We start from the raw sequence: 72,089 nt of genomic DNA, 5'->3' as shown, positions 1-72,089 counted from the left end.
GAGGAAGCGCAAAAATATAAATCCTACCAGAAGTCGGATGACAGTTCAATGAGCCGACGACACTGGCATGAGTAGAAACAGCTACACGGAACAAACGGGTCTTCAGCACAACGCAAGCACCCTCGAAATATTGGTGAGTGCTGCTTTCTTTTTACCTTCTCCCGCTCCTCACCAAATTTATGTATTGAAGAGGCAGACAGTAGTGGATCCGATAAGTAGATTTATTGCAGGAAAACAAGACAGCTTAAACAACTACCAACAGGAGCAGACAGCAAGGCAACCGTCTTCTCCAGCAACATGTACAAACACTGCAAGGTTTCCCTCATGACAGCCGTACAGTCTAACATTACTTACTTAGATTCTAGTAAGATTACATACTAACATTGGAATACTACACAGAGCACATGACTTTACAGCAATGAGCCCATGGTTTCATCCACGAGTCTTGAGACCGATAGGGGTAAGTATTTCGCTTCCCACTCCCTATATTGTATAAATGTAAACTAACACTTCTTCCACAGGTATGCTACAGCGCCCAGAGCACATCACTTTACAGCAATGAGCTCACAATTTAGGCTCACGATTTAATCCCCGAGTCTTCACACCAGTAGGGGTGAGTAGTTTGCTTCCCACTCCCTATATACTATAAACGCATACTAACATTACTTATACACTTATACTACAGCGGCTAGTATCCTACAGCACCCAGAACCCATCACTTTACAACAATCAGCTCGGTTTGATCCCCGAGTTTTCACACCAGTAGGCGTGAGTAATTCGCTTCCCATTTCCAGTATAGTATAAACGCATGGTACCAATCAGTAGTTCACTTCCCAATCCCTGTATGGTATAAACACCTACTAACACTACTTCCACACGTACACTATAGCGCCCAGAGCCCATCCTTTTACAGCAATCACCTCGATTTCATCCCCAAGTCTTCACACCAGTAGGCGTAACTACTTTGCTTCCCGCTTCCGATATACTATCAACACACAGTAGCGGTCAGTAGTTCACTTCCCACTACCTGAATGGCATAGTTCTTCAATCTGTGGGGCGCGCTCCCCCAGGGGGGTGCGACACCATCTCAGGGGGGGTGCGCACTCCACACTAAGATCCTTCAGAGTCTTTTACTGCCGAGGATTGCAAGTTTTCACCCCTTTTAAATCGGAATCTGTTTATTGTCGAGCTCCGGTAACTGAGGGCTGTAGGGGAGGGAGGGGAATAGACTTGCGCTTTTGTCATTTAAAGAGCTAACAGTTAACTTCCCCAGGAGGGGGTTAATAGGTAGAGCTGAGATGCTTCAGCTGCAGTGGGAGGCAGGGTCTCCTCTGCTAAAAACGAAACCAAACGAATAGACAGTCCTGTTCCTTTGTGTTCGATTTCATAGCAAAGGAGACTCCTTGCCTCCCACTGAAGCTGAAATGACTGTCTGTTCCTTTCTTTCAGTTTTAGCAAAGGAGACATCCTGCCTCCCAAAGCAGCTGAAGCATTTCAGCTCTACCAGTTTAACCCCGTCCTGGGAGGAAGCTCTTAGCAGAAAGGAGACAAAGTTTCTTTTAAATTTATACAGGCACGCACTGCAACACCTACAGGGCTTAAAGTTACCAACAAAAAAAATGCCAGCCAGCCATGTATTTTTTAAACAGCCTGCAAATTGCTTGTCTTGACACCAAATATGTTTATAGATAAATATGTATACATTTGTAATGTGGCTTTTCTGTCTTTGTTCCATTTTATTATCAGTAATGGACTATTCAGGCAGCCCTAGAACACAATTAAAAGTGCTACTATTTATATTTGCTGTTCAAAGTATGCACAGACAAGTGCTGACAACACAGCTTCAGGTGACTGTTTATTTTTGTACCAACTGGGCCATCAAAATAATGAGCTGGCAACCCTAACCATAAAACTGGAAGTTTGTTGCAAGATCAGCACATTTATTTCCTCCACCCTGATCCCTGGTTAATGCCATAATAGCAATAGTTTAACATATCTGAAACCCTACGCTGCCGTCAATAACCTGCTGAGTTAGTTCAAGTGTCTGGGAATGCACCCTGCATTCAGACAACTCACTCCTCATTCTCGCCCTTCACTTTCATGCTCACCTGCACTCACAGTGATCACCATACACTCACACTGATAACGATACACTCACACTGATAACCATGCACTCACACTGATCACCATGCACTCACACTGATCACCATGCACTCACACGGATCACCATGCACTCACCCTGATCACCATGCACTCACCCTGATCACCATGCACTCCCACCATTCACCCTGCACTCACAGCGATCACAATGCACTCACACTGATCACAATGCACTCACACTGATCACAATGCACTCACACTGATCACAATGCACTCACACTGATCACAATACACTCACACTGATCACGCTGCACTCACACCTTTACCCTCTCACGCTGCACTCAGAGATCACAATGCACTCACGCTGATCACCATGCACTCACACTGATCACCATGCACTCACAGCGATCACAATGCACTCACACTGATCACAATGCACTCACACTGATCACCATGCACTCACACTGATCACCATGCACTCACAGCGATCACAATGCACTCACACTGATCACCATGCACTCCCACCATTCGCCCTGCACTCCCACCCTTCACCCTGCACTCCCACCCTTCACCCCCGGCGATCACAATGCACTCACACTGATCACCATGCACTCACACCATTCACCCTCTCACCCTGCACTCACAGTGATCACTCTGCACTCACAAAGATCACCATGCACTCACAATGATCACCATGCACTCACAATGATCACCATGCACTCACAATGATCACCATGCACTCACAATGATCACCATGCACTTACACCATTCACCCTCTCACCCTGCACTCACAGTAATCACTCTGCACTCACACTGATCACAATGCACTCAAACTGATCACCAGGCACTCACACTGATCACACGCTCACCCTGAACTCACAGTGATCACTCTGCACTCACAATGCACTTGTGCTGTTCACCCTGTACCTCACCCTGCAGTAACACGAGCGAACTACTCACCCTGACACTCATGAAACACTTCACTCACATGTCCCCTTACTGCTCAATGTGCATACTCACTCAAATAAGACCATCACTAACCATACATTCATTTGTCCCACTCTGCACTTACATCCGCACCCAAATTCACATGGTCACCTCACTCACCCTGCAGTCACTCCTCTTACCCCACTCCCACACTGTTGCATCGCTCAACGTGCACTCACATGGGCAATCCTGACACCCACACAGCGCAGAGGTTTATTGTGCCTGCTACAAAGAGCGTGTACCGTGCAGATCAAAGAACTGAGTGTGGGTAAACCATGAGTAGCGCTATAAAAACATGAAATGTTTGCCAGAAAGGTGCTATAGAGAGATGGGGTGCATTGTTGGTGAGTGGTAGTGAAGAAATTTATAGAGCAGGAAGAAATGGGGGAGGGGTGCCAAAAACAGACCGTTGCACTATGTGCGACCAGTGCTGGTGCCAGCCCTGGATGGGAGTGTTAGCCCCCCTTAAGTTCGGGTCTAGTTGCGCCCCTGTACACAAGTATGGGCATGTCGTGCCCCATCAAGGTTTTCGTCCTAAATTACAATAGGACATATTTACATGCACTGCAATCCAGCTTTTCAGGGGGCCCCTTGATAGAGGCAGCTGTTTTTACCCTGACGGGCTGGAATAATTCCTAAACAGATTCTTGTAAATACTGTTTTGTTTCATTTCTTTTTAATGTGATTGATGTGAGAGAGTCTATTCCTATTTGCAGAGAAATGTTTTTGTTTCATGCAAAGAAATGTTTTTATTTCATGCAATTTTAGATCAAAACAGGAACACACATTTATGTTGGTGGTGTTATTATTAATCTAGGTCATGTGTAAAACAAAGCATCCTAGTAAAAAGAATTTGCGCATATTTTATCTTGGAAAATTGTGTTTTGAGCTGTGTAATAAGCCTCTGTCATTTCACCACACCCATTCACAAACCTGCAGTTTACTAAACACTCTTATTGTGTTAAACATTATTTGCCGACTATGGCCCGTGATATGCATGTGGCAGTCGATCATGTAGTGTACCAGATTCCAGAAATTTCTGTTAGGTGGTGGGGGGGCCCAACATTTAAAAAAAAATTCAGCTGGGGGGGCTCAGTCTACAAAAGTTTGAAGGCCTCTGCTGTATGGTATAAACGCCTACTAACACTACTTGCACTTGTATGCTACAAACACCAGACCCCATCACTTTACAGCAATGGCCTCACGGTTTAGACTCTCGGTTTCATACCCGAGTGTAGCACCATATCATATCACCACCATGCCACTCTGAGCAACACCGCACTTTCAGACCGGTAACAGTGATAACTACCTACTAGCGACAGCCAGTAGGTAATAAAGAACAAATTAGAATAGTTCCTTCATTCTTTTAGCTTCAAAACTTCTCTCTATTACTGTCTTTCTAATTTTCCATATAAACAATTTTATTAATATTCAAGTACACATAGAAGTCAGAAATGCAACTTATTCTATCAACACACTTTCTAGAACATTCTACAACACGTGGAGGTTAAAAGTTCATAATTTAAACCTAACGATATTTATTTGCAACATTTTCTCGAACATTTAACGGCACGTGCAGGTTAAAAGTTCACAATTGTTTTAAGTTCGAACAGTGCCTTCCAAATGTAAGTAGAAGGTGTGATTGAGTTGAGCAAATGTTATCCTACAATATGTATTCAACGTGCAAACTGCTTTTTCTTAACCAATCACAAAGATGCTTTTCCACAAAACGAATGTGCACCCTACTTTTAAAAAACAATGCTTTTCATCTCCCAATCAGGTACCGTTTTGTATGCGAAAAGAAACTAGTTCCCCATCTTTAAACATATCTCTTATTCTAATAAGGAACTGCATAAGCTACATACATCTTTACATACCTTCCAGCCATACCTTCAAAATGCTAGTGTGAATCGTAGGACATAGCTATGTTTTCTGGTGCAAGAGGTATGCAGAACAGAGACGTATTGACTTAGACCTAGGTTTACAAAATGTGGATATTAAATGGTTTGGACAGAGAGGATTGAAGTGGCACCAATTGTTGCCTTTGGTTAAAACCTGTGTGCATCTCTAACACCCTGACCTCATGATTGAGCACTGTGGTGGAAACGACCTACGCACATTGACTGGGGTAGGTTTGGAAATGCTTATGAAGGACACCTTTGTACAACTGATGTTACTTTTGCCTCAAACTGTCTTTGTATATTCCAATATATGCCAAGAACAGAAATGGAAATAATCCAAACAATTTTGTCCTCAGATTGAAAAATCTCAAAATAAAAGTCAACAAAGCTGTCTCTGCATACCTCAGAGACCACAAAATGGGGTCCATATACAACAACAATATACGTTTTGATATGGCGGATATGTACAGAAGTGATGGAGTACACTTCACAGATCAGAGAAACCACGTTTTTCTGGATATACCTGAAGCTGTGCATCCGCACTTATATGTAACTCCACCTACTGAACACAAGGGCTCTTTTTAGAGCCACCCTATAACTGACAACTTAGGCCCGCTATTTTAGGGCCAGATAACGGCAACTCCCGGACCCTCGCCAGAATGTATTCTCCACACAGCTGTGGCGCAGCGGCCAGACGATCTCACTTTGCAGCACAGAGCTCTCGCTTTGAGCCCCGGCTCTACTCACCCATAAGGGTGAGTAGTTGGCACTTTACAAACACCGTATTGATTTACCTTCGCACTCCCTGTACAACACCACCTAAGCACCATATACAAGTTGAACACGTATGGCACAGCGCTCAGAGCACATGACTTCACAGCATACCACACACAGTTTAGGCTCATGGTTTCATCCCCAACTCCAGCAGCTCTAGGCAATACGTCACTTAATATCTGTACCCCGCACTTTCAGAATGGTAGGGGTCAGTAGTTCAGCGACTTTACCCCGAGTCCCTCAGCATCCCAGATTAGGCCCCCAGCGCCATCACACCCGTAGGAGTGAGTTGTTATCATTTCACAAATACCGAATTGATTTAATACGCACAAATTTACCTTCGCACTCCCTCTATAACGCCCCCTAAGCACCATACACAAACTACTTTCACACCGGAATACTTTGCTTCGCATCCCCTCTATAGCACACTCTAAACACCCCACATAGGCTACAGTGCTCTTTCCCACTTTTTTCACCCTTTTTCCCCTTACTTGCTTCAACTGACTCACAAAATTGCAGCCAACACTTCCTAGTTGCAACCGCTAAGCACCGCTTGCAGCCAATCAGCAGCAAGGTTTTGCTCGTAACGCCTCAGCCAATCAAATAACAGAATTCCCAAATATCAATCTGTAAATTTCGATATTTCTCGATAACTACTAAACGGATTCACATCAAATAAACAAAAGCGTGCTTTCTAGACCAAGACCCTTCTCCCTGCCAGATTTGGGGTAATTCCGTTCACCCGGTAGCCTTGTCTAAAGTTTCCTATGGAATTTAACATTGAAAAAACAAGTTTTGGAACACCTCATATTTCTGCCCCCCCCCCCCCCCTTGACGAATCACCCCCAAACTTTCAACATAGGAGCCAATCTCAGCAAAGAATTAGTTTTGAAAATTTCACGAAGATTCGTCAATTGTTACCAAAGTTATTGGGAATAGAATGTTGCCATTTTCCTATGGTAACTAGGTCCTAACTATAACTACCTACTGGCGATATATATATTCAATAAAAAAAACATAGGTTTTACAGACGTTATAGTAAGGAATTAGCATTTAAAAAACCATAGAAATTCACTGAAAAAACCCTAGGTTTCAGGAACGTTATAGTTAGTTGGACATTTTACTCATACAAAACAATAGAAATTCCCCTGTTATAGTTAGTTGAGCTACCTATAACTCGCGCCCCCGCAATGCACTGCCGAAGAAGTCACATATTACATCATTCATGACATGGTCAGTGACATCACTGATAACATCATCCAGTGACTATGTGTTTCTATAAAATGTAAATATGTTTTATATATATATTGATTGATAAAGGCTTCCAGCAAGCCAAAACGTGTCACTCTTATCTCAGGGGTTGAGGGAGGACCTGGGAAAATAAATATTTGCCATACCTTGACTACCTCGAGTCCGTGCCTTTTTCCCTGGAGGTCTCTGTGGAAGTTGGAGTTTTGTTTTTATATATATATATATATATATATATATATATATATATATATATAAAGTTCCAAAATTTCCCACTAGGCATAGAAGCACTCCACTCCAGGTGTCAGTGAGCCATTTATTGGTAAAGAACAGCATTCCAATACGTAATTCCAGCTTCTTGTCGTCGTTTCGCCTGACGCGTTTCAGTGCCCTTTGCACTTTCCTCAGAGGCTCGACAGTCTTTGCAGGCACAGCTGAACCACCGCCCTTAAGTACACAGTACACGCCCTCCGATGGGCTGCTTCAATAAGCAACGTGGGCTTATGGGTCAAGTAGTTTATAGTTAAACTCCAAAATGGGAGCCTTAATTAATAGCTGGCGAAAAAGTTCAAAGCCCTCAGATGAGCCTCGGCATGCCGTTCTATTCATTAGTCCACACCCGATGTCCCACAAAACGGCTCCGTAGAATGTGACGCTCGTGGCCCCCACTTCAGCGAAGTGGTGCCTCGATCGCGGCTGGACTGCCGCGTAAATATATAAAAGCTCCAAAATTGCCCACTAGGCATAGAAGCGCTCCACTCCAGGTGTCAGTGAGCCATTTATTGGTAAAGAACAGCAACAGCATGCCAACACGTAATTCCAGCTTCTTGTCGTCGTTTCGCCTGACGCGTTTCAGCGCCCTTTGCACTTTCCTCAGAGGCTCGACAGTCTTTGCAGGCACAGCTGAACCACCACCCTTAAGTACACAGTTCACGCCCTTCGATGGGCTGCTTCAATAAGCAACGTGGGCAATTTTGGAGCTTTTATATATTTACGAGGCAGTCCAGCCGCGATAGAGGCACCACTTCGCTAAGTGAAGTGAAGGCAAAACAATCCTATGCCCCTTTGCCAACGAGTCTATAAAGTTAAAGAAACAAAGTGTTCAGAAACCACAGAACGACAGATGATTGTTGGTGAGACTCATAAAAGACTTTGGATTCCCATCAAAGTCTTGTCATGATCAATTTTCTCACTTGGTCGTCCAACAATGGTATGGTATGTCTCTTGATCATTGAGACTAGTTCCATTCCCAAAGTCAACTGGGTCAGACCCACAATCACTTTGCATACGTGAGAATATGCTATTGATGGGAACATGTGCAGTGCAGTACCAAAAGAAGAATAAGCGGTGGCTTAAAATAAGGTAGAGGGCAAAAAGATCATTTTAACGGATATTGACCTCTCCCTAACTAAAAACAAGAACAGTGCAAAAAAGCAGTTTCAACTAATAGCTGCATCGGGGTCGACATGTTTCAGCCGACAGGGAAAAGATCCCGCGGCTTTCTTCAGGGCCTCGGTTCTATACTTTTTGCTACTGCGTGAAATGATCACAAACAACCAGTGAACCTATAAGTCAGTGAATCAATCAAATTTCAAAAAGGATATATAAGCAATCTTTTTTACTATTCCTCTGTCAACATGGAGGCCTCCCCCTCGACTCAGGATCCGCCAGAGGCAACGACGGACAGAGCGGGGCCTCGTACTTCCTGAGCTTGGTCCAGGTGAGGTCCTATCCCCGGTCACACTGGATGTGAGACACCATGCTGACACGGAGGAATAGTAAAAAAGATTGCATATATATATATATATATATATATATATATATATATATATATATATATCCTTTTTGAAATTTGATTGATTCACTGACTTATACGTTCACTGGTTGTTTGTGTTTAAATCTGTCAATGCTTAAAGTTGCTCTCAAAACGCTCATTCGAGAAACATTTTGCCTCCAGATGCTCAACTCGTTCCTTCCCTTCAAATATTGTACTAACTTATATTGTACTAATCCCAAACCAAACCCCGCCCTCAACGCCCCCCCCCCCCTACAGGCAGATAGGTCAAACATGACCTATATATGGCAGCTTACATCTCAGGCAGCGCAAACTACCCCCCCACACATATCCCCCCATGTTAATGTTATGTTGTTATGTTAATTTAGTCTTTTATAGCGCGTGGCTACTCCGTAGAGTGTCCCGGCGCTTTTATTGACAGCTCGTAGCAGAAAAACACAACACAGTAAAATAAACGAACCCAGTAAAAGAGACCGAAGAGCGCACTAAAGGGCAAAAAGCCAAGTTTTAAGGCCCTTCCTAAAAGTCAGCAAATTAGAGGTGCTGCGTAATGCCAGAGGCAGAGCATTCCAAAGCTGTGGTGCCATCAGCCTAAAAGAGCGACCTCCAATGCAGGCCTTTTTTACTCGAGGGACCACAGCAAGGAACAACGATTCAGATCTCAGAGATCGGGCCGGATGGTAAAAGGCGAGCCTCCTTTGGAGATATTTTGCTCCCGAGGTGTGGAGAGCCTTGTGGGCCAAGGTCAAGGCCTTAAAAACTATCCACTTCCGGATAGGCAGCCAGTGGAGCGACTGCAAAAGGCCGGAGACTCTGGCTCGCCTATGGAGGCCAAAGATGGCCCGCGCGGCCGAGTTCTGGACCACCTGCAGCCGTTGCAGGAGATACTCCGGCAGGCCAAGGTATAGGAAGTTGGAATAGTCCAGTCTTGAACCGATTAAGGCCTGCACCGTAGTCTTCCTATGATCTTCTGAGAGCAAAGGAAGAAACTTACGGAGCATCTTAAGGAGCCCAAAGCATGTTCCCGTGAGACCAAGGATCTGAGATCTTAACGTCAGACCATTATCGATCTTGATCCCAAGGTTATTTGCTATCTGGGACGAGCGCACTGGAGGAAACATATTAACAGGCCACCATTCCTGCCAATCTGGATCAGATAGACAGCCGAAGAAGAGTACCTCAGACTTGTCTGAGTTGCATTTGAGGCAGTTAAGCTGGAACCATTTAAAAACAGCCCCAAGGCACTCACGGATACTCTCTCCATCAAAATCTTCTCCTTTTCCGCACGTAAAGAGGAGCTGGGTATCGTCGGCATAGGATACGATCTGGGCCCCAAAAGACTCCGCCAGTGCCGCCAGAGGGGTCATAAAGATGTTGAAGAGAGTCGGGCTCAACACGGAGCCCTGCGGGACTCAGACTCCCAAAGGTGGCATCACGGCAGAGCTAGGAGAGGACCAGACCGTTTGTCGACGGCCAGCCAAGAATGATCTAAACCAGCTGAGCACCGTCCCCCTCAGAACGATCTCATGGAGTCTGGCGAGGAGACCCTCATGGGGGACGGTGTCAAAGGCCGCCGACAAATCAAGCATTACAAGCATAGCTTTGCCTCCCGAATCCAGTGCCTCTTTAATGGCTTCAGACACCTCCGGAAGCCAGATTGAGTGGAGTGAAGCAAGTCGTGGGATTCCAGAAAATTGGAAAGCACGGTATGCACATGCTTCTCCAAGATCTTAACCAGCGCAGGGAGGAGAGAGATGGGCCTGTAATTGTCCAAAGCCTCGGGTCTAGGCCAGGCTTCTTGAGAAGGGGAATAACCATCGCCTGCTTCCAAGCCTGCGGGACCACCCCCCGACTCAAGGAGAGATTCAAAAGTGGGTTCGCCAACGGATTTACAACTACCGCCATCTTCGCCAGGAATTTGGCCGGGCATGGGTCAAGAGGCGACCAGATTTAAGGTTGGCCATGAGTGCCAATGACGAAGAAGCTGAAATTGGCGGAAAGTCTGCGAAGACAGAACCCAAAGGGGCCGGTGGAACTGACCCGCCCTCGATACTGGGAGGTACTTCAACCATCCTCAAGGGGAAAAAAAGAGTCCTGGATCAGTTTTATCTTGGTAGTAAAAAAGTTGGCAAGGGCGGAAACCGACGGCTCGGAAGGAACGGCCTGGGTCGAATTAGATCGTGGGGCTGTAAATTCCCTAACAATGGTAAAAATCTCCTTACAGGAATTAGAGGCAGCCTCTATCCTCCGAGCGAAGTAGCCTTTTTTTCAAGGAGGATATCCCGATGGTAAGCTTTAACTGCTGTCCTGTAGACAAGCCTGGCCGCGGAATCATACTGTGAACGCCAAGCCCTCTCGGCCACCTTGCACTGCCGTCGAGAAGCCGACAGTGCTTCAGTAAACCAAGGGGCAGAGACCCGTTTAGATGTTAATCGGGGGGCCATCACAGGGGCTAGATCGTTTAGCCTGTCCGTCAGCCACGCCTGCAGGGACTCTAAATCCCTATCCAGGTCTCCCGTAAGAGGGCAGGGATGGTCAAGGGATGCCTGTGCCAGCATCTCTGGAGTCACCCGATGATACGCCCTGGGTGCTAGTCCCTGCTGCCTAAGAGCAGTGCTCGATGGTTTCTTTGTGCCCAGCACATAGAATTTGGCCAGCCTATGATCAGACCAGAGCACCGGCAGAAGTGCCATCACCTCTATGGGGGACGTGGAAAAGACCTGATCCAAGGTATGGCCCTTTTCATGTGTTGGTCCAGAGAGGTAGGGGACAAGGCCTAGGGGGGGCCGTGATGTCAATCAATTTAATCGTATCGGGGTCCAATCCCTCATCCATATGGAAATTTAAATCTCCGGCCAATACACAGTGCTCAGCTCTCAGAACCAACGCCGAAATTGCTGACTGGAGCTCATCGAAAAAGGATCTGGCCGGTCCAGGGGGCCTGTAAACTAAAAGCCCTTTAAGAGCTTGATGAGGCGCCAATGCTATCGAGAAAGCAAGGGATTCAGATCCTGTGATAGCATTCATGGGGATAATGGAACATGCAGCGAATTTATTCACCACAAGTGCCACACCCCCTCCCCTCCCCTCCGATCTATCTTGCCTAAAGATATTGTAATCTGGGGGAATTGCTGTAGCGATGTCGGGATTAGATGACTCTCCGAACCATGTCTCTGTCAACATCAGACATAACGGCTTTTAAGTGGCAAGGAGATCGAAGATCTCCTGAGCATGCCTGCGCACTGATCTGGTGTTTAAAAGCAGACCGAGATGCTTCACACTGTCCACCTCCCTATTCCATATAGTGGCCGGGGCATTGCCTGGTAGCCAACCACAACCAGGACATCGTCTCTTACCCCTATATCGACCGGGAAAAACTTTATAACAAGCGCAGGATACCTTTTGCAGAGACCGAAGCTCCAGCGACGTATAACGCACCATATTGGTGGCAGGAGTAGATATTCCCGTAGAGCCAGCCCCGCCCGCTGCTCCGATCGCCTCCGGGACGCTGACGGGCGCAGACGGGCAGGACTCTGGCACGACTCAGGCACAGCGAGGGCGCACCCGCTGCGCGATACCGCTGTGCGTATGAGGACTGGCTTAAGTAGGGCCACCAGGTGTAATCAGCCCCACTAGGACGCTCAAGATGGCGCCCAAAAAGCGTCACTACCCCTCCCAAGATGGCGCCCAAACTACAGTCGAGGCTAAGCCCCCAGAACCGGACCCGCTAAAGCATCGGTGAAAAGTCCAATTATGTGCAGGTAAGGGGACAACTACCCCGTTAAAAACAGGGACAAGGAAACACTAAAATAACCAAAATAGGCAAAAGGGAAATTAAAAACACAGCGCGCTTCTCACACAGCGTTAAAAGCAGTTCCGAGCTGCCAAGCAGGGCGAGTGTATCCCCCCAAACCAAATAACCTCTATGGACTCATCCTAAATCAAACCCAGTGAACGCAAACCCTTGAAGCATTTAAATAGCCAACAAACAACCAGCAGGCAATTTATACTTCATGTCTCCAAGAAAGTGTCACTGTAGAAAAATTCATCAGCAGCAGTTGCCACCCCCCATATACAATATTGCCTATGCCCCTTTGCCCACGAGTTTCTTTTAGCTCAGCGAGATATTCCTGCGCCTTGACTTCAGAGAAAAACATTCTGACCCTCCCATTGGAGATAACCTTTAGTCATGCGGGAAATAGCAGGAATGCTTCACAGCCCACCCCCTGAAATGGAGTTATAATCGGTCATAGTCTCCACCTCCGCTCGACCGTCGAATGGCAAAAGTCAGGCTGAGCGAAGAAAGTGTGACCCTCGTAAGATTTCTTCGAATCAGGTCTGGCCCGATCTATTTATAGCCTGCCTTAATAAAAAATTACTAACAAAAATCAAGATAGCTCTAGGTCGCTCCCCTTGGCTTTTAGCTTGAGCTCTCCTGAACATTGGGAGTCAATGAGCCCGCTGTATTTCCATCTCCCAATTCCAATGGGCAAGATCCAGAAAGGCGCCCTTCCACAATGTGATGACAAAGGCCATGATGTGCTCCCCCTCCACATTTTCTTCCAAACCAAGTAGCCGCACATTAATGCAGCGATTTTCAAATTCCTCGAGCTTCCAGCATACATCTAGAGACTGCTTTTCCTGAGTAGCCTTAAATGACTGTAATTTATCGACTTCAACCTCCCCAGCAGCGGTTCGTTCTTCAACTTGCGTGTCTCGCTCACACATATCAGTGCATACCTTATTCATCTAGCGGATTGCCCCCTGCAATTTTTTAGTGGCCTGTAGCGATCTTCTGCTCTCCTGTCTCGCCTCCCCCTGCATCTGCTTAAGGGTAGCATACCATAACTCCAGTGTTGGAAAGGGAGCACGGTTTCTGAATTGTTAGAACCTCCAGTACCACTTTGTACTGCATTTACGAGATCCGATCCACCAACCGTGCTCGTTGTCAGAGTTGTTGCAGGGTAGTCCCATTCAAGTTTACGAGTGGTTGAGTCTGAAGATCTAGCTTTAGCCTTGGCCCGTTGCTTTGAGTTAATGGACAGACTACGATGAGTTTTCTGTGTAGCGGATGACTCCCCAGAAGCCGTCTCCTGTGACGTCTCCAGTTTGCTGATGTATCCGAGTCATCATTTAGAGAAAAAAATGTATCCCCTTCTGGGGAGAGCAGGGGGACACTTGACCATGACTATATTATACCATGGTTGTTCTGGTCTCCAGACACACTGTTGGCATTGCCTCCATCAATCTCCAACGTAGCCGCCTGTGCCCGAGCTTCCATTTGTCTGTGAGCTAGTTGAGCACCTACCGCATCAGAACGTATGTCCAAGCCTTCCAGGATAGTACTGCCATTGCCGTTAGTATTATTATTACTATTATTGACACCATTGGCAGTCTCATGCTCCATCACTGCAATCAGAGGGTCTGCAGCCTCCTTGGGAAGTGTGCTGGGAGGGGACCTTCCCGTTATATTTGGATTTTCCTCGTCACATAGCCCACATAACTCATCTGACGTCTGTGCCAGCAAGCCTGTACGAGACCCATCAGCTCTGACCAATTTTTCGGGGACCTGGCGTCTCTCACCGCTCTGATCCAGTTCGGGATTAACAGCTTCCACAGTAGGAACCACAGACTGAGGCATAGGACTACCATGCCCAGAATCCCCCTCCTTAGTCACTGTAGCGTTGGTGCCCACTGAATGTTGGTCAGGATCATCTGCTGTGAGAACGGGGGTCCGCTGGCTCCTGACCTTCGGGAGCAACCCGGACAGACGAAGCAGCAAGGTTAGCAGCGTTCGGAGTCGTTATAGCTCTAAATGCCTCCACGACTGATGGCTGCCGCAGGGAACCCTAGGCAGCGGCAGCGCGTAGTCTGGTGCCACCTGCCATGCCAACATCTTTCTGCTTCGATGCACGGTCCTCCTTTTGGGATCCCCCCCGGCGCACCTGACCGGCGCTTTTCACTGTATCCTGAGAGCCATCCCTAAAGCCCCTTTTGCATCTTTTACAGCATTTGGGTCTTTAACTGATTTACTTGTCTTTGGGGCCATACTGCGCTGTAATTGTACAGACAACCGCCGGAGGAACAAAGGAACACACCGAAGAGACATGCTGATCCGTGCTGACCAAGAAATTAACTGACCGCGGCTCCCAGCGCTTGAGCATCAGCAGCCTGCAAAGCCTCCGGGTAAGTCCACAGATACATATCAGTCAATTAAGCCAAGCATTTTTTAGGGAACTCGGATGAGGGAGAGTCGGCGCTGCCCTCACCAAGTTCAGTCTGCGGCCATCTTGACTCCCCAGGGATTCGAGACGTGTTCTGGCATTTCTAGCAACAGCTATATAGCAAAGAATCTTCAAAGACGCTGATGGCAATATGAGAGTATTTAGACAAAATATCCTTACAGCAGGTTGATTTGACAGATAGGAAAGCACTTGAGATGGTGTTAACAAAATAAAGAGGGCGTTGCAAGACTTACCATCTAGCGAGGCGGCTGGCCCTGATCAGATCTTTTGTGGTCATAATAGTACCTGATTTGATCAAGGTTATCCGGCTAGCTCAAGGTGGGGGGGGGGGGGCAGCACCTAAGTCTTAGTCTGGAGCGGATATAGTAGTCTTTTAAAAAAAGGATAAGCCACCGAGGGAGCCAGGTTCTTATTGGACTATAACGCTATTGAAAAACGATGTTAAAATCTTTTCAAAAGCTATGGCCACAAGGCTTAATAATATTATGAGGAAAACAATCCACCCCTGCCAACATGGGTTTATAATGGGCCGCGGGACTACGCAGCATGTGCGACGAGTGACGACACTTTTCGATGCAACAGAGATCTCAGGAGAACCTATGTCCGCTTTGTTATTAGATGCTGAGAAAGCATATGATAGGGTCTCCTGGGACTTTCTGTGGGAAACAATGAGATGGTTTGGTTTGGGGGAGGGTTTCATCAAAGCCATACAGGTACTATATAAGGCACCCACAGCTTGTTTAAGGTTAAATGGTGGCTATATATCTCCTTTTATCATCCAGCAGGGGGTGCCCATGTTCACCCCTGCCATTTACTCTATATATATATATATATATATATATATATGGACCCTTTATTACGGCTACTTGTGGTGAACAATGAAATTCTCCCTATCGTTTGTCAGGACTTGGAATCCAAAGTTTTGGCCTACGTGGATGATGTTGCTATGATTCTTCTTCGGCACGGACGGTGGTGGAGTCAGTAGCACAAGATTTCATCAGATATTCAGGGTATGCTCTAAACAGAACCAAAACCCAAGTCATGAAGAATAGGCATGCAATCATTGATGATCCTCGTGTCACAGAATGAGCAGTGTACTTGGTAATCACGATAATGCCAGATTTGGGGAATCTGGTAGCTAGGAACACTGAGCCAGTAATCGGGAAGGCGAGAGCTGATTTTGATAGAATCAATAATCTACTTTTATCATTAGTCGGCCGATGCAATGTGGTGAAGATGATGGTTTAGCAAAAATTCTTTATTTGTTCAGGGCAATACCAATGGAATTTGAGAAACATTGGTTTGTAACTTTGAAGGGTATAGTTAACCGATTCATTTGGGCGCATGGAAAAACTAGGCGGGCCCGCAGGTTTGTCATTACCACGGGAGCGAGGGGGTTCACTGTTCCTGATTTTAGAAGTTATTATTGGGCTGCAGCTCTCCACTATAGGAGTATATTATTTGGCGCACCCTCTGTAGATGTAGAAGGGGAAACAGCGCTTCCTGATGTATATAAGTTGTTGTTTGGGGATCAGGCCGAGAATTGTTTTATGAAATTCACAGAGCCCAGTTATTATTAAAGGCCAAATTTAAGACTCTTGCGGCCGCCTTTAAGATCCTGGTGGCTCTGAAAAGAAAGACTGGTCTAGGGAGGCCTAACCACTATACCCAGCTTTATATAAAAAAAAAGCACGCTTCCTGAAATTTTTAGATGAGATTTTGGCAGTTTAGCCAGAGAAGGGGGTCCGGAAGGCCGGGGATCTAATACAGAACGAAGGCTTTCGACAGCTTGGGGATATTCAGTCAGAATTCGGGCAGGAAAGAGGTAATTTTTTTAATATTTACAGCTACACAGTTTTGTTTGTAAGAAGGTGGGAGGGTATAATGGGTTTAGCAGAATTAAAGCCATAGATATTATCAGGGGCAGCATGAGGGGGCGCTATCAGGCTATTGTATGCCGAATTGATAGCATTAAAGCAAGACGATTTGGTGAAGCATTCGGGTAAATGGATGGAACGGGTGGGTGTCGTACCAGAGAGGTTTTCTGAGTCTCTAGAATTAGGTCAGACGGCTCTGTGCTCGGCCAGGTTTCAAGTGCAGCACTTTAAAACTGTCTTTTCATTTTACCATACCCCGGCGAGAATAGCAGTGGGGTGGGTCAGCGAGGACTACTTGCCCACAGTGTGGTGCATCGGTTGCTGACCTCGTACACATGTTCGCTTCTTGTCCACATCTTGAAAACCTGCTAGATTCTATCACGAAATTCTTAGATTTGTCACTTGGGTAGAAAGTTACATTAACCCCCGTTCTGCTGTGTCAGCAGTAGCGCAATGCAAGATCCAACTTATCAATTTCTTTTTCCGGCCATGGCTGTATTACGGATGAGTATTGCTTCCGCCTGGCTCGACCGGTTACCCCCTTACGTTTCAACAGTGGTTCTCGCGCTTACTTTCATTGTATACAAGGGAAAGAGCTATTTATGAGAGGAATGGGAATAATTTGAAACTGTTGGGATGGCACATCTGGGCCCCTCTTGCAAGGTGGAAAGATCCATAGTAAATCAAATAACCTAGGATTATAAACCAAGTTGGACTGGAGGAAATATCAAGTGGGATTTTAGCTCAAATGCTTTTTAACCTAGGATGTTGCTTTGTGCACGATATATGGTTTTTCACTGTTTAATTTAAATTTTTGGACTATAACTGGGGATGGATATGTTATAGATTATGACTGTATTAGTCGGCATTCGTTTGTTAGAGGATCGTGAGAATGGATTGCTCATTCTTTACAAAATGTTATGATAATTAAGAAGTTTTGTACTAACCGTATCGTATAAATTTGCTTACGAATTTGTGCGGATCTTTGGAAAAATGTCAAAAACTACATAAAAACATTTATTAATAATAATAAAAAGAACTGTAACATGTAATTCACTGATGCAGGAGCTTACGATTGAATACAGCAGAAGCGGTTGGAGTTTGCCTCAGCTGGATGCCCGAGCTATTGCACCAGTGGGTCCATTTATAGCACTGAAATAAAGACACATTTTATATAACTTTCAAACTCCTTCGCTTTATTACACACAGACACTTTCTAAGAAACACCGGATTTCACCATTTCTCTTCTGTGGCAAACGCAACATTCTGCATTATATTCTTCAAGGTTATTTCTTTATTCCTGCTTGCAAAAACACTGCCTTCGACCGGTAGGGGTGAATAGTTCGCTTCCCACTCCCTTTATAGAATAAACGCATACTAACACTACTTACACAAGCATGCTACAGCGGCCAGTATCCTACAGCGCCCACATCACTTTACAGCAATCAGCTCACGGCTTAGGCTCACGGTTTCATTCCAGAGTCTTCAGACCGGTACCAGCGAGTAGTTTGCTCCCCACTCCCGCTATACTCTAATCGCATACTAACACCACCTGCACAGCTATGCTACAGCGCCCGGATCACATCAGTTTACAGCAGTCAGCTCACGGTTTAGGCGCATGCTTTCATCGCCAGAGTGTACCGGCACCTCACTTCAGCACCATCTCACTCTGGGCAAAACAACCCTTTCACTCTGGTAGGGGTAAATGCTTCGCTTCACACTCCCTGTATAGCACACCCTAACCACCCCATAGAGCTCACAGCGCTCCTACCCTCCGCTTTCCTTGCCCTTTTTTGCCCTTACTCGCTTCAACGGAAACACAAAATGGCTGCCAACACTTCCTAGTTGCAACCGTTCGCAGCCAATAAGCAGCAAGCTTGTGCTCGTAACGCCTCAGCCAATCAGATAGCAGAATTCCCAAATATCGATATCTGTAAATTTCAATATTTCTCAAAAACTACTGAACGGATTTACACCAAATAAACAAAAGTGTGATTTCTGGACCAATACCCTTCTCCCTGCCAAATTTGGGGTAATTCCGTTCACTCGTTCGACCTGTAGCCTTATCTAAGGTTTCCTATAGAGAAAACACGTTTTGGGACCCGCCTTTTTTTCACACACACACACACCCCTTGATGAAACACTCCCAAACGTTCATCATAGGAGCTAATATGAACAAAGAATTCGTTTAGAAAATTTCATGAAGATTCAAACGACACCAAAGTTGTAAGCAAAACAAAAAATACTCTTCCTATGGAAACTTGGTCCCAACTAGATCTACCTACTGGCAACCACCAGTAGGTAAAGTAAAATAAATATAGGCAGCTGTTCTTCTAGAACTCCATCTGTGAGGTATAAGTCAGAAAGAAACCAAAGATATTGGCAGCTGTCTCATGCAACCCACACCACTTTATCAGTTGAATCACTGAATATTCATTGGAGTCATGAAAGAGATATGAAAACTAATGAACAAAAAGGGTTAGAAAATGTAAATTGAAAATTAAGTTATAGTCCATAATTGACTAGGGCCTAGGTGTGCGATCATGTAGCTGCCATAGAGCATTTCCTGGCTAAGCACAGTTGGTCATTTGGTATTCTTTTTACATTGATACCTACAAGACATCACTGTTTAAGTCAGGCAGTGGTGAATTGCAAAATTTATAAGCGAGAGGGTGTCACTTAAAGTCAGATGTATTGTTTGGATGCTGCCATAGCCTTCAGAGAACTTGGTACCAAAACAGAGTGGACAAATCAGGATTTCTTAGCCACTGGAGTAAATTTGGTACCTCACACAGGTCCACGGTTTTATTATTTTTGGCTCTCAAAAACCTTTAGTGAGGTATGGTTGGAAGATGTAGCTAGGCAGAACTCCACATTGCGAAAAACATTCTCAATGACAACCCACTCAAGTATCTTTCTTTGGGTCAAAAAGCTACAAGCAAGACAAACATGGACATCTTGAGATTGGCGGGTGCACCCTTCACGAGGATCCTCAGCACCTTACCTTGGTCTTTCAAAAGTAGGAGGAAAATTAATAGGATTTCAAGAGTGTGTGGCTACTCTGATGATAGTCTTTGACTACGTTAAATAAAGTTCTTGTTGCTGGGTAATTACTCCTGCACTCCCTAAGGCAGCCTTCTAGGCAGAGTCTTTCTGCAGCTACAGCTCCCTTATGGTACAGTCCCAGATGGTCAGCTGGACAATTTAGAACAGAGACTGTGAAAAAGGTGTTTCTGACACTAGGTGCCGCCCGGATTTTTCACTCTTTGAGCACCTAAGTGTTGAGCTTTTACTGTGGTGGAGCCTCATAATCGGAGACTCACCCACAGTGAACTCCTAATGAAGGAGATTGCATGGAGATTTTACTGGTGTTCCCCTGGCTTGACTAGGCCGCTGCGCAGCAGCTGGAGTAGGGGGCACTGCGCTGGTTACATGCAGACACATGTACATGCGTGTGCACACGTGTAGGAGCTGCGCAGGGGAGATTCCTAGCGTGCGCAGTCCAGGAGTAGCTACAGAGTGAATGGTGTGGCAGGACTTATGCAGAGTTGGGTGGTGATATGCAATAGGCTTTATACACTGGAAGGAAACATGCCAGGGAAAGTCTGTGTTTTACTGTGTCTTTCACTTCAGTATTCCTTTATGGGGAGGTGGAACTCATGGCTAGAGTAACTCCCAGAAGGCCTACAGATTCCCGACACGCACTAAAGTCCTGTGTAGCGGACGTGAGAATAAGTATTCTGCAGTCCAAAGTCCTATTTGTACTGCTTTTGGGTCATTCAGAAATGTCATATTTCTCAGAGTCCCTGGTTGGGGTCTGGCCCTTGCAGGTTAGATTAATGACCTTTCATCCCAGAGCAAAGATCTCCCCTCCAAAGAGAAAAGATAGGTGGAGCTACAAGCCAACCCATCAACTGCTGTCGCTGGGAGCCAAGCACAAAGCTGAACCACAGTGGAGGAAGTAAGGAGAGGAAGGAGTTGGGTTTCAGAGGCCATGTGGCCAGAGACACTAGACGACGCCATTTTGAACAAACCCAGAGGCTGGACAAGGAGGGAGCTGGGGCAGGGAAGTGATGTGTCACTGTTTGATAGGACACACAGAGACTTCCTGCCAGTCCCATACTCAACTTTTAAAAAGTACTTGCACAGGAAGAGAAGCTCTCTCTGGGGTGTGGCCTGCTGAGGCAGAAGGTGCTGGAGCCTGGCAATGGGCAGTTGGAAGGAGGACTCCCCTGACTGCCCCCCTAGGACCCTAACAGCGCCAGACGAAGAGCACAGGACCGATGCGCAGAAGCAGGGACCTCTGGGCAGGGAGAAGAGAGGGCGCAGGGAGCCAGTAAAAACCACTCACTGCAGAATGCACCCTCTTGGAGACCCGGAGGACGAAGGAGAGTGCTCCCAGTGGCTTGTGGGCGCCACCAGGAGCAAGAAGACGCGAAAATAGGGCAGATCGGACCCCCAGGGGCTGAGATTTGGCCCCCAGAAGGTAGGTGACTTTTGATCCCCAAGAAGACCAACGATGAAGCACGTGGGGCTCCGCCGCCAGTCTCAGAGATGCCCCCGGGGAGGGTCAGGTCCCGGGGGCTGCCCCCAAGGAGAAGTAAAGCCAGCTCCCACAGCAGCACAGAAGAGTGCTGGCTGGGCAGGGAGCCGGCAGGGGCAGCCAGAGGTGGGCTCCCCAGGCTGCCCTCCATTGAATGTGCAGGCGGGGGCCCCGGGACCCCCGGAAGATCGAGGAAGGTGCCAGGGCCCCAGAAAACCGAAGGAACAGCCAGGGGTGGGTTCCCCGAGGCGCCAACCAACCCTTGGGGGTCCGGGAGGGACCAGGCCCCCCACCGATGCAGGAAGATGCGGCGAAGCCACCAGCACGGCTCTCCCCGGCGCAGCGGGAGAGTCGCTCATCGATTATTCATGAGAAGGAGCAGTCGCCACATAATGCTTCGCCAGGCATTTGGAAACCTGCCGTTTTGATCCTTGGTGGTTCCCCAGAGGAGGGGTTTACCCTCAATGGTGAAAAGGTGCTGGGGAAGCTACTGGAGAATAGCAGTCTCTTCCCTGCACAAAGAGACACATCACCCTAAGTTTCCTAAGTATCTCAAAGGAATAACCCCTCAAGGGCTCAGCCAACAATTATCACCTTCTGGGCTGGAATTTTTGTCAGCTGAGGGTGTTTGCATAATTGCCTTAAGGAGTTATGGGCGGGGGGGGAAGTTTGGAAGAAGGCATCCCCTACAGGTGAAGAGGTGTAATTGCACAGGAAATGGTTATTTCCTTTAAAGGGACTGAAGGTCTAATGAGTAATGTGAAGTACTGGTGTAAGGTGATGTCATAAGCAAAGTGGGATTAGGTTATTAAACATTCCTGCTAGGGTGTCTGGTTTTATATACATAATCCTGTGATCTTCTGTGATGCCTTTAGGGGCTGTAATTGCAATGCATTTTAATGATATCCTAATGCGAGTACTGTCATTCTAAAGTGTGCATAAACATGTATTCTTGCTGCTGCACTTAGATGAAGACCCCAGAATGTTAGCCCTTAAGATGTAGAGGTGCATACTTTATGATCAGTAGGAGATGCTCAGTCAGGGTCATGTGTCACCAAGGCAGGTGTGGCCCTTTTTAATGCTTGATGAGGTAATTGGGGGGGGGGGGGGGGAACACCACTGGGATGGTGCCAGTGTCCAGGGCCCTCGCTACAGGTTATGTTCAACTAATTGCGTGGGGGGGGGGTTCTAGATGATGTGCATACATGGGAGTGGTGGTACTAGACCCCACAACCCTGCGGGAGAGGTGGAGATGTTATGCAATGTCACAAAGTAATTCCATAGGCTTATGTATATTTGTAAATCGGTGTATAGTATTGAGTAGTGTGTGTTTAATAAATGTACTCTTACTGTAATAAAGCAAAGTACAGACTGGACAATCAATCAGAGTTATTGTTGCGCAACTGCAAAAGGCGATTACTAGCCCACACCACCTCCCTTGAGTAAGCCTCAGACTGCTCTGCAACACTACCCTCTGAGAGTCAGGCACTGCCCTAGGGTGTTTGGTATCCAGTGAAGGACAAATGTGTCATGTTATTTGTGCAGGCCTCACAGATGCTGCCTCGTTTTCCAACAGACACCTTCTGCCTTTTGGGCCCCATTATGTATACAATTGTTCCTTCATTAATTTAAGCAAAGAATTTAACTTGAGATGTGCCAACTTGTAGAATAAAACCTCCCAAAAAGACATTACAATATAAAGAATTTTAGAAAATGAATAAACTTGTAGTACTATTTAAAAAGGGATAAGACTTATAGATGCTCTATGTGACAGAAAAGTGTAGGTGAGGAGTAAAGTATGCATGAAAGCGCACACATGCATTGAGGAAAAGGTATACAAAATATGGCTGTATCAACACATCTCTGTATTTGCACTGATCAAAACACTTGTTCAGCCTTTCTTGCTCTGGCAATGAATGTCCAGGAAATAAATTAATTCACCGTTTTAACCCGGACAGTTATTTAGATAGAGGACAAGAGGATGTTGGTATTATACAGTGTAACAAAACATACACTACCATTTTGCCACTTTGGTGTATGCTTTAGACTCCTAAATATATCTAAAGGCGTCAAACCTCTATGGGTAATAAGAGTCAAAGAACAATTTTTAAATTCTTAGACATCTTAAATTGAAAGGGAAAATATATATGGTGACATATGTCACCATGACATAAGGGGTCATACTGTGCTATACGGATAGCTTGCAAAAGGTAGGTGGAGTAGGTTCCTAAACAATAAATGAGAAACCCAAAAATGTGTTTCTATGAGACCACCATTTCATGCATGTGAACAATCTAGTAGACTTTTTACTACACTAAGACAAACTTAGTGGGGGAGTGCTATATTCCGTGTGAAAAATGAAACTCACCTAGGTTGTCAAAAATAAATTCAGACAAGCATTAATTCATTATCTGAAAATGTTAGGACTCACACAAAGCAGTATTAACAACCAGTCCCAATGTGTTAGACTTAATATAATGATGCCATCAAAAAGGAGCATTGCAAACTAAGCAGATTTCAGTTCCCAAGACACTGTCAGACTGAACAAGTGTGTGCGCACTATCTTAAAACAGCTCCCACAGAAAAACATGCACCTGGGCTTCTAAAAACAGAGCGGAGTCTGTAACCAATTTCTAATTATCTGAAGTGATATGCATCAGATTTGCAAAAATTGTATTGAAGCCATATAAAAATGATAATCTCGAATTTACTTACGAATACATAGAAAAGAAAGACTAATTATTGAAGTTTCTGACTGAACAGTGCTCAAATCATATTTTGGACAATTGGTATGTTGCATCTTAGTATACAAGCAGGGTGACAGTTATATGTCAAAGTGCTGTGCTCAGTATGTTTGCAAAATAGTGATGTTTAAACTTTGTTACCATCACGATTAGATCCAAAAATGTTTGAGAATCTGAAAGAGTAAATTGTACTCTCCAAATATAAAAACATTGCACATGCATACAGCATTCAAAAACTGGTAGTAGTTACTAGTCAAGCGTATTTCTGCCAGTATTGAAATAAAAGTGGAATATACTGGCCAAAGTTGTTCATTATATTGGGTGGTACACGAATCACAGTGCCTCTAGTTGGGAATATATTAGTATTGAGAGACTGAATGTCCACAACTTGAAGTTGGCAGGAACTGTCAAAGTTTAGATTTTCCACAGTATTAATACATTCCATGCTGTCCTCAATATAAGCACATGTATCTGTGACAAACGGTTTAGTATAACAGTGGTTTAAAGACAAACTACATCCAAACCCAATGGACATCCCAGGTGGATTCTGCAACAGCTTGTGTATTTTAGACAGTGTGTAGCTGCTGGATATTCTGGGCTGTTTTTATCTTAAGGAAAGAGTTTCTTTTTTTAAACTAGCTCCACTTCTTCAGTTAACAGTACGAATCAGATTATATAGCACAAATAGGTCACCCACCAGTTGACCCTTGGAGTGTAGTCTAATCCCTAAGTGCCAGCAGACGTTCTGGATCTTCTTTCTTGAGTAATCAGGCTCCATGAATGCTCTGCTCTGTAGAGATGGCGAGTGAAGCATCATTTTCATCTTATTGATTTACCAGTGGCTGGAGCCAAGCTGCACCCAATCCTGGCACCTGTTTATCCAAATTCCATCAACTTTTTCTCATGACTTCCTTTTCAGTTTACAGCAAACCTTCCTGGAGTTCTTCTCCCAAGATGAACCTAGCCTTACTAAAGCTATCTTGCGCAACCCCCCCTTTCTAGACACTCCTCTCGGATCAATAAAGGTCACACCTCCACTTCATCACCTCCTACCCAGCTCTGGAACTGTGTTTATAGGCCAGACGTGCCATGGCAATGATTTCCTGTGTTTACAAAAAAAGGGGGGGGGGGGAGAAATTAGATGGGGTGGAGGGGGCGTTCAGCCCACTCATTACTTACTACTCATTGGCATCATATTCACTCTTCTTTTGTGTGGAATATGGACCAAGTACAGACGTAGTGTCACTCTGATGCTCACGCTACGATCGAGGTAGTATTTCTTAATTGTTGGTTTTATAAGCATGGACTCAACCCAAAAGGTACTGGAGCACTTCCAAATGAGCAATGCTGCCTTTGTCAATACGCCCTGCCTCCGTTTAACATACTGACCTGGGCTTCCTTTCCACAAGCTACTTCCTGTGTACTGGCAAGCTACCAGTAGATTCACAGCTACTCGTTCGAGACCTCACGGCTACGTAGCATTTTTCAACGAGGGCACAAACAAGTCTACTTCGATGTGCTGCAATGCCTTCCAAATGGTACATAGTGAGCTATCCAAATACAAGTACATAATAATTTGGGAATAATGCGCCCCACATGGCTGTTCACAGCTTCAATCGGTGTGCAAGAGGTGGCAAGCAGGGTTTAAATAATCAAGTCAATTGCAGAATGGAAAGGCTCATATGAAATGAAACAATGTTGCATCTCCTACAGAGATGTCCCCCTGTGGGCAGCTCAAATTTCACGAAGTGGGCAATGATTAAATCAGTCTAATTCCAAAGTGTTGGCATGTTGCAGAATAGACGTTTTAGTCGCATCAAAATCAATGTTATTGTCATATTCTTATCATGAAGATCCCTTCGTCAGGGGAAACCTTTGAAAGTCGCTGCAGTTTAAAGCACAACTCGCAGAAAGTGTACAAACAGAAGCATAATGCAGTGAGGTTAATCAGTAATTCTCTCACAGACGTGAGATCATAGGATCACACTTTGTGGATAGAAAGTGAAGCCCCAGGAGCACGCCACACACAGCAACTGAGGCTGCCATAATCCAGCATACCCTTAAACACTGCCAGTGTTCCCATATTTATCTAAATTTTTGTTACAGCTTTTGGGTAATAATGTAGGGAACACTACATTTCTGGCTCAGCAAACTACTATATGTGGTCTTAAAGATATCAGGACGTACCTATGGTGAAATCAGTGGTGCCTGGATAGTTTAGTTGGAGCTAACACTTCTTACCCTTACCCCAGTCCATTTTCAACAAGTCACCTATAATTAAAAGATCATGAGTGTAAAAGAACTGAACACTAGTGAGTGACACGGGATGCTTACAACCAACAGCAAAACGGCCAGGTTCACTGCAATTTTAGAGACTGTATGGTGTGTCTGCCTGACAGTCAAATGAAATCTCTGACTGTGGAGGAATGGGCAACTTGTGACCAATCTTACTGGCCTTGCCAAAATGTTCACTATTTCCTTCTGCTTTGAAATAGAGCATTACCCACAAAATGGCACAGGAGCATGCACAATGAAACCATACTACCTCTGCCACCCTTTATCCACACCACCAGTATGCACCCTCTAGACTTTAGCACACAAATCTCAAAAGGTACAGGAGAGCTCCTAGCCATTTAGCAGTGTTCGTGAACTAAGGAACAAAATACCCTCCTCCCCAAGGTACAGGGGTACTAACAGGAAATGTATATTAAGAGGGGGAAAAACACCAATATGGGAACTGGATTCAACTCCACCAACTTCTGTAAACTACTAAGCGGAGGGGCGGGGGAAGATTGTTGGACAAACACCACATTGGCGACACGTGCCAGAAGCTATGCCAATAGAAGCCACTAACATCAGGGGGCTACGGCTTGGTAGAAGTCAAGTAGCTGCCTCTAAAGTACAAGAGAAAATAAGACAGAGGCACAGTTGCCCATACAAGAGCCTTAAACCACAAGTGACTCAACCAAACCCAATACAAGAAGAGAAGCACCAGCAGCAGACGCCCAGGAAGTAGCCATACACAACACCGATTACGTGTGCACACTCAGTAGCTGAAATGCATGCAGTTTCTTCTGCAGCGCCCATTAACGTCAGTATACAAATATAAAATGACTTCTACGTATTTGCTATCCAGATCAGGGACTTAATTGATCGACCTCAGAATGGGAGAGCTACCCCCTTGGCCCACTAGGAGCAAATCACGTGAAAATGTTTCTAATACGTCTACACTAGCTTCATTAAGTTGTAAAGTGCAAAAGGAGGACTTCCTCTCATCACAAACAAAGTGCATTAGAAGTGAGTTTTTTGCATTACAAAAATTAAGGTCAGTCAACCTTTACTGGCTACACTAAATGCCATTCATCAGCTGTTGAGGGCATAATATATATAGGGAAAAAAGTTCAGAGCGGTTCAAAGAAGAGTGATAAGCATGTGCCCTCAAATGTTCCAGACTTCTAATGAGACATGGAGCGCGTGGTACTGGTTATCAACATTCAAACACAAAACAAAGAAAAGAGGACCGCTAGACAGTTTCGCTCCAACATCTTTATTTTCCCCTGCCCCAATACAAGATAAAAAGAAAGTGTATCCTCCTAAAAAAAAAAGTTTTAAAAAAGTGTGTCGTCCCAACTTATATCTTCCACTGGGACCAGTGCATTCTCCTCTGACCTCACTTCTGCTCCCCCCCCCCCGCCCCCACCCCACCAAAAACAAATGAACAGCACTGAGTGGAGACAGCCGGAGTCACTGTAGGTGCAGTGTCTTCTGCTAATAGAAACCTGTGAAGAGAAGAATTCACAGCAAAGCAATACCACAACAATAAAGAAGCACATTTACCCAGGATAGGGGAGTCCTCACAACATCGACTGGCCTCCTCCCCTGCCAAAACCAGCCCTGTTCCCACAAGCATACAGTCAACCAAACCTTGGTCAGTAGGCGGAGACAAAAATGCAGATGGGAGTCAAAGTCAGCAACAGTTTAAGGGAGTACGAAGGCAAAAATCAAACACAAGGGGAGGCCTGCTCTAATGAAGCTGGTGCAAATAAGCTGTGGGAGCCCAAAATAATCAGTTGCAAACAAGCCACCAACATTATGGTAATATCCATTCTGCAGAGGAAAGTATGTTTTTTTTGGGGTGGGAGAGGTAAAAGGGTATCTGGGGGAGACTAAAAAAAAAAGATGCAAAGCAGAGTAAACACCAAAACTGAGGTGGCAGCCCTGGTAGAAGACTAACACAGGAAACACATTAAATGCGCTAACAGCTAGGAAAGGACCACAAAGCCCAAAAAAACTGAACCCTGGCAAAGGACTACAGTCATTAAAAGTAGGCAAACCTCAGGACAGAAAACAGACATATGGTGACATAGAAGAACATAGAAGCAAAGGCTAAAATGATGGGACTAAGGGAAAACGGAGACTGGTAAGAGTTGGAATTTTACACACGGTGTGTCAAAGGGGAACACAAACGATATGAAAAAGTTATGGTATGCAACTGAAAATACGACATTACCATTCTAGCTTTCAACATAAAGTCATTATCAACATCGCCATAAGGCAGAAAAACAATACCCGATAGAGAGGGCAAAAGAGTGCAGGAAATAGTGCCTTGCACCTTACCAGCTACCATTGTGCCTGTGCATGATAATACTTTCCCACGGTTAAGCAGACCATGCAAAGGGAAGAGGACGGCAGGAGAAGTCGCACACTGGGAAGGGTTGAGGAAAAGTTTAGGTAGGGTAGCCAGACAAGAGGTAGGTAAACAGAAGAGGCAGAAGGAAGGGAAAGTCAGAGTGAGGGGGGGGAGGCAACAAGGACTCAAAGTATTGGTATTGAGAAGCGACTGATAAACCGTCACAGAAGACTGAAAGTGTGCACAAAGAAGGGTTGGATGACTCGACAGAAGGAACAAAGAGCAAATCGAGAAAGGTATTGAGCAGAGAAGTGAAGACGAAAATTACTGGAGAGAAAACTGGCAGAGTTAAAGATGATGAAAAAGAATTGACGAATGGTGTTGGTAAGGGGACAGGCAGACAAGTGAGGGAGAGGTGTTAGGAAAGAAAAAACATGTGTAGACAACAGGTGAAGGGAAAGGAGTGGGATGCTATACACAAACAATGTGAGCACAGAAGGGGCAAGGTTGGAGACAGGGATGGGAAATAAGAAGGGAACAAGCAGGAGGAGTGGTCAGGAATACGGAGCACCCCAGATTCCCCCAGAACTTTAAAGTACAGTTTTTTTTCTTTTCTTTTTTTTAAAAAATATTTCTTTTCATGTCTTCTGTTCTTTTTTTTCTTTTTTGATTTTTTTTTTGTTTTTGTACTTTTTTTCTTTTTTTTTTCCACGTCTTCCTAACATAATTTTAGTAAGGGGAATACCATGATGTAGCTCTAGCGCGGCCCCTGAAAGAGAAGAAGCAGAACGCTAGGTCAGTTAACTGAAGGAAATCTACCCATTTAATAACTACAATCCCTGGAATCCAACCCCTTTGTAAGTCTACTCTAGTGCAAAGATGAGGAAAACAAGCCTCATCCTTTCCACTGTACTAACCCTTCCAGCACTGTACATGCCCCTTTCAGCTTTGCATCCTCATTTTCAGTGCAGGAAGATGCTTTTTTCCATGTTAAACCTTGAACAGCAATTGACTTATTTTAATCCCTTTAGCTTTTTTTAAGAAGCTGCAATACAGCCAAGAACACAATCTTCCCACTAAACAGCTGATTGAGGGGACATCCCCATCATCGTGTACTCATTCACGACACATTCAAATAGATCACTCAACCAACTCAAGAATCATTGATATTTTGAGTGAATGCTACTTTTGACTCTCACCTTATGCTCAAGGTGGGAGACAACTCGCTATTCTCTCCAACTTTCCTCAAAGGATCTCATCTGCACCTTCAGCTCAATTTGTGACGAGGAGCTCAACTACATGGAACTTTTTAAACACCTCCCACATTTTATTCAGTCCTGCCGGATGAACCAGTCAACGGTCCCCTAGCACTATTCTCTGAACTGGCCAATTGCAGTATGGTCTCAATTTGTAAGTGAAGCTACTGGTAGGCCTCCTCTGCAGCATTCATCTTTCCAGAAACCAAGGTTGTCCTCGTTATAATTAAGCACCACATCTGCTCAATTTTTTTTGTCTGCATCAATCACCATTGCATCCCAACATTCACTCTGCCCCCCCCCCCCAATACGTGCCAGTTAGAACTGTGCTCCACTCACACCTTATGTGGCTACAAGACCCCATCATTCAGTCCGCCTATTATCTTCCGTCCCTCCACACAATGCAAGGGTGTAGCATTCACCAAAACGCTGCCCAGTCTGAAAAGGAGAGCAGGCTTGAAGGCAAGCGGTTATTTTTTCCTACCCAAACATCCGCTTCGCACCCATAGGGACACCTTTCACAACTGCCTCACACTACATCATGAGCTCCATGCATTGCACTGTCCAAGCATCCAGATAAGGAGCTCAGAACTGCAGGCAAAAACCAGTCATTAAGAACACCTATCCAACACTCAGCATTTCAGTGGGCCTCTCCCACAATCACCGCCCACCCTTCAAGTTAATGTCTGTTCAAGGAGCGCATGCCCCATACACCAAGCAGACTATCTATTCAGACCTGTAGATTCTTCCTCTAGGTCTTGGGGTGAAGCCACTGTAGAATCGGGACCGGGAACTGTAGGAGGCCGTCCTGGCTCTGTACCGTGCTCGTGGGAATCCCCGATCTGTACTGCTGATACCTGGTCTGTTCGTCCGCTTGGGCACCACCTATAATAAAAAACAAGATAAAACTTAAAGAACGGCACTTCCACAAAAATAGGTTTAAAAAATAAATAATAATAATGCTGCAACCAAGCAACACAACAGGGACAAGTATGTATCTGGATGGTGAAAGAAACACAAGACTGAACAGAAAACCAAACTTGTCAACCAAACTTAAAGATCAGAATACAAATCAGAAGCACAGCCATTTAGGTCCTTTTTGTTGGCGAGAATGAAAGAGGGTACGCAATATACTGGATAACACTAAATTTAATCATGTGACAAACCCCATAAAGGCATAAGCACAATCACACAAATAGTGAAATGCATGATCGTGTGGTACTATTTTCACCGTCATCTATTATGACCACTAGAACGGAAATATATCAGTCAACGTCTTGTTTACCTGCCCTAGATCGGTGCTGGAATTTAGTGTACTACTCTTACTAGGGTTACTCTAAGACTCAACAGAACCAAAACATCACCATGGTGCTTACATTAACAGGACCACAGGAAGATTTGTAGCTTATTGTTGTACTCCTACTACGTTTAGCCTATACACCCCATTAGACCAGAAATGTCATTTAACTGCCATGGTCGTGTTCAAAATGCGTAGGTTCCTTGCTGAACAGTCTCATCACTGTTCTTAAACTGTGATGCCAAGTCATAGAGGAGTGCTTCCAATATATGTATTTTATCTTTGAGCAGCCGGTCCCTCACTTGTAGATGGCGACCAGAGTAGCAGCCGCAAAGCCCCGTGGAGGTTAACAGGGTCCGCATTAAGAGAGGTTGAGTGGCCCACTGTCTTGCTCCAACACAGTGCCCATCTATACCTGCAAGCCTTGGGAGCCTCAGAAGTGCACCAGGCTCATAGCAGTACCCTCCCGGCCGCTGCATGGCCTGGGAAGGGCCAGCTGCACTTTTGGCCCAGGACACTTGAGAAATGCGCCCTACACAGGCAAGATAGACTACTGTAAGCGAACCTCCGGCCCCCAGTGAGACGAGACAGTTTGCTGAATTTAGGGGAGGTCTGTGCCCTGATCTCTCCCTAGCTACCAGGGAGCAAGGAGAAGTCTGAGGCATTTGGGCTCCCCTGTCCTGCAGGGGGCCCCCACGGGTACTGTCAAAACAGGGCTTGAAAAAAGGTACTCGCCCCCTCGCAAATGCGAGTCAATTTCTTTCAGGGTGAGACAATTTTCAGGTCTACTTGGCCGGCCTGGCGAGTGAGCTTGGTCGCTGTACTAAAGTGCAGTGCTGGTTGAAGGTTTTAGAGGGCAGCTGGGTGAAATGTTCAGGAAATGCCGCAACAAAATCGGGGAAAAGCAAAAGGTGTGGCATTGGCTGTTGCAACTCGGGCTCGGTCTGCTGATTACAATGAGCCGCAGGAGGATATACTGTGAGAAGCGTGTAAACTGCCTTTGCCAACGCCTGTACCCAATTCACTTGGCCGTAGGCTGGCCATGAACGGCACTGGTGCCCTAGCGAAGCAGAAGCTCTCCTCCTGCACCATGGGTGTTTAACCATGAGTTTGGGAGCCCTGCGAGTGGAGCTCTGCCCGTGATGTAAGCCTGCGCCTGCAGAGGACGGCTCGATCTCTCTGCAGGGGACCCTAAGGTACATGCGCTTGGATGGGAACACCGCCGCAGGTCAAGGGCTCTTGCTAGATTGTTGGGGCGGGTGGCTTTGAAGGGGATGGACGCCCAGCGGGGGCTATTGTTACGCTTGTTATTGTTTCAAACTTCATGTCTACTGGAAAAGCACAAACTTACCAGCATCATAAATAAACCGAGTTGACTAGAAATTAGGCATTAGACATAATTAATGTGTGCGATCACATAAGCACTGCGAACTGCCGGTGATCAGAAGGCTGATAGGCTCAGAGAACCACAGCTAGATGAGGCTCATGAGAAAGGTTTGAGATTTTGAAACTGCAAAGCATTCATGAAATCAAATAAAGGTCGGCTAGAGGGCACTTACTGCACATGCCTCGTCCAATGGGGGTAGCACATGAGGTGCCAACAAGCTGCCTGCGGTGCCCATCAAGGCGCCAGATGTTGGCAAAGATAAAAGTGGTATAAATATAAGGAGGTTGGAGAAAAGTGGAAAGGACGAAAATATATGTCCACTCCAAATTGTACAACCAATCACGTTAAACGCATTTCATTTCCCTGGGTGATTTGCAATTAACTGTATATGAAGCACGGCCGTTCACAAGGAGGACCTGGCTGGCGCCGACTTCATTAAGTTGAAAGGCCAGGCCGTGGAGCACACCAGGAAGTAAAACATATGTAATGGGCAGATTGTGATTACAATCTATGGTGTGAAATCGCACTGAAAGGCTTCACCGTCACCGATATCATGAGCAAGCAGGGCAGTATTGTTTGTGGCCCTAGTTGTGCTTACACAGCATGCCTGGTCCGATAGCTGGGACATAAAATACAATGCAAGACCCCGTAAAAACGTTCCAGTCATACACTTACTTCTGTCCCAAGCCATGGTGCAATCTGCCCTTTCCTAGGCTGTGCTCTAGTATGTTTAAGGTACAGCAGTGTACCGAGTACTGGGAAGAGCGTTTATCCGGGGCCGTACTTGAATAGGTTTACGGTACAGCTGTGTACCCTGTAAAGTTGGAGGTGGAGGGCCCTAGGCCCTCATGTTAGGCGCATGCAATGACCTGACACGGACACCAGATGAGGGTAGTGGGAATGGCCTCAAGCACGTGCGCTCGGCCCCTTTTATTGCCAGCGTCATGTGACACCATGACGTCTGTGGTGGGTGGGTGTAAAGTGTAATACAGACACTTGAACACTAGAACGTGTCCATGCTAGGACACTACATCCCTCCCATTTTTTAATTGCAAAGACCCACATCCAGAAATCAACCTGTGGGGAAAATAACATGTATCAGGATGCAGTAAAGCGTTCAGCTTCCGCAGTGTCTTTCAATCCGCCGCTGCTTGGAATCACAGATGGTGTTCAACCTGTTGCGGATAACATCAGTTCACAGTGGCACCAGTTTGTGGTGCTCGATGGAAACAGCCTGTTGATGACTCTGCGACCAAATTGTCCTCACAGTCCTTCTTTTGCTCACTTCCACGGCGATGGGTGCAGTTAAAGTTCTGGTGGTTCGCCGGGGAATGATGCACGATTTCCGGCCTTGGCTTTAGCTTTATTTGTAGTCTGTGTCCTACTTGGCAAAAGGCAGATCCGTTGCAAGGCATCCCTCTCACTAGGATGACCCCTCTCGTCGGTGTTCCCCTGCCACGGGATATCCTTGAGGTCCTCTTCTCGGATTCGCGCTGGGCTGGATGTGTCCACATCAGTTGTTCCTGCGCCGCCGTCAGTGGGGGTATGGAAGAGACGATGTGTCTCACCTCAGATTCCGCAGCCTCGTCCCAAGGTAGCTGTTGGTTTCTGTCTTTGCTTGCGACGTCTTCGCCCTCCCCGGACCTTACGGATGGGCGTCGGAGGACCGTCTCTCGTCGCGGGGACTGCGTCCCGGAGGCCTCTGCCCCTGGGTCACCACGGCTGGCATGTGTCCAGTGTCCGTGTGACCCCAAAGGTGGATGTCACCAACGGTCTCGCTTGCTCCTCTCCGCAGATCCTGGGTGTGCGGAAACATCGTCTGTCAGCTGGTCTTCTTTGCCACTGGTGTTCTTCCGGCCTCGTGTTCCTCTCACCGTTGTCCTGGCACTTGTCACCTTACTTCTCTTCGGGAGTGAGCGGTCTTCGTCTTCCTGCACTCCTCTCTGTCTTTCCTTAGTTGTTTCTCTGTGAGGACGTTGCTTCGCACTGACTTCTCCTTCTACTCTTAACTGTGGCAACAGGCCACATGGATATGCTTCCTTCTTTTCCACGGTGGCAAACGTGCCACTCAGATCTCTCCTTTTCTTCCTTCCTTTTCACGGTGGCAAACGTGCCACTCAGATCTCTCCTTTTCTTCCTTCCTTTTCACGGTGGCAAACGTGCCACTCAGATCTCTCCTTTTCTTCCTTCCTTTTCGCAGTGGTAAACGTGCCACTCAGATCTCTCCTTTTCTTCCTTCCTTTTCACGGTGGCAAACGTGCCACTCAGATCTCACCTTTTCTTCCTTCTGCATCGCGACATCACTTGGACCAAACTTGTGTATTCTCTTCTGACCTGGGTCCTCCATGCAGTGCGCGCACCCTGCATGTGTACCCCTGGTCTTGTCCTCGTCGGGGACACTTTCTCCTTCTTCCTCCGCAGCCAGAGTTGGTGTCGCGAACCTTCTTTTATTGATGCTTTCTTTTCTTGATGGTTGTTGGTGACGTTCGGGGGTCCATGTTTGGAGACCTGTTCATGGTTGAACGTCCTGGACCGGTAGGTGGTCCACTTCTGCCGATGCCTGGCAGGTTGCTTTCGGTCGTCCTGTCGGACTTTGCGCTACAACAGTTCCTGAGGGACCCGTTGTGGGTCAGCACTTGATGGGCGATCATTCTGGGGATCGGCTCCTGGGAGGCGCCATGGATCTGTCGCGGGTCGGCACTTGATGGGCGATCGTTCGCGAAGATTGTTCTGCGCGATGGCGCTGCCTGCATTCTTCTTTCTGCTTGCGGTGGCTGTGCGTCGCCACGTGGCGCGTTGTTTGCGCACTTACTGTTCAGGGTTCTGGGACGCCTGCGGCGTGACGTTGGGTACTTGCTGCTTTGGCTGTCGTCGGGTACTTGATGCTTTGGACCGTTGGCGGGAGTAGTTGATGCTGCGGTGAGCGCCTGTGGCCACAAGGCGTCGCTGCTCTCTCCGTCCTTTGATCGCGGCAGTCGTTTCCCTGGACGTTCTTTTAGTGCTTGGCAGCCGTTTCCTCCAGACGTCAGTGCTTGGATGCTTCGTGAGGCATTGGTGCCTTTTCCCACGTCGCGTTGGAAGTGGCAGCCGCCGACTCCTTGCTGGTGTGTGTGGGTGTCACTTGCGCTGTTGCGCAGTTGCTTGCTGCGGGAGGTTAGATGCTTTCGCTGTTACTTTCGCTGTTGAGAAATTACTTGCTGCGGGAGTCGTAAATTCTCCTTAGGGGCGTTGTTTAGACTTAGTCTGTTACCCCTTGCTATTGCGGAATGGACTTGTAGTGTGCAGTGCTTGTTGTCTTGCTTATCGATGCAGGTGCCCTTTTCCTCTCTGGCCACTAGATGGCGGTAGACTTCACTTTTGTAGCAGCATGCTTTGCTAAATACCTTCTTCCCTGACCTTGCACTCTATCATCCACTCTTCAGTGCAATCGTGGGGCTGGAGCTGCTGCTGATGCACAGTAAGTCTCTTTCCTGCTTTGGGGCAGATTTCTTGTGGAATGCACTGCTGTGCTTAAGGTGAAAACCCACCAAAGGGGGGGTTTCGTGCTGGGTGCACCGTCACTTCATTTCTCTGTGAGGGCACATGTGGACTCGGCGGCTCCTGGCCGCATGCAGGCGCCTCACTGTCCCGCCGGGGAAACCAAGGTGGTGAGGCATGCCCCTGTTGCTGACGCCCACTCCGCCTTCACTGCTCTGCGCCCTCACCGCCCGTGGCAGGCTTCCTCAGTCCCCGCGCGGGCAGGGGGGTTGGTGGGCGATGCGTGGTCGTGCGGGGGCGTTGCCTGTGCGGAGCGGGTGAGAGCACCGAGAGGCGGTGCTGTTGGCGGTTCCTTTTCCTTTTCGGCGCTGGGGCCGTGCGGGGCGTCACCCGCGGTAGGCTCTGGTCACTCTCCCCGGGACAGGGGACGCTTGAGGCAGGTCGCGGGTAGGCTCCGCCGGCTCTGCCTATGTAATGGCTCAATAGCTCTCGGGCACGGCAGGCTTCACTTGTCCCCGGTCTCCCGCCGCAGCAGCTTCACCTTGCTCACGCTGCGCGGCGGAGACCTGCCCTGTACCTCGCAGGCCGCGGGTAGGCTCCGCTGGCTCTGCAGTGTCAATACACGCTGGGGTGCCGCCGGCAGGCCGCGGGTGGGCTCCGCTGGCGTTGCTGAGTCCTCCTTCGCTGGGGGCTACCGGCGAGCCGCGGGTGGGCTCCGCTGGCCCGGATGACGTGGCGAGGGGGGTCGGGAGGCGGTTAGCTACTCCGCTCCCTCCCCCTCGTAGTCGTCGGTGATTGCGGGTCCGGCCGCACTTATGTTCACCGCGGTCTTCAGTCTCTGTGCCCCTGCCGCTTCCAAGCTCACACGCGGCGGGGGCGGGGGACGACTCGGGCAGGCCGCGGGTAGGCTCCGCTGGTCCTGCTTATTTATGGCACAGTTCGGGGCGGGCACTTCGCCCGTGGGGCTCACCTTCGGCCGGCGGGCCAGATGCTTGGTCGCGGTCGTGGCGGGTAGGCTCCGCTCGGCCCGTGCACCTCTCCGGTGGGGGTCGGAAGCCTCGCGGCCGTCGCAGGTGGGCTCTGGGCGGTCCGCAGCTGCTGGGTGGCACTCGGTGGTGGCGGTCGACGCGGGTGGGCTCCGGTCGGCTTGCTGTATGGCGCCGGCGTGCCTACCAGCCTCACGGCGCGTTGCGCCTCGCCACTGGGGATGCCCTCTAGGCGGGCAGCTCTCTTCCCCTTTTCCTTTTCGATTAGCCGAGGGTAGTGGCACGCATGGGACGCACTACCGGCCTCGTCGCCATTGTAAAGTTGGAGGTGGAGGGCCCTAGGCCCTCATGTTAGGCGCATGCAATGACCTGACACGGACACCAGATGAGGGTAGTGGGAATGGCCTCAAGCACGTGCGCTCGGCCCCTTTTATTGCCAGCGTCATGTGACACCATGACGTCTGTGGTGGGTGGGTGTAAAGTGTAATACAGACACTTGAACACTAGAACGTGTCCATGCTAGGACACTACATACCCGAGTACTACTAAGAAGTTACGTTACAGGACACACTCATTTTTGTTAGGCATGGGGAGATTAAGTGATTTGCCCAGAATCACAGGATCCTGTTCCACCGGAGCCATACTCTAGTATGTTTACGGTACAGAGGAGAACCCGAGTTCTGCTGAGAGTATTCATCCAGGCCACGCTCTAATGTGTGTAATGTACCAGAGTACGAGTGTTTATCCGAGGCCACGCTCTAGTATGTTTACGGTTCAGTGGTATACCAGAGTACTGCTGGGAGTGTTTATCAAAGGCTGTGCTCGTAACTTTCAAAACATTGCAGTGAGAATAGTAAGGAAGCAAAAAAAATGGATCATGTCTTACTGGTCATAGATCAACTGCGCTGCAAATGTTTTGAAGAAAATGTGTATGCAACCCGTTTGTGGGTCGAGTGCATTAATGTTAAGTCGAGTAGAAAATTCTAGTCACTAGACCTGCAGGTCAAGTACGGTTTTAAAGATTTGTCGAGCCCAGCAAAAGCAGAGGGGGGAAATTGGTCGACCAGACTCCTGTTGGAATGGATGCATAAAATGTCAATCATTACCATGGTCTACTCCCTCTTCTGGACTCTCCGCTTCGATGTCCTGCCACTCTCCCTCCTGTGTATCCGAGTATGTTGATTCTTGGTACGCCCTCTGGTCGTCATCTCCCTCCTCTTCGTAATAGGGGGTATCACCTTCCGGATACGCCAGATCTTCCAAGCTCTCTGGCGTAGCTTCGCCCTCGAAGTCTTTCTCTTCTTCCTCGACCAACTGTACTACCAGTGACTTTGGCATCGACGGAATTGTGTAAGATTATTTTTTCGTCGAAATCTTGCTTTCGCTGCAGGATGTTCTCCATCTCTGCCTAGAGTCTCCTCTTCTTTCTCTCCATCTCCGCCGCCTGGTCGGCGTCGAGTGGTTGTGCCGCTCTCTTTGCCGGGCAAGATGGCGCCGAGACTGGTTTCGGCGCCGAGACTGGTTTCGGCGCCGAGACTGGTTTCGGCGCCGAGACTGGTTTTGGCGCCGAGACTGGTTTCGGCGCCGAGACTGGTCTCGCGTCTGTCGACTTTGAAGTTGTTTTCGGAGTCGAGCGCTCTTTTTCTTGGACGCTTTGACGACTTTGGCTGGTCGCCGTCCCTCGGCACCAGGGAGCCCTTCTGTGAGGGTCCGCTGGGCCTGGAAGTCGCTGCGGACGCCGAAAATTTCGGCGTCGCCGCTTTCGGGGTCTTGCCCTAGTTTTTGAGAGTCTTGGGAAGACTGTCGAGAGTCTTTCGGGCCTTTTTGGGGCGCAGAGTCTCCTACCTTTTCTGTAGTCTTCTTATTATCGGTCTCTGCGACCGTGTAGCCGATGTCTTCTTCTGCGGCGCAATCCTCCTCGTCGGTCGAGAGCCACAGGTCTCGAAGGGACGGTGTTTGGCCCTTGCCCTGCATGGTGTAGTTTGCTATTCGTCTTCGGCGTGAATGCTGAGCAGGCGTTGCAGTCCTTGCTTTCGTGGTCGACCGGCAGGCAGAGGTTACAGACTGGGTGTTGGACCTTCTGCGCGTACTTGTGGTGGCAGTTGCAGCAGAATTTGAATGGTGTGTTGTCCATGTCTTGCGTTCAGGGGGCCCCCCCCCCCGATTGCGCATTCTCCTCTGGACGTCGAATTGCGTTGAAATTTTTTCTTTCTTCGTCGTCCTTTCGATGGTGTAGTCTTCCTTAGTCTTCTCAAAGGTGTTTCTTCCCAAAAACTCGAGTTTTGCTTCTCTTCTCTCCTGATCTCTGGAGCCCTCTCGAGAACGATCCAGACCCAACGGCGGAAAAAATAATCTGAAGATGGCGCCCAAGGGTGGGAGCTTCCGCAGGAAGCATGCCGACGTCACAGGAAGGACGTTAAAAAGTGGACGTCAACGCCCACCTGGGCTACGAAAAAAAAAAAAAAACCAAAGAAAAGACTTCGATTCTGGACCCAACCACTAGACAGCGGAATAATGCACAGCATAGTGAATCCAGAAAGATTCACGCTGCAAAAATATAGGCAATTTAGATATTGCATTAGGTACGATTGTGCTTTTTATATAGTATTATACAATACTGGGATTTTTGGTGTTTTATATAGCCCGAACCCGAAGCTATCAGAGCACTTAAGTGACTAGCAATTGCTTGTTTTACTACACCAGCGTTTACCAGCATTTTTATTAAGAGTCGCCTATATATGCCTGCAAACAAATGAATACTGGCATTAGTTAGTTATATGAGACTCGACAAAGGCTTCTGGATTTTATCGAAGATGTTTTGAAATATATATTTTAATAAACTTTATATTCAATGTTTTCATAATAAAACAAACATTACAGCATACAGTGTCTTATCTACCTTGGGTCTCTAGGCGCTGGGGGCCCGCGGGAAGATTAAGCAAGCTATTGCCCAGAGTCACATGGTGCTGGGCTAACCTGCCGCCTGAGCCGGGGATCAAACCGTGATCCCCTGACTCCAGCGTCAGTCGCCCTGGCCGCAGCGCCACACCTCTCCCTCATCGTTATATACATTACAGTATTGAACAAGCATAAATTAGGCCATATATCCATAGGACATGTACTTCTAGCATTTGTTCTCCATGCCTTCCACTCTCTTGTTGGTCCTCCTTGTCCCTCTTGCCTTCCCCACTTTGAGCCAATTTGCTCGGACCCACTCCCCACCGCTGAGAACCCATTATTACACAATTCCTGCCACTCCATTAAATCTAATTGTAATTTTGTCGCGCGTGTGAGCTTCATTTGTACTCTTCAGCTAATGCCCACTCTCCAATGACCTTAATCCACACCAACAGTTCTGGGCCTCTCTGCCCCATCTATGTTATGGTCACCCTCCGTCTGGCTAATACTAATATTAATTGCCGCAATTTATACGGTAGATTCCGTTTTTTGGGCTTCCGCACGTGGGCTAGTAAGCATTGCAATGGATCCTCCCTTAACGGAAGAGGCCTGTGACCTCTCAAACCTTGTATGCCACCCCTGCCCAGAACTGTCTCACAACCAGACATCCCCACAACAGATGAAGTAAATCTGCATCTTCCCCGGCGCACCTGGGACATATACTATCCGTATCGTGTAAAATGTGTTTTTAACTTTACCGGTGTATGGTAGGTGCGGTGTTAAAAATTGCATAGGGTTTGTTTCAGACAGTTCTGTAAAGGGCGTTTGAAAAAAGGAGGAAAGGTATGTTTACACGACAGGCAGAGGTCTTAACATCTGGAAGTTTTCTTTTTAGGAGCTGCCTGTAGTTCCAGAAGCATGCCTGAAGGATAGCTTACATCCACTTCATGCAAATCAGCGATTTCTGCAGAAATATGGGCATATTCATAACATGTACTTTAAACATAGTAAGATGGAAGAATAGTTTAGCGAGTTCAAGGGTCACCACTGAAAAATGTAGTGATTGGAAGGTCAAGCAGTCAAATGATTGTTTTTACCTGGAGTGTAATGCAAACACCCTGCTTCTTAAATTAAAATCACATGCCCTCTTAAACGGGGAATAGCGTTTACTACGCAACTTTTACAACGCTGTGCCTTTACGACGTTACGACTTGCGCTGGGGGGGGGGGGGGCTCCAGGATAGGGAATAGTTTAATTTACTATCCAACTCCTGCCCTACTATCCACGGGGACTGGAGTTGGAATAGTAAATTAAACTATTCACTATCCAGCGCCCCCCACGCAAGTCGTTGTAACGACTTGCGTTGTAAAAGTTGCGTCATAAAGGCATGCGTTGTAAATGCATGCGTAGTAACGGCATACATCCCTCTTAAACGTACCATTGTTATTTGAAAAAGTAATTATAACCAGTTATTAAAGCCAACAAAAACATGGAAGGAGAAATGGCTCTAGCCCAAAGATCCGATCCCCTCTCCCCCCCCTAAAAAAAAAGGGGGGGGGGAAGGAAGTTGAACAGGGAAAATATAAAGAAAAAAATGGGGTGGCATTCACTCAAAATAAAGACTCCATTTACCCTACACCCCTAGAGAAATTATGAAGCCCCTTGGAAACTTCAATAATAAGGGCCCTTGCATCTATGTTTCCAATCAACTTTGCAAGGAAAGGAAGGCTGCACACTGGGTGAGGCTCTCTAAAAGATTCAAACCCGTTAGTCTCCTGCGAGAGTAAGGCACAAATATGGTCAGCAGAATGGACGCACTTTATAGAGCAAGGCTGCCGAGATGGAGTTAGGCTAGGAGGGCTCGATTTTTGTGACAACTGAACTTTGACCATGAAGGCTAGAGGTGTGTACGAGTACCATGGGGGTATTTGGTGTAGAAGAATGACAGCCACTCGAACATCAAAGTATCTAGGCAGAGGTACATTAACTTTTCAAAGTTAAACTAGGCAATCGTAGATTAAAACTTCTTCGAGCAGGCTATTGGCTGGTCCAGAAGGGAGATGGGCAGTATTTACTGTAGAAAATGGAGTTCTAGGCGGACTGGAAAACGTAATCTGATTTGGAAGTAGAGCCTTTGCTTGAACAATTGCATTTGCGATGCTTTCTTGATTTCCTTAAAGCTTTCAACGAGGCCAGGCATTGCAGCACTCTCCACAATAATTATGCAAAAGCTTTATATTTATGCTCAACTATTTAGGTTACAGAGACAACATTTAACCCCAAATGAATATGCATGTAATCCGTTCAGACACTGCAGTGATCTAGCACATTAATGATTGGGTTACTGAATATTCTTTCTTGAGACAATTTGCAGAGACCGTAAGCAAAAATCCAGATCCTAGCTTCATTAAATTCTCAGTGAAGTAAAAAATCCAGCACAAGGAACTGAAACTAGTATAAGTGACAGGACATATGGGTTAATTATATTTGTGCCGGTAGGAGCAAGAGGGAGTCATCCATTTTCCATATGCGTTCGCTTACCTTGATCTGCCTTCCTCTGAAGAGGGAGTCGTCCAGTGCCATGGAGGTCCTTACTGATTCCTTATCTGAGAATTCTATGTAGGCAAACCTATAACCGAACACGGGAGAGGTGGGGAAAGGACACAAAATAGATACAAAAAACAAAATGTAACTTTATAGCCATTTATAATAATTTCAAAAGCAGCAGTTTTCACCACATCATATAGGTCTATGGCGCTGCCACATGCTTTTTCCCAATACGTAAAGAGTGCTTAACTCCCCCCAACTGCCTCCTTGCACCAACACAACAGGATCCCACCCCCCAAAGCTCACTGCCTAAGCCTCACTTATAAGTATGGAGCATCACTCCTACCCACCAGCCTGGTTTCGAGGGACTGGAGACACTCACCCTTTTGGATGGCCAGTAAATTTATCGCAGAGAATGGTGACCCTGTTGACTGAGCCACAACCATGGAAATGAGCTTCTAGCTCCTCTGCTGTAGCACCATAGTCAACCTGAGTGGGTGATAAATAAGAGTTACAAAATAACTAAAAAGGCGAGGAAGAAAACTGAAAAGTTAAATTGCAGAGGACATGGGGAAAGGAACAGATATTTATGGCATGAAAGCAGTTAGTAGACTTTTACAAAAGACATTCATTTACAGTAGTTCAATTACAGCAACCCCAACTCAAACCATGAGTAAAGAAAAAAAAGGAAAGTTCCCATCTAATCAGGAAAATATTTACACAACCACTCTTTGCTCACAAGCTGCCTCCACGCATGTTGCGTCACAGGCACTCCAACTGCCTTCAACCCCAAACAAGATAAAAATGTGCTGAGGCAAGCTACTTACAACAAAAACAAGACTACTGATGTTTGGAATGCTAAAGGTGTTCAGGACAAATGAAGGACGTACGTTTGAGAGAACGGAGACTAAATCCCAGACACCTTCAGACTGTCTGGAATATTCTGCTGATGAACCCATTGGGGTGACACACTAAAGGTAGGTCCAAACTGAGGCGACATGGTGTGCAAAATAACAATGGATTGGGATGCTGCCCGGGTAAATACCAGTGGCTGAGATTAATTTTAGCATTCCATCCATCAATTTCTTTGCATACTTTAGTGTGACACCCTGGGACCCATGCACACTGTCAATGGAACCAAGCTGTACCTGGCTGATGAATTTATAACTAGGGTGAAAACGGTCCTGGGTTGCTTGTGTCCTGGTTCAGGGAAGACCTGGCTTGGAGCAGGGTGAAGACTGACTTGCATATAGCGGATTTCAAACAGAGGTGACATGGTGTGCAAAATTGCAATAGATTGGGAGTAATAACCAGTGGCTGGGATTAATTCAAGCATTCTATCCATAAGTCTTTTTAGCGTCATACCTGTAGTCACCTGAGAAAAATACACATTCTGGCCAAGTAAATAATACTCTCAGCCAACTGCTCCTATGAATGGAGTAAACCAGAAAGAGTTCAGGAGGAGCAGGTGGCAAAAAAGCAAAGGTATGGGTTTAGATTTTTTATTATTTTGCATTAAAGTAGACCATGCTCACTTATGTCAAATTGTATGTTCTCCAGTAACAAAGTGAAAGCAGCTCCAAACTAGAAATGATGTCAACGGTATCTAGAATATACCAAACCATACACAGAGGTATTATCTCTGGAAAGAGTTTCTGCTATTGCAACAAAAAGGGCTGTTGCACAGCTCCAAGCCAAAGCTCCATTGGATCATACATCACTGTTTCTGCGTAATGTAGAAACAGAATTAGTAATTTAGTGCACTCCCACCATAACGATAAAGCGAATGCGCTTGCCTGTAAAAAAAAAAATATATATATATATATATATATATATATATATTGAAATCCCCCCTCCCCCCAAAAAAAATGCCGAAAAGCTTTTTATAATGTAACGGGTTTGGTCTTCTACCTAAAGTCGTGGAAAAGAAAGCCTAATGCTACATCTTCAATGGGAATTTCAGAAACTATATTCTAGAGCTGTGATGAAACCAAGAAAAGGGAGTGTGGTGACTCATACAAAGCAAAACAATTGTTTACGATCCTCCGAACAATAAAATGAAAATAACCCAAGTTGGCATTCACCATGAATCATATTTGTTAATTTTCAAAATTTAACGGGAGGAAGAGAAACCTGGAGACAAGAAACGATGCAGGTAGTTTAACAATTTTGGGATATTCATGTTTCGGGATGCAAATGTTCCAGAATGCTCTGTAAACGTAAGAGAATGTTTTGCAGAGGGAGCATGTCAAAGTCTACACTCCTAGGATAGATTTAATAGTGGGCACCGTGCAAACAACGTTTTAACATCCGCACTGGCTACTTGCTTTTAACTTCATTCCTCAAAGGCAGCACTGAGGATTCATAGAAACACTCAAAACCATAACCCCCTTGCCCCTGCACGCATTTAATAGTCACACTAAAGCAAATAAATTCACTTACATTGCCTACATAGATAGACCTGGCATCAGCCTCCATTTTCTCCTCGACAGACATGATGACAGGACCAGCTGCAAGACAAAATAGAAATGGTACATCAACTACTGGGGTGATGTGCGGACAGAACTGCGATTCCCACTTTACTATGCTGTGGACTAGGATTCTCCAACTACCTTAATTGTGCAAGGACTCACCATTCCCAGGAGGGGGGCTCATGTTCATCTGTTTTTCCACCTCGTTCTGCAGTTCTTTCAGCTTCTCTGCTTCCTCCTCCATTTCCCGCACACGTGCTTTTATGGCCTCAAGTTCCTGAGCAGAAGAGCGGAAGATGAGGTGGGTGTCAAGAGAAGATAGACCTAACGGGCCCAGTGCTTGCTTTCAAGATGACGAGTACAATAAATGTTGCTCTAAAAAAAGCCAAAGTTTTTTTGACTCCCAACTAATCCGTCTTGCTTACACTGCCCATCTCAACCTGAGCTTGTACATTGCATTTGCATAGCACCTAAAACCTCAATAGGGAGAACGTCCCCTACAAACTACATCAACAACCTTTCAAACCAGGGGTTAGTTGCATATTACCCCTCACGCTAGGGCAAACCCACAACTGCAGAGGCCAGTGTCCTGACAAACTGTTAAATCGCACAGCAGCCAAGGAGGTGAATAACACTGAGGGGAGGAAAAAATAAAACACTAAGATGCCAACGATGGTCGGCCGGATTAGCTCACTAGATCACCACCAACACCCATACGTCCCTTAGGTCCACCTCAGGCCATTTCTAGATAAGTTGACGAGGCACCCCGGTTTTCAGACATGGTAGACTTAGAGGGAGGCTAGTTTTCGTGTGTGCCAGTGCATGATTACTTTGCAGTCCTTGTCAGAAAACATTGCCTATAGCAGAAAAGTGCGTAGATGTTTCATTAAATTACCACTCGGCAGTGTCTCAATATACGGATTTTCTTTGTTGATTCTCTGCACCTTAATCTTTGCAAAGCTGCAGTCCTACCACTTTGCCGAATGTCCCTGCATTCAGTTTTAACATGCATTGGCAAAGCCAATAGATCTCGTCTTTAGGACCCACTGGTTTCGCCAATACCTTTGGTGGTGCTTTATAGCGTCAAGGTTTTCCGCCATCCCTCAACACTATGCAGCATCATTAAAAAAACAAGACTTTTGCAATGCAACAGGTCTCGCATTTGCCAGAGTTTAAGCTATTGGCGTTGTAAATGACAATGCCTTTCTCTGTTTTAATAATTAACACAAATACATTTTTTTTAAAAGATGTAAAAAGGCCAGTCCTCAAACAAGGTTACAAATGAAGACCAGGGAGTACTAAGGAGGGATTAACAAGCCTATTAACTAATCAGGAGCCAGCATTTACAAAGAACAATGGCACAAGCCATTTAAAAATATGTGCTGAGCTTCAAGTCCATACTCGAATACAGCATGCCTCGCAGAGTAGCAAATGCGCTGTCATGGATTGACCGAAAAATTAAATAAATGAGTGATCTTCCCACAGCTGCTGGTGGTTGAAGCATGTGTGATGATGTAGGCATGCACCATTAGCCTGAATATGATATTTACTGATCCAAGATGATGGATGCTACTTGGATTGGCAAATAAAGTCCATTAGCGTGATAATTAAAAATAAAGAAAACAGACCACTTAGCAGAGGAGCTGGTGGGGGAGGAGCATCACAAAAGGAATAAAGGGGAGAAGCACACATGGTGTGAATAATATAGTGCACATACAAAACAAGCCTTGGCAAAGTCTATTGGCATCAGTTTTTTTTAATGTCCCCCAACTGTGCAACATGGCGTAAGGTATAAAAATAAGTTTAAAAAAAGAACTGCTATGCCGCCGTCAATGCTGGAGTCATAGCGCTTTTTTTCTTTTAGTCATATAGCAGCGAACACTTCAGCGATTTTTTTAAATCGGTGGATTGAGAGCAGTAACACATCAGACAGCAGGAGGGTGGGTGAAAAACAACGGTGGGGTGGAAAAACACAGGCGAGATTAAGTAAAGTTACTTTCAGTCATGCACTAATAAGAGTGAATGTCCAAAAGTAACCAAAAATGTTTCAGGAGAATCCTGCTGCCTTTGGAAGGACACTGGTCACAGGAAGCTTACTTGGTCTTTGCCCATGCTTCAAGGCATGGACACAGAAGCCCCAGGAGGCAGTGCTGACTAATGCTAAGTAAACAAACACGAGTGACGTGGGAGCCATACCAATGGTAAGAAGAGGTAAGTAATGGACATGCTCTAACCCCTTAGATATTTTTTTTTTTTAACAATAGGTTTTGCAGTGGGCCAAACCTAAAAGTAACATGGCACACGAGAGGGGAGAAGCACACAAGTGACACCAACACAGGGAATGGGGAAGAACACACAAGGACAGGAACAAAACAGTGTGGGAGAGTACACAAGAGAAACAACATGTTGGGGTGCACACATGGGAGAGAATGCATGAGGTGGAAACCATATTAACGCATGGAAAGCTTAACCAACAAGCATTGGCCTAGCCAATAGGTCTCGCCTTTGGGACCTTATAAGTGTTTAGCCATGCAACACTTGATGTTGTTGCACCAAGGATATTGTGCTGGATAACTAAACATAAACACTCATAAGGTCCGAAAGGCGAAACCTATTGGCTATGCCAATGCTTGTTTTTGTTTATTCCTGATGGTGAGATAAGGAAGTTTGCTACCTAGAGGGTAGCAGTGAACAGCAGTCCCATCCACTGTGCTTTCCCAATGTCAAAGACCCTTGCAACAGTAATGTGCTTGCAGAAAGTTGGTAGGTTAAGCTATAAAGAGTACTGAACACCGGAGGCCTGGCAAGGCACTCACTGTGGAAGTCTGGGTCCACTGGGACCTTTTAGGTACTAAAGGTGTACGGGCAAAATAAATCTGAGAGGGCTCCGATTTCCTCCCCGAATTTGTTTAGGACATATTCTTTTTCTAAAAAAAAATGACACAGGGCACTATGGAATTTGCTGACTTAATTTTACCTATCTATTGCTTTTGAGCGAATCTGCCATCCACAAAGCTCTGGGTGGGTGTTCTGAAATCAGATTGTACAGCACCAGACCCCCTTATTAACAAGCATTGGACGCGAAAGTTACTGCGATTGCAACAAAAAATAAACCAGCGAGTGGTGCGCAAGCGTGTCACCGCAAGTGCTACCTTGCCAACCACCAGCTTGCTATAAAGCGCACACGTGCGACAGGGAAAAGTGCTATGCACTTGTGTGCGTTTTAGCAAGCTGGCCGCTGCTTAGGGAGCACTTCCAGAAGCAGCTACTAAATGTCTCTCAGAGCAGCGCATGCGCGCTGACTCATCGAGACCTAAAAAGGGAAAAAATGCTCTCTAAAAGTGAGCAGTGGAGGGACAGAGACCAGCAGAGAGATGACATGGAGACTATGCTCCATGGCAGAGGCAAACAATATGGGCAAGTTGGGACATAGAAAGCCATCAAACAAAAACTAGCAAAAGAGAGTGACATCAAGGCCAAACAACAGGCTAGAAGCCCACAATCGGTCTTTTTGGAACCAGACGACTTGCACTCCCTAGTGAGCTCGATCTAAAAAGCGTGTTACCCTATCTACTGAGTTGCATGTATTATGGACTATATACAGCATACCACACTTGAGGAACTAGTTGTGACCCTATCCACCACATATCATTTGAGTCTATGGCAGAGGGATCAAGTGGAAGTAGGTTCTGGCCCCGTTAGAAACTAAACTTAAAATCGCAAGAGAAAACAGATTTTTTGCTCCAACCAATAAGCGACTTAGGTGGCAGGCAAGTCGAGAATTGGAGGGAGCCTGCACTGCCAGGCTCTGGTTCCAGGTGACAATGATTTGTTGATGGGCATTTGTCCACAATGGGGAGCATTGACCGGTCACAGCTATCGAGGCACCTGCCAGGGGACAGGCTGACAATACAACTTTGTTAATTTAAAAAAAAAAAAAAAGATAATGCTATTTCTGCAATGAACAGACTGGAATGAGAAGCATTGGTAACTCTAGACGTGACTCAAACAGTCTTGGGGTTTCCTCGCCTGAAGCATTAGAACACATCAAGGAGGTTGTGGGGCATTTCTTAAGATCAGGGAGTGAGGGAGAACAGACAGTACAGCTATGCTGGAGGTTCGTATGGTCACTCGGCTGACACGGGAGGGGAAAACCTCCAAACTGGGACTGTTCTATCCGCCGCGGGGACACCGCAACATAAGGCAATAAGCAAAACATCCACAGCATGACGTCTTTTCTAGAAAGGGCGTAGAATATTTATCTTTTAGTAACTTAAAGCAAATCAAAATGCGCTGCACAGCTTCACTTTGGTATTAAGCAAAACTACAGGTGCAATATATAGGGAAGACCTACGCTTTTCCGGATCCCTAGGAGCGAGGCACTTTATAAAGGACGGAATTTGCAGGTTTGGGGGGGGAGGGGAAAGTATATATGGCTGCTGGGTGATTGAGCTAAAATAAAGCTCAGAATAAGGCTAGAATTACTGCGTGAATCCCAATGGTCAATGTTTCTAACTCTAGTTTCCGTTATCTTTAGTTTGCTTTTTAGGTTTACTTTTGTAAGGAATAGCTATTATCGTATTCGTATATACCGTTCATCAGACAATACATAACTAAATTAAAACGCACAACTAAAGTTCCATTTGATTTCTTCTACTGACCTCGACTTTCATAAAATGCTTTAAATAAATACCCAAACCTAACTGCCATAAGACCATACATGTGAGAGAAAAGGCGTGTCGAGTTACATTTTTTCCAGTTACGCAATCTAAACAATCGTTTGCGCACTTTTTTTTTACCGGGGCAAATCAAACTATAACTGGGAGCTCGAACGGAAATGTTCACAAAACAAAGAAATAAGGCCATGTCCTGCTCTGGATTGAAGTCTTCGAGTGCTGCCAGCCTGTTCACCTTTAAGGCCCCTTTCTAGTCATTGAAGAGGCACACGTGATCAAAGCCTATTAGACCAATAGGGAGACTGTTATGTATGCCGCTTTACTTCTTCGTTATTTTACCCCCATTTATTTGGGAGATTACGTTCTTTCCCAAGATGACAAATGTCACACGGCACGGGGTATATTTTAGGATTCAACGAGTACGTCTAGGGCCTTACTCAACCCCCTCGAATGGACGAAGTACGTTTTGGGCCTAACCCGACCCCTTCACAATGAACTTGTTTTAAAAAATGTGAGAAGTATTATACTGTATTTGCCGTCTCCATGTTACTTATATGGCTCAGTAGAGCCGAAAAAAAGTATCTTGAGGGTGTGGATGGTCCGTTACGTTTCAAGATTAAGTAGTTATATTGGAGTTCTCAAATGCATCGAAGGGCATAACATGGTGGCGCAACGCACGAGGGAAATGTAGTGCAAAGTCCTGGTATAAAGTAAAAAAAAAAAAAAAAAGGAAGAATGAATGGTACGAGTTCCTATTCCCTTTCCAACCACCCTTCTTATCTCGGTGACCGCTTAGGGCTTTCCCTTCCCAAGAATAAGGGGGGTTCGCAGTGTCCCGTCCATTTCAAAAGCGTGGGGGTCCCTTTTAGACCGCAATCCCTCATGAATTCGTCGATATTCCTTCTCCCGGGTCTCACCGGGTCCTCGATTGTCGGCCCACCCAGCTCTCCCGGCTCCTCTTCTTCCAGCTCCTCCTCCTCCAGCTCTTCCAGGCCAGGGGTGTTGGGTGCGGGAACTCCTCGGCCACCCCTTCGATGCACCCCCCGATGCTCATCATCGTCCATGGGCCCTGAACCCTCCTCCAACAACAGCGACTCATCGGCTGACCCAGACCCGTGCAGCCCGTTTCCGAATTCAGAACCCGCCGCCATCATTCACCAGGCGCACACCAAGGAACGAGGTGGGAGAAAAGCAGTATGCCGACCGCAGCCAATGAGATCGTGTCAACGACTATCACTCAACCAATTAAACGCGACTTGTATCAAACAGCCAATGGAATTAGAGATGACGTCAAATACGAATCTGGTGAAAGTGAAGGAGACGGCACGTAACGGATGGAGCTCGAATATTAGAGGGGAGTAGCCAATAGGACAGAGTGTGACAAAACCTGCTAGAAAACCAGCACTAGCTTAGTCAGTCAATGGACAAGGAGGGAAATATGAGCTTGAGAGGCGACGGATTTATTTATTTTTATTTAATGCATTTTTATAAAGCGCGGACTTTACCCGAAGGTGTCAGAGCACTGTACAATAGAACCCGTTACGTTACATGAGAGAACTGTTGCAGGACTAGAGCAAACAGAAATAGCATGAACAGACTGTATAAGCAAAAGTAAGACTAAATATGACACATTTTACAATGACTAAAGAACTTCCTGGCGAACAATAGCAGGCCATAGAATCAAAACAACGCAGGCAAAAGGAACACCATTTCAAACACAGCAAGCACAGGATGTATAAGCAAAAATATAAAGATATGTGACAAATTTACAATGACAAAAGAACTTCCTGGCAGGGTCTGAGAAGGAGGGAATTAGTTCTGAAAGTGTCTTTGGAATAAAAGAGATTTTAGGTCCGCTTTGAAGATCTGGATGGAGGTGATGGCACGGAGCGAAGGAGGAAGCGAGTTCCAGGTTCTCACCGCATTACCTGAGAACGATTGTGCCAACAGTTTTTCTCTTTTGAAGGAGGAAGGGTTCAAGAAGGAACTTTTCCGCATTCCGAGAAGGTCTTGAGCCTCCAGACAGTTTGAGTTTATTCGCCAGATAGCGAGGGGATGAAGAGTGCAAAGCTTTGTGGGTGATGCACGCTGTTTTGTAGATAGCTCTAGCCTCGATGGGAAGCCATCGGAGAGAAGACAGGATAGGAGTGATGTGGTCACTTCGTTTGGACCCTGAAATGAGGCGAGCTGCTGAATGGAGGACGGATTTGAGGGGGGAGAGGTGAGATTTGGGAAGACCAGTCAAAAGAGAATTACAATAGTCAGTGTCTAGAGAGAACTAGCGATTGGACCAAGGTTTTTAGATCATTGTCTGAGAAGAACCGACGAATCCCCCATAAAAGTCGCAGTTGATAACGTGCGCTCCTGGCCATGGAGTTGATGTGTGAGATGAGGTTGAGTCTTGTCAAGTATGACACCTAAGGATTTAGCGCAATCCACAATGATGGGTTTACTGTTGAGTAGATTTGATTGATCCATCCAGGCTTGAACAGGAGGCGGAGAGAGGGAGCTAGATATGAGGAGGAATTCCGTTTTGGAAGGATTGAGTGTTGAGAGTAGAGCTGAGTAGTGAGAGATCATGAGGGGAAGACACCTTGAGGTAGATTTGGGTGTCATCCGCATAGAGATGGTAGAGGATTCCAGATTTGCTTAGAAGGTTCCCTAATGGTTCCAGATAGAGATTGAACAGAGTGGGAGCAAGGATAGGACCTTGAGGGACGCCTTGACCAACCACCAGTGGAGACAAGAGACTATTTGCAATCTTGATCATTTGGGATCTGTCTGTGAGGAAAGAGGCAAACTATTTGAGTACAGTGCCTTCCACGCCCATTCTCTGTTGAAGAATGTTAAGGAGGGTGTTGTGATTAACAGTGTCAAAAGCTGCAGAGAGGTCAAGAAGAATCAGAAGGCACGATTCCCCTGAATCGAGAATATGCAGCGCATCATCGATCACTTGCAGCAGGGTTGTTTCAGTGCTGCAGTTTTGAATAAAGCCCGACTGGAACATGTCGAGGAGATTATTGTCCATAATGTGTTGGGACAGTTGTTTTGCAACACATTTTTCTGTGATATTTGAAAGAAATGGGAGATTGGTGATGGGGTGGAAGTTATTGAGGTCATTGGCATCTGCAGAGTTTTTTTTTAGAAGGGGGTAACCTGTCCTGTTTTGAGGACACTTGGGAGGGATCCTTGACTGAGGAAGAGATTGACTAGCCTGGTCCAGTAGGAAAGAGTGTTAGTATAGAAATCAATGGCAATGCCACTGGGAATGGGGTCAGAGGAATGGTTGGAAGGTTTGGTTTCGCGGATGCATTTGAGGAGATCAACCTCTGAGATGGCGGCAAAGTTCTGCCAATTGACTAAGGATTTTCGCTCCTCGATGGGTGTGGGGTGGGTGACCTGTTCCACCAGAGATTTTATCTTTTGATCGAAGAATATAGTGAACTCAGTTACTTTCTTTGATGCATCCTCAGGCTTGATGGTTTAGGGAGAACAATTTGGGTTTTTGATGAGGTCGAAAAGTTTTTTGGGTCTGTTTTTAGCTGAATCGAGGAGGGATCTGAAGTGTGATGTTTTTTCCTTGAAGATGTGTTTGTGGTATATGGATCTTGCTGAACGTAAAAGAAAGAGGTTGGGGGTGGATGGAGATTGTCTCCAGTGCTTCTCTAAGATTCTAAGGTTTTTCCTTTCGTCATAGAGAGCTTTGTTGAACCAAGGAGCTGATGGGGTGGGTCTTTTCCGTTTGCTTTGGATTGGAGCAACCTTGTCGATTTCGACTGCGAGTATTGAGAGGCAAAGGGGAGTGAGATCGTTGACATCCGTATTGGGGTCTAAACTAGGAAGAGACTGCATAGCAGAATCACATAGAGTCTCAAGATCAATGATTTTTGTGTTGCGGAACCACGTAGAGGCTCTTTTGGGTTGTCCGAGAGTTAAAATGTGAGAGAGGTGAAAACAGAAGGGAATGAGGAAATGGTCAGACCAGTCCACATGGATGGGTGAAGCAGTGGTAATCTGGTCTGATTTGGAAATCACAAGGTCCAGAATTGAGCCCTTGTCATGTGTAATTTCCGAGCAGTGTGGTGCAAGATCATTAGCGGAAACAAAAGGTTGCAAGCTTGTTGGCAGCCAAGTCTTCCAAAGAGTCCCAGTGCAGATTGAAATCACCTAGGAAGATCTGCTTGTCGCTCTGTGAATATTGGTCACTAATGAAGTCGATGAGTTCCTCCATGAAGGAACAGCAATTTCCAGGCGGGTGGTAGATGGTATTGAACCTGAAGGGTGTGCCATGATGAACTTGGAATTCTAGCGAGAGGCATTCAAAGGTGCGAAAGAGGGTAGTGGGAGAGGCTTTCATTTGGAGGGTGTTACTGAAGATAATCGCAACACCTCCCCCGATCTTGCCTGGTCTGTCGTTTCTGAGAATAGGGTAGTCAGTAGGTAACAAAAGATCAAATGAAGTGTGAGAGGAGTCATTAAACCAGGTCTCAGTGAGAAAGAGCATGTCGAGATTGTGGTGAGTGATGGTGTCGGAGATTTCCAGTTTGTGTTTGGTTGCAGATCTGCAGTTATGGAGCATACCGTGTAGCTCTGACGCAACTGTTTTGGTGATGTGAGTGTCTGGACTGATGAGGGGGATAGGGATTAGATTCTTGAATGAGGGTGCCCCTTGAGGGGGAGGCTGGTAAGTTCTAACGGAAGAGATGGTCTGCATGGCAAATTGAGTAGAGTTGTTAGGAGAGGCGAGTGTAGGGGAAATGACATTGATGGTCTTGTAGGTTGTAGGTAGCCAATAGGTTGGTAATGTCTGTAGAGGATAGATTGTGGTTGGCTCTATTGGGGCGTGGGAGCAAGGAGCTCCTCGGGAGGTTGTTCGGGGAGGGGGATATCTTAGCACATAGGAGTGAAATGGACGCTTCGAGCGGGCAAATGGGCGAGATGAGGGAATCAAGTTAGTTTCCAGAGAGAGGTGTGCTAAGCACGGAGTGAAGTGTGGCTCAATGGTTAAGGGAGAGAGTGGACTAGGCGAAGGAGGACAGGAGGAAGTGGGGGACCGGGGAGAGTGTTGGGGTGCGAGGGTCGAAGGTGGGGGAGGAAGTGAAGTATGCAAAGAAGGGCAGTGGGCTGTTGTCAAGAAGTGAACATGGAAGAATGAGATTCTAATTACAGCACACCAAAAGTTTGAGGTACACTTGATTTTATGCTTGCGTATTGCAACAGTGAAAACTCTAGCTACTGTAACCTTTAGAGTTAACACGAAGAAACAACATTAGAACAACGTAAGGTTCAACAATAATCCAATGTAGAGTCAAAGAGAGTCTTCTTCAAATTTCATTAGTTTAGTATTCTCCTTTATTCAAAATTTCATAAAAGCAGATTCTTCCAGCATGAACATCGCCAACACGTGTTTCGTCTCACACAGAGACTTCATCAAGGCCAGATATAAATAAACTGGGTGAAACACTGGGCTGCGTCAAATTCAACATGTAGGTCGACACAGATGAAAAGGCGAACGTACCATCTAGCACTGATAAGAAGATGAAACAAAACGAGTAAAGATGCGGGCTTGCTATTGCGGGTGACGGAGTACTCTTTGAGCACTGTTGCTCTCTTGACGGACAACAGCTTATTATGGTTGCGAACATGGACCTCTCCTGAAATATTGGGAGTCGAATTGCACTTTTTCCTTAACGTTTGGAATACTGGACCTTAATTTTAATGGAATTGATGATAAAAGAAAACTTTGAAACTTTGACTTTATGAGCCCGCATCTTTACTCGTTTTGTTTCATCTTCTTATCAGTGCTAGATGGTACGTTCGCCTTTTCATCTGTGTCGACCTACATGTTGAATTTGGCGCAGCCCAGTGTTTCACCCAGTTTATTTATATCTGGCCTTGATGAAGTCTCTGTGTGAGACGAAACACGTGTTGGCGATGTTCATGCTGGGAGAATCTGCTTTTATGACATTTTGAATAAAGGAGAATACTAAACTAATGAAATTTGAAGAAGACTCTCCTTGACTCTACATTGGATTATTGTTGACCCTTATGTTGTTCTAATGTTGTTTCTTCGTGTTAACACTAAACGTTACAGTAGCTAGAGTTTTCACTGTTGCAATACGCAAGCATAAAATCAAGTGTATCTCAAACTTTTGGTGTGCTGTAATTAGTATCTCATTCATTCATAGTATTATTTTCGGTTGCACAATTTTGTGCACCGATATAGCACCTTGAGGTAGTAGGTGCCTTGAGTTTCTGGAGCACCCACAATATACAAATTTAACTCTACTGTTTATTTATAACGCGTATTTATTTGTATGCTTTACATGAATACTTTCTAATGAAGGTTGCGGACTTTTCCACCTTTTGGACACTACTACCTTTTTCTAGTTTAAGAAGTGAACATGGGTTAACTAACCTCCAAAGCCGGATACAGCAAGAGCGATGACCGATGCGTGTTCTCCGTCCTCCCCTATGTGGAACCTCCTGCGAGTAAACGTGAAACTCATACAGAGGGCACCACACCAGGGGAAGGGGAAAATGGATAAATAAACAATAAAGTTGCAGCAGTTTAAATCAGCAAGTCTGGACTGGTTGGAAGCTGCGGTGAATCACTCCTCACTAGCCATAACCCTGTAGGGGAGAGAGGACACGTCATACATATCATACACACCTGCGGGGTTATCAATATGACTATATGTGAACATAAACTTACAGTTATAACTGCCACAAGTATCTCTCAAGAAAAAGGCACAAAAGAGAAAAATAAAGCAAGAAAAATAACTGAAAGGTTCACAGGCGATAATTACTACTTCGGAATGTTCATAGTAATTAACTGTACTTGATTGGATGTTGCCTCACACCCAACAATTGTACTTATCTGCAACCAGTGGAGCTTCTGGACCCAGATGCTTGTGTTCGAACGCTCAGACAATTCTTCTCAGCGTTATATGCAAAAAGGAATAATTCAGCAACAGTCGTGCACGGTGATTAACCCTCCACACTCCTCCGGGTAAACAGCAGAGAATTCTTCTGCTTGTCACTCTCAGAACCAAATGTAGAAGGCGCCCCTAATCCAGCGCGGCACGCGCTAAAACTAAATAAACAATTCCTCGCGCTCCATTTCCAGCGCGTCTCGGTGTTCAGAGGAGAAGCGCTTCACACGCTTCTCTAAACAAACAATTCCTCGCGCTCAACTTCCAGCGCATCACGGTGTTCGGAGGGTCAGCGCGACAGAGCGCTGAGCGATCAAATAAGTCTAGCGGTTTGCAGGAGATCCAGCGCGGCTATGCGCTACCGCTTTGATGCCAAAACAAGCAAGGTTGAACCAACACAGGCTTCACGATGATATCAGGTGACAAGCACCTGAGTCAGAGACAGGAAGTGTATAAGTAGGCAGAGGGAAGCAGCAGAAAGAGAGGAGGAGATTCGCCGCCCCAGGCTTTCTGGGACATGTAGGTTTGCACACATACCACAATCATTCATCGGATTTTACCCAATTCCAGGGCGGGAATGTGACAGAGCCCCCTCCCTACGACCGACGTCCCGGCGGTCCACCAGGCTTCCCAGGAAACTGTGCGTGGAAAAGCCGTAGCATCGCAGGGCAATGTAAGTTGGACCGAGGCTCCCAAGAACGATCCTCAGGTCCATACCCTTTCCAGTCCACTAGATAGAGCACTCTCCCTCTTACTCTTTTGGAATCGAGAATGACCCGAACCTCATACTCCATCTCCCCTTCAATCGCCAAAGGGCAAGGTTTGGAAGACACCCTGGTGTGAGGGATACAAGGCTTCAGAAGGGAAACATGAAACACGGGATGAATATGCCACGTAGAAGGAAGAGCGAGTCTCATGGCAACAGGGTTAATAATGCTGTGAATGGCATATAGCCCTACAAACCTAGGTTGCAATCTGGTATTCCCTTTGAACTTCAGGTGTTTAGTACTGAGCCACACCTTGTCACCCACTCTATAGGATGGCTCAGGTTTCCTATTCTTGTCTGCATAGAGCTTATCCCTGTCTCGAGATTCCATTAGATGTTGTTTAGCCCCCTTTAACACCGTTCTTAGATGTGCATGGTGTCCTTTTATAGTAGGATGAGAGGAAGTGACTGGTTGTTCAAATGGCAACATGTTAGGGTGATAACCATTGAGACAGAAGAAGGGGGAACATCCCAAAGAAGAATGAGTGGCATTGTTATACGCGAATTCTGCAGTCCATAACCATTGAGACAGAAGAAGGGGGAACCTCCCAATGAAGAATGAGTAGCATTGTTATACGCGAATTCTGCAGTCCATAAGAGGGTGCTCCATTCTTCGCTATGCTGTAGGGTGAAACATCTGAGGTACTGCTCCAAGGTTTGATTTACCCTCTCAGTTTTGCTGTCTGTCTGGGGGTGATAACTTGTTGACAGACGTACGTCGATCTTCATGCTGGTACAGAGGGCCTTCCAGAACTTGGATGTAAATTATGTGCCTCTATCAGTAATAAGAACCGAGGGGATTCCATGCAGCCTCACCACATGTTGTAAAAATGTCTTAGCTGGCTCCCCTGAGGTAGGTAGTTTAGACAAAGCTATGAAATGCCCCATCTTAGTCAAAAGATCGATAATGACTAAAATGGTGGTATGTCCTTCACTAGACGGCATTTCTACTATAAAATCCATAGATACCGTGTGCCAGGGTGACGGAGGTACAGGTATCGGCCTCAACAACCCACTAGGCAGTTGATGGCTAGTCTTTACTTGTGCACAAATGGAGCATCTAGTGACATATTCAGTAGTATCCTTCCTCATAGATTCCCACCAGAAATAACGAGACAGATTCTGCAAAGTTTTTTGTTGCCCCAAATGTCCCCCTAAAGGAGAATCATGAGTCCACTGTAGTACTTGTTGTCGTAAAAGACCCTTAGGTATGTATAACTGTTTATCATGAAACAATAAATCATCTTTCTTGCATCGATGTAGAGGATCTTCATCCACCCATGCTTGATCATTCGGGATGTTATATTGCTCTTTCACCTCATCTAGGAAGCTCTCAGTTGTTGTCACAGCCGATATTTCAGTTTGGAAGGATGCTTTATGTACAATAGATGGAGGCTCCTCACTTTCCATCACAATGAGTTCGGCACTAGGCACAGGTCTAGACAGGGCATCAGCCTTCCCATTTTGGGATCCGGGTCTGTATTTAATGATGAAGTCGAAATCTGCGAAGAATAATGGCCACCGGAGTTGTCTTGGTGTCAAGGCCCTAGCGTTTTTCAGAAACAGGAGGTTGCGATGGTCTGTGTATATCTCTACTGTGTGTTTAGCCCCCATCAGGTGATGTCTCCACTGTTCGCAAGCTCTTTTAATTGCCAGCAATTCTTTATCCGAGATGCTATAATTGATTTCGCAAGGAGACAGTTTTTTGGAAAAATAAGCGACTGGATGGATCTGCCTCATATCCGGATGTCTCTGGGACAGGACTCCACCTACAGCGTAGTATGAAGCGTCTGTCTCCAACACAAAAGGTTGTTCCGGATCTGGATGTCGTAGTATAGGAGCACTCGTGAAACACCTTTTCAAGGTCTGAAAGGCTTCTTCCGCTGCATCATTCCAATGAAACAGGATACCTTTTCGCAAAAGCAACGTCATGGGTTGTATGTTGGAGGGAAATCCTTTAATAAATCTCCTGTAAAAGTTGGAGAACCCAAGGAAACTCTGCAAACTCTTCACACTTGAGGGTGATTCCCAGTGTATAATAGCGTCCGTTTTCTTTTTATCCATGCATATGCCTCCAGGACCGATTACATATCCCAGGAACTCAACTTCAGTAGCGTGGAACATGCATTTTTCAAGCTTGGCAAACAGCGTATGTTGCTGTAGACGTTTCAACACAGCCGCCACGTGTTGTACATGTTCTTCTTCCGACTCGGAGTATATTAAAATATTGTCTATATAGACAATACAGGAGACATCCAACAATCCTCTCAGTACTTCATCCATGAAGTACTGGAATGCGGCGGGGGCATTGCACAAGCCGAAGGGCATGACTTGATATTCGTACAACCCATATTTAGTACGAAAAGCCGTTTTCCACTCGTCACCTTGCCTAACGCGTACTTGGTGGTACGCTTCCCTGAGATCCAGTTTAGTAAACACTGTGGCTCTTTTTAGCTGATCCATTAATACAGGAATCAAGGGCAGAAGATACCTGTTCTTCTTGGTCACTCTGTTGATGGCTCGGTAGTCAATGCAGGCCCTTAAGCCACCTCTCTTCGGAATAAAAAAAAGTGGCGATGATGCAGGAGACGTGGAAGGGCGAATGAACCCAGATGCCAAGAGCGTCTTCAGATAGGATTGTAGATAGGTATTCTCAGCCTCGGTGAGTGCATATATCCGACTGCATGGTATGCTTGCGCCTGGCTCCAGTTCTATCACGCAATCATTCTCCCTATGGGGAGGTAACCTGCTTGCTTCCTTTTCGTTAAACAAGTCCTTATATTCTGAATAGACTTCAGGTAATGATGAGACCAAACACACACTCTGAGCACTGCAACCTGATGCTAATAACACAGCAGGATTTTCCTTGTTAGATACTAACTGTAAGTATCTTTCCTTTGTACAATGCGCTGCACAAAACGAAGAATTCATGTTCATAGTCCGGGCTGCCCATTGCACATGTGGGTCATGCATAGTTAACCATGGCATTCCCAAGATCAATTTAAAATTTGGGGCGTCAATAAGATCGAATTGTATAATTGCGAAATGTGTTGCTCCCAACTGCATAGGTATAGGCTGAGTGTGATAACATACAGGTCCTGAGGTCAGTGCAGTGCCGTCTACTGCCTTTACCGGTTCCGGCTTTACCTTCCTTATGCAAGGGATGCCCAATTCGTGAGCATACTTCTGATCAATGAAGTTTCCCGTAGCCCCACAATCCAGAAGCGCATGTACCAATATGGTTTTTCCTTCAGATATATCCAAAGTTACACACACATTCATATGTGCAACAGAGTTTTGTATGGTGTTGACCAATGCAGGATAGACCTCGATATTCTCCGGCCTCAAACAAGGGGTCTCTGTCATGTTTGAGGAACTTAGTTTTCCGACGGCTCGTCTCTCCACTCCACAACAGGCACCTTCTTCCCTTCTTTATTCTCTTTGAATGGAAGTTTGGTTTTTGCAGTGCAGTTTTTTATGAAGTGTCCAGCCTTTCCACAATACATACACAGCTTCAGCTGCCTCCTTCTGTTTCTTTCTTCCGTACTGAGAGGACCTCGTATACCACCAACTTGCATCGGCTCTGTTCCGTCTGAGGAGGCAGTATGTTCTTCCATCATAGTTCTTGGTCGAGTAAACATGATCCTAGTGTCACCACGTTGTTTGTCTCCCTTCCTCTCCTGCAGACGGTGATCCAACTGGACTGTTAGTTCGATTAATTCATCACACGTAGCAGGCATGTGAACAACCTGGGCTAACACATCCTTCAACTCATTTCGCAAACCTTGATAGATCAACGACGTTCTTTTTTCTGTTGGCCACTCAGTTTCAATGACTAGTCTATTAAAATTAGTAATATAAGACAAAGGGTCTTGTGAACCCTGCCTTAGGGTGATGAGTTCCCTATCTAATGACAGAGAATGTGCCTTCCAGTTTTCTCATTTCTTCACAAAAGTTAGGGAAGTTGAACAAGACTGGGTCATTTTTTTCTATTAATGGAAAGGACCAATTAGCAGCATTACCTCCCAGATATGACATAACAAAAGCAGTTTTTGACTGGTCATTTGGAAAAACTGCAGGTTTGCACATGAAGTACAACTTACATGGCCCCAGAAATATACCGAATTGTTTGGGGTCCCCAAAGAATCTTTCTGGGGGGGAAAGGGGAAGCTGAAGTGGCTGAATGACCTGGATAGTAGAAGAACTAGCTCCACCATTTTGACTCTGCGTAGTGTCTTGTGCAGGAGGAGGAGGAAGCGTCCAATTCCTTATATAGGAAGCCCCTCTTGCTCCTGTGGGACTACCTCGTGAAAGGCCTGCTACCTCGCTCCTCATGGTAACCATCTCATTACGCAGATCAACGTTTTCCCCGCGGAATGCATCTACTTTCATACGTAGAGCAGTCATTGTTTCTAACACAGATGTAAGCACTGTGTTGGTGTCCATCGCTCAGGCTGTAGTAATCCGTGGGCTTGTCACTCTGTCAAGAAGTGAACATGGGTTAACTAACCTCCAAAGCTGGATACAGCAGGAGCGATGACCGATGCGTGTTCTCCGTCCTCCCCTATGTGGAACCTCCTGCGAGTAAACGTGAAACTCATACAGAGGGCACCACACCAGGGGAAGGGGAAAAATGGATAAATAAACAATAAAGTTGCAGCAGTTTAAATCAGCAAGTCTGGACTGGTTGGAAGCTGCGGGGAATCACTCCTCACTAGCCATAACCCTGTAGGGGAGAGAGGACACGTCATACATACCATACACACCCGCGTGGTTATCAATATGACTATGTGTGAACATAAACTTACAGTTATAACTCCCACAAGTATCTCTCAAGAAAAAGGCACAAAAGAGAAAAATAAAGCAAGAAAAATAACTGAAAGGTTCACAGGCGATAATTACTACTTCGGAATGTTGATAGTAATTAACTGTACTTGATTGGATGTTGCCTCACACCCAACAATTGTACTTATCTGCAACCAGTGGAGCTTCTGGACCCAGATGCTTGTGTTCGAACGCTCAGACAACTCTTCTCAGCGTTATATGCAAAAAGGAATAATTCCGCAACAGTCGTGCACAGTGATTAACCCTCCACACTCCTCCGGGTAAACAGCAGAGAATTCTTCTGCTTGTCACTCCCAGAGCCAAATGTAGAAGGCGCCCCTAATCCAGCGCAGCACGCGCTAAAAATAAATAAACAATTCCTCCCGCTCCATTTCCAGCGCGTCTCGATGTTCAGAGGAGAAGCGCTTCACACACTTCTCTAAACAAACAATTCCTCGCGCTCAGCTTCCAGCGCGTCACGATGTTCGGAGGGTCAGCGTGACAGAGCGCTGAGCGATCAAATAAGTGTAGCGGTTTGCAGGAGATCCAGCGCGGCTATGCGCTACCGCTTTGATGCCAAAACAAGCAAGGTTGAACCAACACAGGCTTCACGACGATATCAGGTGACAAGCACCTGAGTCAGAGACAGGAAGTGTATAAGTAGGCAGAGGGAAGCAGCAGAAAGAGAGGAGGAGATTCGCCGCCCCTGGCTTTCTGGGACATGTAGTTTTGCACACATACCACAATCATTCATCGGATTTTACCCAATTCCAGGGCGGGAATGTGACAGCTGTGGGGGGCTGGGGGGATATATGTGATGTAAGGGTCTGAGGGGGGGAAAGAAGGTGGTAGAAAGGAGTGAATGGAGTTACTGAGATATTCTGGTGTTGAGCAGAGGTGAAGAATAGAGATCATACCTGGGAGGAGAAAGTTGAGAAGTAGAAATGGATGGCTGGAGGAGGAGGGTGGGAGGTAGTGGGGTAATATGAAGGCCGTGGATACGGTGAGGTGAGAGGAGAAGGGGTTGAACAGGGAGAGGATGGAGGGAGGTCAAAGGGAGGCCACACGAGTGGGGAGAAGAGAGAGGGTGCAGGCCAGGTACCATGGGTGATGAAAGTTGAATGGAGGGGTAAATGCACCAGGCATAGTGGTGGGGGTTGATCAAAATGAAAGTTGTGGGAGGAGTGAAGGGCTGAGCAGTCAAAGGGAGGGAAGGGGGAGGAATTACCAAGAGTGGAAACAGGGTTGTGAAGCATAGGGGGGAATGTAAGATGAGGAGAGAAGGGGGGATGAGATCAGTGGGAGGGAAGATGATGGGATTACCAATAGGGGAGGCAGGGATGTGAGGCATGGGAGGGGGAGAAAAGGTTATAGAAAGATGGGGGATGTGAGAGCAGAATTGAGGGTATGAGGAAAGGGGAGGAGCGGAGAGGGGTGAGGAGCAGAGGGGAGAGAGGGGGAGGGTAAGGCGAAATGAATCGGTGATCGGTGACATGTTCATTAATTTTGAGGGAGATATAGAGACTAACGTTTCAGTACAGAGGACCATGGAATTTGGTCGTTGAGCCCCGTGAGGTGGGTCACTAGTCTGTATACCCAACGCTGTTCTTTTTCAAAGAGGACACTAGCAGTGTTTTTAGTGGTAGATGACTTTTTCAATGACGGTCCAGCGTAGGTCATTTGGTGTGTGGTTTTGTTGTAGAAAATGCTCGCTCATTTTGGTCACCGTTTTGCGACATCTAATATTGCTACGGTGCTCGCATATACGTGTTTTGACCTTGCGAGTTGTCATTCCCACGTACCTTTTGAGGCAAGGACATGTAATCAGATAGACCACATTGTTAGAATTACAGTTGCTTTGTGTCCTTTGTACCCAAATTTTACCAGGTTCCAGTGAGAGTTGTTTGGAGTGTGTAGTCAGGTGACACACACTGCAATTTGAACATGGGTGATGTCCAGTGACTGGTGGTAGGCCCCAAGCCTCTGTGATTGATCTCTCTATAGGTACAGTGGGCATTGTTGTATCTGGCCTCGTGTGTACAAGTGAGTCTTTTAAACTCCTGCCTTTTTTGAAGGAGAACAGTGGTTTCTCCCACTTCCTCTTATTGCTGTTGATAATTCTCCAGTTTTTGTTTACTGATTTTTTCATGGCATCAGATAAAATGCTGTATGTGGTTACACATGTCAGGGGTATGTTAGATGGTTCCTTTATAGTTTCTTCCAGAAGTGCTGCCCTTGGTTGATTCCATGCTCTTTTATTTCCTTTGTTGAGGATGGTAGTGGGATAACCTCTTGATTTTAGTTTCTCAGTGAGCTCATTCGCTTGGATTTTGTAGTCATTGGTGTCACTACAGTTTCGTCGTAACCTCAGGTACTGGCCATAAGGGAGATTCTCTCTGAGGGGCCTTGGGTGGAAACTGGAGAACTCTAGCAAGTTGTTCTTTGCTGTCGGTTTGTGATGCGTTCTGGTTTTGAAATTAGTTCCATTCACCATGACGATTAAATCCAGGAACACTACTTCCTGTTTGTTAGAGCAGTGGGTAAATTTAAGATAGGGATCTAGAGTGTTTACCCACATGAAGAATTGTTCAAGAGACTGAACATCACCCTTCCAGATCAGGAAAATGTCGTCAATGTACCTCCTCTATAGTCCTATGGAGGAGGGAAAAGGGTTGTTGCTTGACATGATAAATTTGCACTCAAAATCATGGACATAAAGTCCGGCTACGCTAGGAGCAAATGTACTGCCCATAGACGTGCCGGTACTTTGTAGGTACAGTTGTCCTTTGAACTCAAAGTAGTTTTCTTTTAGGGCCAAGGTAGCACAGTTTAATATGAACTGTTTTGGTGTTGTATACTCCCACGTGATGGAATCTAAAGCTCTCTCCAGGACGATAAGGGTTTCGTCCTGAGGGATGCTTGTATACAAGCTCTCGATGTCGAGTGTCACAAGTATGATGGAGTTTTCATCAAAGGTCATAGTTTCCAGGATTTGCAACAGGTTTTTTGTGTCCTTTAGGTATGTGGGTGTGTTCTGTACTAAAGGTTTGAGATAGTAGTCACAGAACGTTGACAGTGGTTCAAGAAGTGAACCAATACCTGAAACAATGGGTCTTCCAGGAGGAGGATTCACATTTTTGTGAGTTTTAGGCAGGGTATAAAAGTATGGTATTGTCGTACCTCCTGCTCTCAAGTAGTCAGCCTCATGTTTCGAGATCCATTCGAGATCTTCTGCTTCTTTTACTAAATCGTGAATACGTGACTTCAGTTCAGAAGTGGGATCAGTGGTTAGCGGGGTGTAATTGATCCTGTTGTGCAAAAGGTTAGGGCACATTTGTTCATAGTCAGCAGTATTTTGGATGACTATCCCGCCCCCTTTGTCCGCTGGCTTGATAGTTATGTCTTTGTCATTTTTCAGTTTATCAAGAGCCTGGTATTCTAGTGCTGAGAAGTTCTTAAATTGGTTGGGTATTGGAAGAGTTTCCATGTCATTGTACACCGCCTGTTCAAATGCTGTTTTTTCAGCTGGGATCGAGTATGGCGGAGGAACAAACGTAGATTTTGGTCTGAAGTTGGTATCAAATTGGGAGAGTTCCTTATTGAATCATCCTTTGATTCAAAAAATGCTTTTAATTTTAATTTTCTAAAGAATTCAGCTAGCTCACAGTGGAGTCTGAATTTATCTGGTCTAGCTGTAGGAACGAAACCCAGGCCCTTTTCAAGAACTTTCATTTCTGTTGGGCTAAGGAATTTATCCGAGAGATTGGTGACTAGGCTCATTGTGCACTCGTGCCCGGTGTTGAAGTTTTGCTGCGGGTGTGGTTGCCCACTGGGTCCTCCTGTTCCCACGTTACCTGGTTGTTGCCTCGTCTCTTTCCTCTCCCTCTCCCGCCTCTCCCTAAAAAAGGAGTCTGATGATGATTCTGGGGAAAGGGGGACTGCATGTAGGGATTCCAGCCCATCATTGGGGGTGGTGGTGGTTGTTGGAAGGGAGGTGGGGGTGGGCCCATCATGGGTGGACCATATGGTGGCCACATCGGTTGTTGGTTGTAATAATTAGATCTGCCCCTTCCTCCTCTTCGTCCTCTCTGTTTCTGTCCCTGATAGTTTGAGTTGTTGCTTCCAGTCGAGAAATTACTATCCGAGTCTTCCGTTTTGTTGGAATCTCTCCGTGGTGTGGAATACTCTGGATCAGAGTATGGATACACTTTAATGAACTCGAATTTTTTAAGGTCATTGTTTCTAACACAGATGTAAGCACTGTGTTAGTGTCCATCGCTCAGGCTGTAGTAATCCGTGGGCTTGTCACTCTGTCAAGAAGTGAACATGGGTTAACTAACCTCCAAAGCCGGATACAGCAGGAGCGATGACCGATGCGTGTTCTCCGTCCTCCCCTATGTGGAACCTCCTGCGAGTAAACGTGAAACTCATACAGAGGGCACCACACCAGGGGAAGGGGAAAAATGGATAAATAAACAATAAAGTTGCAGCAGTTTAAATCAGCAAGTCTGGACTGGTTGGAAGCTGCGGGGAATCACTCCTCACTAGCCATAACCCTGTAGGGGAGAGAGGACACGTCATACATACCATACACACCTGCGTGGTTATCAATATGACTATGTGTGAACATAAACTTACAGTTATAACTGCAACAAGTATCTCTCAAGAAAAAGGCACAAAAGAGAAAAATAAAGCAAGAAAAATAACTGAAAGGTTCACAGGCGATAATTACTACTTCGGAATGTTGATAGTAATTAACTGTACTTGATTGGATGTTGCCTCACACCCAACAATTGTACTTATCTGCAACCAGTGGAGCTTCTGGACCCAGATGCTTGTGTTCGAACGCTCAGACAACTCTTCTCAGCGTTATATGCAAAAAGGAATAATTCAGCAACAGTCGTGCACAGTGATTAACCCTCCACACTCCTCCGGGTAAACAGCAGAGAATTCTTCTGCTTGTCACTCCCAGAGCCAAATGTAGAAGGCGCCCCTAATCCAGCGCAGCACGCGCTAAAACTAAATAAACAATTCCTCCCGCTCCATTTCCAGCGCGTCTCGATGTTCAGAGGAGAAGCGCTTCACACACTTCTCTAAACAAACAATTCCTCGCGCTCAGCTTCCAGCGCGCCACGATGTTCGGAGGGTCAGCGCGACAGAGCGCTGAGCGATCAAATAAGTGTAGCGGTTTGCAGGAGATCCAGCGCGGCTATGCGCTACCGCTTTGATGCCAAAACAAGCAAGGTTGAACCAACACAGGCTTCACGACGATATCAGGTGACAAGCACCTGAGTCAGAGACAGGAAGTGTATAAGTAGGCAGAGGGAAGCAGCAGAAAGAGAGGAGGAGATTCGCCGCCCCTGGCTTTCTGGGACATGTAGTTTTGCACACATACCACAATCATTCATCGGATTTTACCCAATTCCAGGGCGGGAATGTGACAGCTGTGGGGGGCTGGGGGGATATATGTGATGTAAGGGTCTGAGGGGGGGAAAGAAGGTGGTAGAAAGGAGTGAATGGAGTTACTGAGATATTCTGGTGTTGAGCAGAGGTGAAGAATAGAGATCATACCTGGGAGGAGAAAGTTGAGAAGTAGAAATGGATGGCTGGAGGAGGAGGGTGGGAGGTAGTGGGGTAATATGATGGCCTTGGATACGGTGAGGTGAGAGGAGAAGGGGTTGAACAGGGAGAGGATGGAGGGAGGTCAAAGGGAGGCCACACGAGTGGGGAGAAGAGAGAGGGTGCAGGCCAGGTACCATGGGTGATGAAAGTTGAATGGAGGGGTAAATGCACCAGGCATAGTGGTGGGGGTTGATCAAAATGAAAGTTGTGGGAGGAGTGAAGGGCTGAGCAGTCAAAGGGAGGGAAGAGGGAGGAATTACCAAGAGTGGAAACAGGGTTGTGAAGCATAGGGGGGAATGTAAGATGAGGAGAGAAGGGGGGATGAGATCAGTGGGAGGGAAAATGATGGGATTACCAATAGGGGAGGCAGGGATGTGAGGCATGGGAGGGGGAGAAAAGGTTATAGAAAGATGGGGGATGTGAGAGCAGAATTGAGGGTATGAGGAAAGGGGAGGAGCGGAGAGGGGTGAGGAGCATAGGGGAGAGAGGGGGAGGGTAAGGCGAAATGATCGGTATTTCAGATTGTAAGAAAGGTGGATTAAAAAGGGGGGAGATGGGAAGGAATAGGGGAGTTAGGGGTTGAGAGAAGGCAGTGGAATAGTGGGGAGATGCAGGATGTAGTGGTGAAGTGGGGTGTAAAGCAGATGAGGTGAGGGGGAGGTCCAGTTGGGAAGGTGGCAGAATGGGAGGGGAGGGAACGAGAAAAGGGGGGGGGGGAAAGGGCCGACCTGAGACTTTCGGGAGATGGGAGGGAATAGGGGAGTTTGGGGGTGAGAGAAGGCAGTGGAATAGTGGGGAGATGCAGGATGTAGGGGTGAAGTGGGGTGTAAAGCAGAGGAGGTAAGGGGGAGGTCCAGTTGGGAAGGTGGCAGAATGGGAGGGGTGGGAACGAGAAAAGGGGGGAAAAAGGGTCGACCTGTGACTCTCGGGAGAGCGGTCTGAAGGAATGTGTGGGAGTCAAGGGGGGAGAAAGGGAGAATGAAGACAAATTAGAGGAAGAAGAAGAGGAAGAATCTAGAGAGATAGTAGTCGCAGGGGTAGGACGAAGGGAGTGGAAGATGTGGTCAAAGAGAGAGAGACAGGAGTCAGAAGGTTGGATCATGACAGTGCCATTGTTATAAAGTGTAATGGTGAGAAAGCCATTAAAGCGAGCGGAGGGAGAAATTTTTAACCGCTTCCCATGCGGGAAAGAAGAGGAGGAGTATACGTTGAGGGAATTGGAAAAGCTGGAGGACCGGGAAGGTATGTCATTAGTGAAGAAAAGGAAGTCATTTTTAATCTTCCCTAGGCGCCCATTATGGAATTGGTCAACAAATAGGGAATCTGGAAATTGTTCAATGATGTTATGTTTGAACCGTTTAGCTACTGCTTTGGACATATGAGGGGGATAGATTACTTTGAAGCAGTTGACTCCAGACTTCATTCGACTGGAAGCCATGATAAGGAGATGGGGTGAAGACGTGGTGTGGTGGACAGAAAATGGGGGGCCACTAGGGTAGTGAAGGCGCAAAGAGGTAGAACAAAAGGGGGTGCCCAAATTCCGGGAGTCAGTGAGAATAAAACCAAAAGGAGTGAGGTCAAAACAGGACCAAAGGTAGATACCCGACAAGGCTAGAAACAGGTAGAAAGGTACAGGGGAGAAGCAGCATTGAATCATAAGTGTATACCTCTTCAGTTTCTAAAAGAGGAAGAGGAGGCACCAATCCAAGATGGCCATCAGAGATTTTAAGGAGCATTCCTCTTTCTGTTCTATGAACTGCCTGGTGGCAAAGGCCGCCATCTTAGGGTCAGGCATCCAGGTTCTGGGCATGCTGATTGATAACTGAAGAAAGGATATGCAAAATCCTCGCCTTTGCGTCCTTAACAGAATTGAAACTTTCCTTCGTGCTAACTAGGAAATTTCTCATTGTCAATGTAATTTCTTTCCGAGGATAAATGTTATTTGACCCTCATTCCTGTCCGGTGCTCCCTCGCCTCTGTAGTGGTGAGATGGCCACCTGACGGTGCTCGCAGATTAGTCCCTCTTCAGTGTTGGCTGCTCCCTCTGTTCTCTGTTACCTCTCTGTAGTGGTAAGATGGACGCCTGCCAGTGGTCACAGAGTAGTCCCTCTTTAGTGTGTGGTCTAGGTCACCAGGGTCATCCAGAGCCTTCTAGATATGTGATAGGCGAGAGGCCGACCTTATAGGAAATAAGAAGTTGGCTAGGTCGTAGGGGATAAAAGAGGAGATTCTGAGCGCTTTTTTAAGTTCCCCAGACTTTCATTGACTGCTATATCAGGTTGGTGCCGCTACAAGATGGCCGCCACTTGATCAAGCCTGGCTCAGAGTGTAGCTGTGGACCCTTGTTTGTTTTAAAGGTGCAGTCCTCTTTCTGTTTTCGTTGCCTGATGGAGCCTAGCTCAGATGAAGCTGTAGAATCTTTCATTGAAAGGTGCAGTCATCTTTCTGTTGTCATTGCCAGGATGGGCCGAGCTCGGGTGCAGTTGAAGACCAATTGAGGTTTTATAAGGCAGTCCTCTTTCTATAGCCATTGCTAGGTGCCGCCATTTTTCGGGGGTAAAGGGCCCAGTGCAGAATGGGGGAGCAGCTCTTGTGCACGAAATGGCCGGGGGCAATAAAACCTGCTATATCGCCGACCAGCAGCTGCAATGTGCCTCTTGAACACAAAACCGCACATGTCGACCGGAAATCGCTGCACACTGCATTATGATGATCGCAGGCCTCTCCAGCAGGGAGGCTACTCCACTCCACTGCTGGGTTGATGCGCCTTAGGGATGTGTCTTTGGGACAGGCACGGAGCTTGCCAGCTCCTGGGTATCCGTGCTGTGCCTGCATCCGGGGGCGAGGCGGCCGACAGCTCCCCAGGGCCTCTGCTCGTGATGGGCGCCCTTTTAGCGCGGTGGGAGGCTAGCCTGCAGGCTACGCGCTGATCCTCCCAGAGCCCCCGGGCCTCAGCTCGCACTGGGAGCACTTTTTGCGCGATAGGAGGCTTATCTGGCCGCATTGTCCACCCCCGCTGCCAGGGAGCCGGTGGGGGGGGCTGATGCTTCTCGCTGCTGCGTCACTCACCGGTCTGTCCGGGAATAGGGGACAGGTCCAGATGCAGGCACGCTCCTTCCGCACTGCCTCAGCTGCTGAGCCCCGACTTCGTGCGACCTGACGAAAATTAACGTCTTAACTGCTAGGTCCCCTCCTTTCCAATACTTGGTGTTGCCCATATCTTCCTCTTTTATAATTATTTTAATATTAGGGATACCTCGCTGTTAAACCTTCATAATTTATTTCCCACTAAGGGTCTTAAATGCTAGCTTGCATAGTTACTTCAGGCGAGAGACTCTGTCTCCTACCGATTTTGGAGCTGGGAATCCAGATTCGAGTCTCGGCGTGAGCTCAACATCCTGTGATTCTGGGGAAATGCAGATTTTCCACAGTTTTAATGGGTAGAAAATCATGACTTTAATAAAAGGCTAATATTATGCATATAAACAATTATTGCTCCCCAAACACAGCATCAACAAATACTAGAATTTAGAATACACATAACTTCTAGAACGTTGAACATGCATATACTGACAAAACTGGTAGCCATCTTTTAGGTGCTGCACAAAAAACAGAGTCCCAATAAAAACAAAGATGCATCACTCAAACTCCAATCTGAATCTTCCAGAAACTGCACCAAACAAACTATTCTTCTTCTTTATCCTACATAGTAAAAACAAACAATTAATATGCGGGGTGGGATAATATTAGCCTCTGGCCATGATTTTCTAACCATGAAAACTGTGGAAAATCTCCATTTTATAGCAAGGCCTGGAGGCCAATATTATGCATGTTCAAAGTTCATCCAAAACTCTATCCAACACATTCTCCACTGGCTTAAAATAAAACCTCGTAAACGTTGAGTCATTAGACGAATCTGCCGCTTTTATAATCCCACCTAAACTAAAACCTCTCTTAAAAGCTTTGCTTGCCACAGCCCCTCTAACAGAATGAGCCCCAAAAACACTCACATCCACACCTGCCTTTAACATCACCTCTCTCACCCACCTTGCCAGCGTAGGAGTTGACACAGCCCTGAAAGGCTTCTTATAAGAAATCAAAAG

The 72,089-nt window shown here is 46.3% G+C and overlaps 1 protein-coding gene across 1 annotated transcript; it reads right to left on the bottom strand.

The window, feature by feature from the left end:
* Nucleotides 1-27,745: 27,745 nt before the first annotated feature.
* On the bottom strand, nucleotides 27,746-51,037 carry PABPN1 (poly(A) binding protein nuclear 1). The gene is made up of 7 exons (XM_078644980.1): nucleotides 50,757-51,037; nucleotides 45,326-45,440; nucleotides 45,135-45,202; nucleotides 43,075-43,181; nucleotides 42,687-42,774; nucleotides 30,837-30,985; nucleotides 27,746-29,613 (listed from the first exon to the last, which is right to left on the bottom strand). Exons 1-7 carry the CDS (start codon nucleotides 50,991-50,993, stop codon nucleotides 29,574-29,576), a joined length of 804 nt encoding a protein of 267 aa, XP_078501106.1. The 5' UTR covers nucleotides 50,994-51,037; the 3' UTR covers nucleotides 27,746-29,573.
* Nucleotides 51,038-72,089: the final 21,052 nt, after the last annotated feature.

The sequence above is a fragment of the Lissotriton helveticus genome, chromosome 5_1, assembly GCF_964261635.1.
Source record: "Lissotriton helveticus chromosome 5_1, aLisHel1.1, whole genome shotgun sequence".
Classification (NCBI taxonomy): Eukaryota; Metazoa; Chordata; class Amphibia; order Caudata; family Salamandridae; genus Lissotriton; species Lissotriton helveticus.
Note: the sequence above shows the minus strand (reverse complement) of the source record. Positions and strands in the feature narration are given on the sequence as shown.

Coding starts and splice junctions, on each gene's coding strand:
- PABPN1 (XM_078644980.1), bottom strand. CDS start 50,993: ATGATGGCGGCGGGTTCTGAATTCGGAAACGGGCTGCACGGGTCTGGG. Junction 45,203..45,325: donor GAGCCCCCCTCCTGGGAATG/GTGAGTCCTTGC, acceptor TTTGTCTTGCAG/CTGGTCCTGTCATCATGTCT. Junction 29,614..30,836: donor CCTAGAGGAAGAATCTACAG/GTCTGAATAGAT, acceptor CTTCTCTTTCAG/GGGCCGCGCTAGAGCTACAT.